We start from the raw sequence: 72,089 nt of genomic DNA, 5'->3' as shown, positions 1-72,089 counted from the left end.
ATTTAAAATTTTCTGCTATGATGGAGAGAATTTCTGGCATATAAGTCGTTATCCTAGTTAATTTCATGACTTATGGAGTTTTAAAAAAACAATTGTACTTATAAAATCTAAACTTATTGAAAAAATAAGTAGGTATAGATTTAAATAAAAGCGTTTTCAAAAAATAAAAGAGTATACTTTCACGTTAGGAATTCACGGTATTTTTCTTGCGTCTGTATGAAAATTAAGTTCTTCTACATTAGTACCTAATACCTACCAGTATTTGCGTAGTATTTTACAAACCTTTTTTTTGGCTCTCAACGTAAAAAGGTAGGTACGTTACGTTACGTAAAGAAGATGGTCCAAAATTGTATGGAGCCCAGGATCAGTCATTGTACCCTGGCGGAAATAAAAGATTTTTTTTTTTAACTATGTTTGATTATACAAATCTACGAATTTACTTCAATTCTTTCGAAATAATATTTATTTTCTCCCAAGAAATGCAACACTAATATGGGCAATAATGGCGGATCTATGACTTTCAATGCAGTAGTCGATTTGACGTTTGCTGTCAACTGTCATGTCATAGTTGTTTTAAGGGCGCCGTCTTGATACAACTCCAAAACTTGGGTTTTAATTTTATTAATTTCTTTTTATTTAGTTAGATTTATTCACTTTAATAAATTTTAATGAAACCCTTGTATTTTTTAAATTTTAATGATACGGGGATAGTGGACCTGAAATGGACCATCTTCTTTACGTCAGTAACTTACGTAGCTCTACTGAGCTTCCAAGTACATACAAAGTACAACTAATTTATGTTGTCAATAAAAAAGCTATCACAAATATTATTTATAACCGCGAAAATGATAGCGCAGTATACCTGCCTTATAATAGAAGTTGCTAAGACAGCATCTCTTTAATTTTCAGCCTTCGTAGCACTGTTCAGTTCCACCTTGCATTGGTGCATCTTTTGTCTTTGCTACTCGCAATTTTCTAATCCGGCTCCGTTGTTCGTTGCTACAATATTATCTTCTAATTGCAATGCTACTCTCGTCATGCAATGAAGGAATTGCTTAACAGGTAATTCAGTATTTATCACCAATGCTCGAGGAACATATTCGCAGAGCTCCCAATGTCATATAGGCCGTATATAATAATCTTACATATATTAGTAGTCAAATCGAGAGTAGCCTGTCTATCAAGTTGTCTATTAAGTTTTCTAGGTTAAGCCACCAAACAAAATAAATTGGACCTTGATGAAATACATTTATTTTTTGACGAGAAAATAAATATAAATAGAAGAACAACAGCAAAAACAATACAGATACAATGATGCTGACTCAATTTTATGCTTGTATTTATGAAAATTGGGGTATAAATAATCCTATTATTGTAGGAAATAGTAGTCTAAGACGGATATCGCTTCGCTCGCATCGAATGCTCAATCTAGTATCGGCTCGTGCCAACGCTAGGTGGCGCGACTGGTTTCCGTAAAGAGTAGGGAGTTAGAGAGAGGTAGCGATCAGTTGGCAGAAACGACTTGCGATATAAGGCGCTTGTCGTAGGGTTGGCTTCAGTATGCTCGTAGCGTTAGAGCCGTCCACATTTCTTGTTGCATAATTCTTTATGGGTTATTTGAGATAGGAGGTGAGAGTGACTGGAGGTGAACAGTGGGGAGTGTTAGTTAACTGTCAAGGGATCCTTTAACCCTACATACAACGATCATAAGTTCGAGACTCGACTTATTTTTGTAATCCACTTCTGAGAGCGGGGGCACACGATGCGTTGCGGCGCCGCATCGGAAAAATTTCAGCGTATCAGCGGGTACACAAACGGTGAGGCGCCGCAACATTGTAGTGACGCATAAACAACTGAGGGGTGCCGCACCGACGTCGCAACGCATTACCCCTTCCCGCCGCGTGCGGCGCCGGAGCGCATCGTGTGACATGCCACCAGATATTTCTGATAAATAATTATTCAAAATTATCTTGAAAATTAAAGCGAAAACTTTCAAAAATTAACTTAATTTAATAAAAATTAAAATTAATTTTACAAAGTTTTCTTTAATTTTCAAATAAGTATCTCAGTGGTGCCGCTGTGGTTTAATGAGACATTGTTGTAATATTTTAACCATACTTAATATATGATCGCCTCAAGACGCAGGTGATGTGACAGGCGTGCGGAGGCATAAGCTAAAATCCGATAGCACCTCATTCGAGCCTCGTTCTGCAGTTGCCGACGACACTCGCCGCCACTTGACCTGCTGCGGACGTGATGCCGCAAATTCTTGCATTTAATATTAATCCGGAAAATACGTTAAGTTCACGTTATTATTTCTTATTTTCACCAATAATTTTCCATGAATATGAAATGAAAATATACTTTTATTTCAGACCACAAAGAATAAAGAACCAAATGATACAAAAAAATATTTACGAAATGCACAATATGCATATCATTTAAAGCATGTTTAAAGCTTGTGTCATGGAAAATAATTTATTTACATTGATATGACTAAAAGGAGAAGTTAATATGATATTAATTGATCTACCTCAACCAAAATTAATATTATAAATATATCTGGGACATGTGAATGAATTTAATTTGATTTTTTAAAAAAGAGTGGAGAGATTGGCTAATTTTAACCCAATGAAAAAGCAAAATATAAATCTATAACATTCATATATTTATTTTGTTAAAAAAATATACTAATAAAATAAAGGAAAATGATTTTATTTTAGTTTGCGAGGCAATTTATTTCGGCGTACAAAAGTTAATTTATATTCATGGTGAAACATATCCACAAATTCATTTTTTCGACATTGATATATGAGAGGGCCTTGTACGCACAATTATAGAGGCGTGCCCCGATGATCCATTATACATTGTATACATTGTATACACGCGATAACTTCAATTAAAATTCTCTATTAAAGCAATTATAGAACGTCGATAAAATTTTCAATCCTTGAATATGAAGAGAATATACAAAACTTGCTGATTTGGCAATCGTAATTCTACCATACCAATTTCTTTCATATGAAAACAACTAACAAACTATGATTTTATTTTTTTGTGTTGGGGGTAGGGGTGTGGAAAATAGTTTACAAGCTATTCTCAAACCTCCTGAATATACACAAAAAAATCCATGAAAATCGGTCAAGCCCTTTCGGAGGAGTTTGGTTAGAAATACTGAGACACGAAAATTTGATACATCATGATGTTAGAGTCATATCCCGATAAGGTCGGGCGGGGGTAACATCGAGACAACATAATTATTATACATCTATTGCAAGTAGATACGAGTACCTATATAAAACATCATGAAATAGAAGCAGGCGATATTTAATGAACAACCATTTTAAAATCTTTAAACTTTGAATAGGATTCTATCGAATAATTGAATTTTTGTATAATGGTTTTTTTATTCTCTGCGAAAAGCCAACAACAACAAGCAGCAAAGCCATTCGGACTGAACAAAAAATGTAACCGAAATAAAAATTGTAATCCATATTATTATTTCATTAATATTTTAAATTACTTCATTTATCCATAATCTCGTTTTGCTAAATCCTAATGCGATAATGATCGTTCATACTGAAATTGAGTTTGTCCCAAGTTCGGTTTCCAATTCAAACAGTCGTATTTACATAAGATCCTCTTATAAAGACCCCTTTCTAGTTGGATGCCACTACGATATCCCCGAGCAAATATACACTAGTTTGCTTAGATATTGCTGCGATATTTGAATTATGTAAATACCGACAATAATGTCCAGCTTTACAAGATATTCCGTACAAAACACCTGCCGAAAATTGGCTACAATACCATGAGAATTACTAAAGGGACTAATTACATATATTATATTTTCTAACTGCGTTTGTACATTTTAAACAAATGTTACATCTGGACACACGTACGTGTTTTTGCGTCTATACATGAAGTTTTCGTGGCGAAAATGTTTGGTGTATTTTACTTCACATTCAACTTGGCTTGGCAACTTCGTCCGTAACACTCCCGACGGGCCGCGCGAGCCTGGGTGCGTGTAGCGATGAATGAAAACCCGACGGCTGATGCACCTCTATTCCCCGCACGCACGATTTCACAACCGCGCAATTTCACAATCTTTCCCCTAGTCGCCCGCATATCATGGGATGTCATCAACGAACTTACCAGACTATGTGCATGTTTCTGTCATACTACTTCGATGGAGTAGTACTCCATCTTCTAAAGAAGTGATTACATTAGGTTTTAAAATTCTTATTTATCAGAATATGGAAAAATAGGAGGCATGTTGACAACTTATCCAATATTACTAACTCGCAGACGCCTCGCGATCTTATCTGCATGTTTCCGTTCCCGTGAGAATTCTGGGACAAAATATAGCCTATGACACAGACAAATAAGTCATAAAAGAATTTTTATAATCGGTTTAGTAGATCCAGAGATTAGCCCCTACGACACCAATAACTTTACCTATTATTATTAGTAAAAATGAAATTAAATAAATAAAAACAATACGATCATTAATCATTAACTAACTACTTACAATTAAAGTCGTGTTAATTTTATCCAAATTTCTGTAATTTGTAAGATCAGTTGAATGCAACTAGTGGTGAATTTACTGGCAGGATGCACAGCGTATACGTAAATTGCCAATCACAAATTACCCAGCTTGTGTCTCACATTCACTGTGAATGAACTGTGGAGGTGTAACATTAAGGACTTAAATGTTTCAGAATAATTGAAGCAGAAATCAATACATATAAATAAAATTGAAGTGTATTTCAAAATAACTATGTTTTCTGAAGAGTGTTTTTTTTTTCTTTTTTTTTTTTCTTTACAAGTTAGCCCTTGGCTACAATCTCACCTGATGGTAAGTGATGATGCAATCTAAGATGGAAGCAGGCTAACGTGTTAGGAGGAGAACTCCTTGGTCCTGAAAATCCACACTCCTTTCGGTTTCTACACGACGTCGTACCGGAACGCTAAATCGCCTGGTGGTACGTCCTTGTCCACGCCGAAGCCTTCCACCAGTCAAATATATGCATATAGTTATTTATACTATACTAAAACACAATCGAGCTATTTTAAATTGTTTGTCTATCTGTCTGTTTGTCCGGGTTAACCTTTGGAACGGGTAAACCGATTTAAACTGTTTGATAGATTTTAATTGGAATAACACATAGGCTACTTTTTATCTAGGAAATACATGGTTCCCGAGGGATTTGGGAAAAAACTAAGTTCCGCGCAGTCGAAGTCGCGGGCATTCGCTAGTATTTATATAAATACTGAAATTTAAAGCAAGTTAAAGCAATTTAAAGCAAGTTTCTGAAGAACAAAATTACGTTTTTATATTTCCGTGAATTGAATACCTTCTTTAATAATTATAATGAAATTTTTTTTTAGGTTGCAATTGATATCTCATCATATAACAATTATTTTCAAAACAAATTATATTTTTTTCTTTGTTTAAGCCTACTATAAATTATTAAAAAAATACATATATTTTTATCAAGCTAGTATCTAAGTTTCTCTGTTACGAATATATACCCTCGGACATTAAAAGGAAGTGGAAGAGAAGAATGGACGTAGATTCCAATAAACTCCACAACGGCAAGTCGGCAACCTTTGCCGGATAAATCTAAAATCAGTACACTGCGGTAAATCTCTGAAATTGCAGCTCAATTCTATATTGTCAGCTGTCTGTATTGGAAAATTACTTTTCTTTGGCACCTTGTCGGTGTTGATTGAACTATTACTATTGGTTGGGGAGTCCATGATGCTAAAAGTGTACTTACTCGAGTGTCGTGGCTCGAGAACAGAAATCGGTTTATTTTTCCTACTTCATAACTATCCCATTCCCTTTTAGTTACGCGCAAATCGTGCGATTTTCGAAAGGCACAATTTTCAACTATCTAAAGCATCTGACGTGCCTCTTTTTTTTGTACTTTTTTGCTATCCTGTATAAATCTATCCACAATTATTGAATACTCAATCGCGTGAAAGGTTATTCTCTTTTAGGTTAGTTTTTTTTTCGAATAAATAAATAAATAAAATTCTCTTTGGCTCCTTATACAGACCACTAATTCATATCTAGGTATTATTATTTTCGGCATAAGTCAATTTTGCTCTACATAGAAAGAAATAGACAAAAAGAAATATTTTAATTTAATTTATATGATTTTATTTCATACTAGCAGACGCCCGCGACTTCGTCCTCGCGGAAAGCAATGTAAACTTTCAACCCCTATTTCACCACTTTTTTTTTTGTTTGAATTTTAAAAAATCTTGAATTACATTGTATTTCGTATTTTTTATGATTTATAAACAAACAGACAGACTTATTTTCGCATTTATAATATTAGTATAAATACAATAAGGGGCTATTCCTAAAAGATTGCTAAACTTACAATTTATTCTCACCAAAAGCTACATACATTTTTAGTTTTAATGGCTTTTAACATATTCTCTCAGACATGAAGACTCGACGCAAAGTGAACGCTCAAATTTAATGCCATTAATGCCATAGCTCGGTCACGCATGTGCGTGTCAATTTGGTACGACGTCGTTCATCCATTGCAATCGAATGATATACATTGTCTAAATTGTCTTATAGAATACCTACCTGCATAGGCGATGTCTATACCTGCATAAGTGTTTGAAATATCGCGCAACTTCTTCCGTGTGTTATATTTTCGCAAATCCCACGGGAACAATGTACAAGCATTTTTCCGGGATAAACTATAGTAATCTATGTTTCTCAATATTGGTTCAGCCATTCCAGAGATTAACCTAAAATAGACAGACATACAATTTTTTTTAAAAGCTAGTTTGTGTTTAATATCGTGTAACTTTAAGTGTCGCCCCACACAGACCACACGCGACAGCCACATACGCCGCTACAAGAAGCAAGATGGAGACACAAAAGTAGCTGAAGCGCGCGACATCCACTTGTGGCTGGTGGTCGACACTTGTAATCGGTGGCTGCTACTTTTTGAGCACATACATGCAGTATCATAATCGTACGGTGCAGGAAGCGAGCTGCGACGATTGCAGCGTGTGGCGGCCACTAGTGTCAATCTTGTGCGGCGAGTCCATATAAAATATATGAAAAACTACAGGATATATGCCGGTAACGGCGTTTTGTGGTTGTGGCCGGTGGCTCGTGTGTGGGAGTAATAACACTCGAGGAAACACAGTTATTTTTTAATTATAGACAGACACTTCAATTTTATTTTTATCAAAGTAATATTTATGTACGTAACCTAACGTAAGAAACTAGTTGTGGGACTCTTGGATTTCTTTTTTGAAATGGTAAAACAACTGGTATGTTCACTTCAAAACAATTAGGTATACCATTTTGTCATCACTAAAAGGATCGGAGACGCCTAAAAAAATCAAACTGACGTCGTTCGTCCACGTGAAATTTAGTTTTTTACAAATCTCTCGGGAACCACGGATTTTTCCGGGATGAAAAGTAGCCTATGTATTAATCTATTCTCTATTCAGAGTGAAATCTATTTCCACTCCAAATTTCAGCCAAATCGGTGCAGTAGTTGCGGCGTTAAAAAGTAACAAACGTCCAAACAAACATCCATACAAACTTTCGCGTTTATAATATTAGTAGGATGCAAGAAGAATTCCCTACCTTCTTACATAATGTTAAATGCAATTGTGGCTTAGCTTGCTCACGTTTTAGTCAGGAAGGCGCTGAGCAAAATGAATAGTCACGCTAAATCGTTGCTAGCACCTTGTGTAATCCGGCCAACAAGTGATACACGGACAGACTCAGGCTAAAATGTCTCATTTGCACACCTTAAATGAGACATTTACACATACAATGACTTTCATCTTAAATTGCACTAACATCCATACAGTTTCAGCCCAACCCATCTTAGTCTAGGATCCGAGGAACATTTTTACAATTGATTACTATCAAGTTTATTTTCCGTGATTTTGATGAGACGCTCAACTTCTATCTACAAAAAATCTTGATCCTTAACAGTCACATTGTCCTACAAATTGTGTGGTACTTTATCTTGTTCCTACGCTCAGAAGTTTTTATTACCTAGTAACCCTGTTAGCTACCAGAATCAAGAATTTACGAAAAAAAAAAAAAGTTGAGCATCTCATCAAAGTGAAGTACCTCACGAAAACTTAACTTGATAGTAATCAATTGTAAAAATTTTCCCCGGATCCTGGACCATCTCATTAAATTCTCCCTAAAATATTTATACGAACGTATGACATAGCGAGCACGTTAGATCGGTTCGGGCCGACTAAAATTCTATGGTATTTTGGCCTATCGCCGATCAGCTACCATCACCTGCCCAAACAGACATATCGTCTATAAATTTTTGGCTGGTAGGAGGCTACGGCCGTGGCTAGTTACCACCTTACCGACAAAGAGGTACCTCCAAGCGGTTTAGCGTTGCGGCACGATGTCGTGTAGAAACCTAAAGGTGTGTGGATTTTCATCCTACTCCTAAAAAGTTAGCCTGATTCCATCTTAAATTGCATCTTCATTTACCTTCAGGTGAGATTGTAGTCAAGAGCTAACTTGTAAAGAATAAAAAAAATATTACAATTCAAGGATTTATCTCAGAAGAGCAAAACACTGCAAGTATATCGCGCAAATGTCAGTTACCCATCCCAACTGTTACCCTACACATTTTAATCTGACTATAAAGAACGTTAAAGTCTGCAAAAGAAACCTTTTTAGAGATAAAATTAATGAGCACATCCCTAGCACAGGAGATTAGCACATGTTGTATATCTAAAAGAGCTGATTCGATGTTAAGTCTCCGCTTACTCGCCGATAGCGTAATCCCACTTCAACTGATTCACGAACGTACTCGGCTTTCTAGCTACGGAACGTGAAATTTTCGAGCTTACCTATAAATATAGCTTTTTCGCCGAGATGGTAACTGACGTGAACTAATAATATAAACACATTTTAAATGCAGCTTATTTATCGACAGTAACTTGGTTTCGTATTTGCGAAGAATGTAATGTAATATTCTACCAATATCACACTATCACACTAATATTATAAAGGCGAAAGTTTGTGTGTAAATTTGTAAGTGTGAAAGTGTGTAAGTGTGTAAGTATGTTTGTTCCTCTTTTACGCTGCGGCTACTGAAGCGATTAGATTGAAATTTGAAATGGAAATAGATTTTACTCTGGATTAACACAGACGCTACTTTTCATCCCGGAAGAATCCATGGTTCCCGCGGGATTTGTGAAAAACTGAATTCCACGCGGACGGAGTCGCAAGCGTCCGCTTGTTTTTATGTAAAGAGAAATCTACGCATACCTTTTAAAGAAAATAAGAAATTTTATGCAATTGCCGCGTTGATTCACTAGTTTGTCTATGCAATCGAATAAATTCGAATCATAATCCTTGGATTCTGTTGAAAACCAATCATGGTTTGAAGTTGGGACGAAAATCTAGTGAAGCAATGATACAGTAAGTAGGTACTTTATAAATTATTAGTTATAATAATGTCTAGCTTCAAAGTAAGCGTGTTATACTAAGATAGCTGATATTATAATATGTATATACATTTATATACTACTGTAGGAAATAGTAGTCTGAGACGGATATGACGTCGCTCGATCTCGTAGTAAGAGTAGGGAGTTAGTGAGGGGTAATGATCGGGCGCGAACAACTGGCGATACAAGGCGCTCGCCGTACGGCTTGGGTATTCTCAAGGCATTCGAGCCGTCCAATTTTCTTGTTGTGTAATTCTTTATGGGTTATTTGGGATAGGCGGGGAGAAGAGCTTGAACGGTGAATGGTGAGTGTTGGCATGTCGGAAGGGTACCCTTATACCTGCACTCGGAGTCACAAGCCTCTGAGATTGCTCAAGGTATTCTCAGTCATTCTAGGGTCCTTTTTTGGTTACAGTGTGATTTGTTATTGAAGTTGTCCTGGCAAATATTGTGAACCATTGTTCGATATTGGTTTCTTTTTTTTTGTAATCCACTTCTAAGTGTGCTAAAACTACATATAAATACTTATATAATGTATAAATATACACAGACAGTGGAAAACACCTTGCTTATCACACAAATGTTTTACAGTAGTGGGGATCAAAGCTCTCTTCTATTCTTCTTAATATTTTTTAGGGATTCTAAGCTCTAAAGCTATATTAATTATACCTTCTCTTATATGAGAGGAAGAAGGAGCCCATCTCCAGCAATCAGTAACAATAAGATGATGATAACGAATAAAGTTTATTCCTGAAGATTTATTTTTAAGAAGAAATTTTAAAATAGTAGTTTAAGGAAGTGCCTGCATCAAATTTTACCGCAACTCTCCGCTCACTGACAATTAGCTTTACCATTAGAAAGGCTCTCAGCTCAATAGCTCCACGGTTAGCGGCTGACTATTAGTGCCCACTAATAGTGTAGGATTTTAGATTTCTACTTAGCTGGAAGGCAATGGGAAGTATTAGATTATTAGAAATTACGAAAATCTATTGTTAGGTAAACATTATATTTGTTTATCTAACAATAGATTTTCGTAATTTACGCCAGTTAGTGCTTGTAGATATCTAATAATTATTTTACCAAGATATTCCGTAATAACAGCGCAGTATCTTCAAACAAAACCTAAACTGAAGGAAGTTAAATAAGGTATACAGTTAGCAAGTTCCAAAAACTTTAAAATGCATGTTCCTAACTTCTTAAATGGTTAAGTAAGCAAAGTCTGGAATATATTGTTCGAACCATCATTAACGATTTTTCAGAGACGGTCAAAAATCTTTTAAAAGTTACGACTATATTTACGAACGTGCATAGACGGAAATTGAAGGAATACTTTTTGGGAAAGCCTGTGTATCGTCGCAGCAGCGGTACTCTCACACAATAACTATGTTGTTTATTTTACTATACACACTAATGATTGTTCTTTTTTCTTTTCTCTTTTTGTTTGTTATTTTTTTTTTTTAATATTGTATAAGTAATAATTAATAAAATAAGTGCACAGTAAAACCAACTGTGATTTGTGTAGCATCATGGTTAGCCTTAATTTAAGTATGTATTTTATGGAATAATAAAATAAATAAATAAATAACTAAGAATTTTATCGTCCTGCCCTTGTAGCCAAGTGGCACGTCGTATCTCTTTCTACGATCGCAAATGCTTTGTAAACTAGAAAAATGTATGGGAATGACTTTTGCTATCGACAGGTCACGTGTGAAATGCCACTTGACTACATGGGCTGGTATGATGCTACAGAGAAAACTTCAGAGATTCAGAGATGTGAGTAGAATAAACTTGTACTTTTTTTGACTCGTTTGTATCGTTACTTACATCAGGTGGGAGCACAGTCAAGGGTTAATTTGTCGTTGAATAAAAAAAATATTAAGTTACGTACACTCTCATCTTTAGATGAAATATATGTACACTAAAATTTATTTTCGACGTGAACGCAAAATCCACTTATTATCAGTTTCTTTACGGAAGGACATTGCCAAAAGGGTGTAGATGAACCAAAATCAAGTTGGAATGACAAATTCAGTTATTCTGTAACTGAAGCTAACAACGCATACAACTTTAATGGCTAAAGGTAAACACGCCATACTAAATATTAGTTACTCGTACTATTCTCGAGCTTGCTACGTTTTACGACTTGACTGACGAAAAACGTAAATTTACTTATACATAAACAGTGTCAGTGTCAGGACAATGTCATTATTTGCCTATTTTCACTGACCACTGTACAGCCAGGCTACTCTGCTTACAGGAGAGATTTAGTTATTTATTTACAATCTATACTAATATTATAAAACTGAAGAGTTTGTTTATTTGAACGCGATAATCTCAGGTTCTACTACTACTCCTAATGTTGACTCATTAGTTGTCAATGATAATTGAATAAAACCGACTGCTTAATGAGCTTGGAGTTAACACCACCAACATCTAACTTCACCCAGTTAAGAGTTTATACGTAGAATTACATTGAAGAAATAACAACTAAATGTTTCAAAGCAAGAGCCAAGATTCGACCTCATTATACGATGGCACATAGACTAACCACTGGAGAAAGAGGCATTATTATGTAAGTAATAATGATGTTCTTATGGTTCCGAGACTTGGTCACCGACATAGCTCAACGTGTCGCGAAGCTGAAGTGGCTATGGGCAGGGTACATAGTTTGAAGAGCCGATGGCCGTTGAGGTCCCAAGGTGCTGGAATGGCGACCCCGCACTAGAAAGCGCAGTGTTGGTCGACCCCCCACCAGGTGGACTGACGACATCAAGCGAGTCGCAGGTATTCGCTGGATGCAGATGGCTCAGTATCGTGATCTTTAGAAGTCCCTACAAAAGGCCTATGTCCTGCAGTGGACGTCCATCGGCTGACATGATGATGATTAATAATCATGTTGCAATGCTACTTAGAACCGTGATAGCCCAGTGTATATAACCTCTGCCTCTGATTCCGGAGGATGTGGAGTCGAATCCGGTCCGGGGCATGCTCCTCCAACTTTTCAGTTGTGTGCATTTTGAAAAGTTAAATATCACGTGTCTCAAACGGTGAAGGAAAAACATCGTGTGGAAACCTGCACACCTAAGAATTTTCTTAATTCTCTGCGTGTGTGATTCTGAAAGGAGACTCGAGCTCAGCAGTGAGCCGAACATGTGTTGATAATGATAAATACTTCTCAATGTTACAAATGTGATGAATTTTATTTACCTACTGCTAAAACTTCACATTAATTTAACACAATCTGAATAACTAATGGTAATTTTATTCATAACTAACAGTTGCCCGCATCTCCGTCAGCTTTCAATCTCTGATTTCCCTAGGGATTAAACCTTACCGGCGGGGATTTTGTTTTTTTTGACGCAGGTATCCTTAATAATTTCAGAAAACGGTAGCCTTTTTGTAATATTGCGTATTACTTGTGAAGGTATTGTCAAAAACAGTCAGTAGTAATAATACAGGCTGTGAAATAAAAAATACTTTACTTATATTGTACAATATCTTTAAAATAATCAGATTACTGTTAATTGATCATGAAACACAGCTAAAACTCACGTGATATAAGGTCGGAGTATGCCCGACTAGTTTTGAATCCATACGGGGCCCTTAGTCATAAGCTGGTTCTTGCAACGTGGCACGATCTTCTCCCAGCGTGCAATGCGATGGGATCGAAACTAGTCGGGCATACTCCGACCTTATGTCACGTGAATTTTAGCCGTGTTTTATAATTAATTAATATTAATAATAATCACGATAGTTTAAATTCTAAATAAGTATCGAAATGTGTTAAATTATTTTATAAGTAAATAATATAGATTAGACCTGAAATGTGTTAATAAAATTTAACAGTCTATTGAAGGGCATTGCCACAAAGAGGGAGACGCTATGCAGGGTAATAGCAGTAGGTATTTAGTTGAATTATTTGTGATTTCTAAAACCAATAGTACCCGAGATATACAACCCAACGATAACCTCTTTAATTACACCCGTTGATTTTCAAAATGGACGTTTCACTTGGAAAATATTTTGTGCAACGCAGAATTCCTCGTAAACATGCGGTTTTCGCCTCACTAATAGTTTATTGGAAATTCAAAATCACTAAATCTTTACGGCGATTTAACTATTATTGTTTCAGTAAATCTCGTCAGACCATTTTATTATCACCAACCATCTATTTAATTTCGATTTTTATGGTTCAAAAAAGCTTTGTGGGACAAGCTTTATACACTAATTACGATAAGGCACACTTTTCACTAATATCATGTATTGATACAGATCCATAAGTTTTTCGTTGGACTAGGACTTAAAAATACATATTATTACGAAAAAAAAGTAGAGTAAACAGTAAACAAAACCGTTAGATAGATGTTTTAGTTTAGTTTACATGTTTTAGTTTAGTTTATTTAATATTTGCGTTGAATAATTCTTTGGTGTCTGTATATGTTAAACTTTTTAACCATTTTTTTCTAATTATGGTTTATGGTTATGTTAATGGTTATGGTGTTAATGGTTTGCCTATTCTTCCTGTCATAAGTTTCGCATAACTATTCTACGTGAAAATTGTGTTAACAAATTAAATTATACCAATAAATAAAAAATTTATGAGACATACAAATATCCTACTACAAATTGCAAATTTAAGTACATAATTTATTATTACTACTTTCTGGTGTTTACTTGAGTTTATCACACATGGTTATTATGTGACTTGGGCTAATTATCATTGCTGATTTTATATATTAATACATTTTATAAGCAAACATTTACCTTCGAGTAGTAGTGGTACGTATACAGGACTTGCGAAAAGGATAAGAAAAACTTGTGATTTTTTTTTTATTTAACTAGTATATATAATAATATTATGGTTGATAATATTTTTCTTGAACTGTCTATTTTAATCTGCTATTTTGGTCTTTAATATCAACCTATTAAAATTAACATGAAATAAATTTGATAAAAGACATACTGTATATCCACCAGTAAGCACCGGATGAAATTTGTTACATAGAATCTCAACTAGCATACGCCAAAAATAGTGAATTAGCCTGATGGAAGTAAGTTTTGAGAACGATTTGCAAAATGATTACGACTTTGAACTTCTTTCAAGTTATGCTCGTAATGTTGGTGGATAATTTAGTCCATTCTTCAAAAAAGCTGCTAGGCTCATGCTTACATAATAAGAGAAAATCCTCAAACAGATTGTTAACAATATCTCCTCCCCACATATTATGCTTATTGGTGTAGGTCTGTCTACTTTGTTGTGAATTAAAGAAATTTTGTTAAACTTTCATCAACATACATAATGATATTTACTTTAATTATTGTAATGCGAAAGTAAATGGTGGTTGCGGAGAATTATTGCAGAAATAGCTATTACTGAAGGACACCCGCTACTCCGTTCGCGTGAAATTCAAATTTTGTGTTGATTTCTTAATAAAACAAACCCTACAGATATTTAAAGCTTCAAACTTCGCTTAATCTCCCTGAAAAACCGCATGGAAATCCGTAGTGTCAGTCACATATTTTCAGACACCGTTTTCGTGTTCTGCTCATTTTTTAATGCCCCGAACTAAATTTTGCTTATTTATTGAAGAGAAGAGACATTTGTTTTGTACTTACGAGTATAGTATGAAGGTATAGAATACTATAACAATATGTCATAGCATCCGTACATTGCTTACAACATTCATACAAAAACAGTAATAGACATCTTTTGAGCAGTAATGCGTTCCCATTTTCTATACGCCTCCATAGATACCGTGAATTCGTACGCGAGTTGCCCCCAGCTTGCCATAGAAATCCGCGCAATAGAGTTCTTTTTGCGTCTTCCGTTTCAATTTTACGTTGCAATTTATATGCACTTTGTAGCAGCGGTTAGTCAAAAGCGCCTCGCCGGGGCATTTATTTGTGAAGAGTGCCACTGTTTAGCGTGTTTTTTTCTACTGAAGAAGCGTCTTGATGACGTCGTTCATAGTTAATGACCAGCCAGTATCCGCCGAGTGTTATAGAGAAAATTGCCCGCCGCTTTATGTACCCTCTCTTACGTTCTCCGGTCTAGCGTGAAAAGCATTTCCGACCGTATCTACGTTATTGTTTGCCACCGGAATGACTTTCTTTTGCGGTTGCATACTGAAACTGGCCATGATGGCATGTCAACTCTACGTAAAGTTACGTGTCTAATATAACGAGTCGGGAAGCACCATCGTTGTGATACTCCAGCGGTTAATAACGTGTTTTGTGTGTAAAATAGGAAGAGCTTGCAATCGCGCACTTTTTACTTTATTCACACACAGCAACAACAAGTGACTGATTATAATCTTTCTGAAAATAATTCAATAATCTTAACTAAATAATATTGTGATCTAATACGAATAAAGTCGCAAATCCTCATTGTACTTTGCTCAAAATTGCGAGCGGTTATTATTGATTCTTACCATGAGATTGGCAAACTGAAGTAGCGGAGAGCGGGCCATATCTGTCGTAGAACAGATGGCCGCTGGAGTGGAGACCGCGCAACAGCAAGCGCAGTGTAGGACGCCCTCCAGCTAGATGGTTCAGCGACATCAAGAAGGCAGTGGGAAATAGTTGGATGAGGATGCGGAGGATCGTGTGTGGTGGCGCGCTCTCGGAAAGGCTTATGTCCAGCAGTGGACGAATACAAGCTGTTGAATATTGATGATGATGATGCGATTTTTTCTGCTGACTTGATTATGTGCGGCATCTTGTCTCTACTGCGAATGATACCGTAATCTGCACTCTATTTTCATTTCCTTAGAGTATGTTGGTTTTGTGCTAGAACTTAGAATTAATATATTTTTTATATATTATATAATATTGATATTTAATTGTAAAAAACGTAATATAATACATTTTTTGCACAAAAATACGTCGTATTATTTACACATTTACCTAATTGCACAACGCTGTCACGAGAATACGTTTGTAACAATAACTACAAGGTTTAGACGAGACTAAAAACTAAAAATAAAAATACTATTGATATTGCGCCAAGTCGCTTGCACAAACATGGATCAGTTATCTAATTGTACACAATCTGGTGATACATGTGTCCCAAAGCTAATTATTTTTTCGTTATGTGTTTTAATAATGCTACGGGTTACTGTATAGATAGCAATATGAACTTTATTATTACGAGTGCTCTATGAAACGTTTGTATACCTAACTAAATACTATTAATTTTTAAATCAAAACATTCCGATTGTCTCAAATAGTTAGCTACAGTCACGTAAAAGGAGCGCTGATTTAATTCATTGGCTATGTGCGTTGTAAGAAATTAGATAGCACGTGTCTCACTAATTATTTTTTCGAAATGTGTTTTAATAATGCTACGGGATACTGCATTGATAGCAATATGAACTTTATTATTACGAGTGCTTTATGAAACATGTGTATACCTAAGTACCTAAATTCAATTAATTTGTAAATCAAATCATTGCAATCGTCTCAAATAGTTGGCTGCCGTCACGTAAAAGGATTATTATATTGGCTATGTGCATTATAAGAAATCAAATATCACGTGTCTCAAACGGTGAAGGGAAAATATCGTAAGGAAACCTGCATATTTGAGAATTTTCGTAATTATGTTTGTGTGTGAAGTTTGCCAATCTGACTAACTAACCCCTCTCTTTCTGAGACGAGCCCCGTGTACAACAGTGAGCCGCATATGGGTTGGTATTAATGATTAATCTTCAATTTATCAGTTTATATGTAATATTTACCATCGGGTCAACTTTTTGTTCCGTCATTTGATAATATAATGAAAACATAACATTAAATTATATTTTAAGTAATAATATAATGTATGACTTGGTAGAAAATTCATTTAATTGAATTTCATTTATTGAGTTGAGTTAGTAAATATTTATCATTGTAACACTTAGAAACCCAACCCGCACTAGAGAAACGTGATGGGTCTAAGCTCCATATTCCCCTCCTGTAATGAGGGAGGTGCGCTATTACAATAGGCTGATAATAATGGTGATAATCTCTACTGATCAAACTCAAACTAAACAAGTGCTCCTTTTCCGTGACACCTATAACAGTAGCATCAATCAGCTGCTTTACAATAACAATGTGCGACATACGTTTCAGATACAACGTCGTTGTTGTACTAAACTGAACCAATTATTTTCAAACTCAGCGATATCGAGTCACATTCCTGTTCAACAATCACACGACGCCCAATGATTAATCTGTTTTCTATTATATCAATTGAGGCAAGTGCGCATGCGAGGAGTTGCATTATTAGAACAACTATAACTGGGAACGGACAGTTTCATTAGCGGAAAACAACGCGACCGTTGTGCTTACAAAAACCATGTCCCGTGGAAACTAAACTTGTATCGAGAAGTTAACAACCCGAGTGAATATGTCTCGCCAGTCCTCTTTTTCTGGTACGTTGAACTAATTATTTTCTATGACGCATGTTTAATTTAGTGCCCTTATTTAATGATGTTTATAATACTACAAAATAAAAGCTCCATAATTAGATTTAAAATTTTCGATCGCACCTCAAAAATAATGAAAATTTTATGAAAAGTATCGTGAAAAAAAAATCATTATAATCAAAATATATCAAAATATAATATTTGTCATTAGTTGTAGAATCAGAGACCCAATTACATATAATATATTACTTAACAATCGGAAGTCGAAGGTAACGAATAAATAAAAAAATAATAGCAACTTTAAAATGAAGCAAAAAATGAAAAAAAATTATTTAGTTACTAACCAACTTTAATTGTGTGATTAAAAAGTGACAGGGCATATAGTTAAAATGCATCTCATGACATTCTTGTTAGCCCAAAAACGTAAATGATATAATGTATAGCATAGAATCCATTATATCATTTACGTTATTGTGTTTGTTTGTAGTTTAATTAATGTATTTAAGCCTATATCTATACAATTCGGAATCTAACCAATTCTAATAACTAGGTTACTGTTACAAAAAGATTTTTTTAATTCAATAATATGTAAGAATACGTTGATATGTTGCGTATGGGAGAAAATTTTTTTAGTCTTTTTATTTTTTTTGTCCGTAAGAACTACCCTAGTATTTCAAGAAGTATTCTAAAAAAAGAGTTAGCGAAATCGGTTAAGCCGTTCTCGAGATTTGCACTTAGGAAGATTCAAGATTTATTTTTATTTAAATAGATAACTGCAATCAGCTTACCCATATTTTTTTTAAATTACAGATAAAAAAGTGGAAAATCAAAATAATAGCAAAAATGTATTGAACTTTGATACGAGTATAAGCATCTCCAAAACGTGAGTAAGTATAACATTTTTAAATTCATGTAGGTACAGTATTATTTTTTCATTCTAATATTGATTTAGAATGATATTGTATTTCTCCTTACAGAGGCAAATATAGCAATGTTATAAGAAGATTTCGCTCGACATTACCAACCCTATCAGAACTGAAACAATATGTAGCAGTTATCCTCTGTGGTAATTATGAAATGAATACTATATTACATTACTACCATTTTTATAAATATAATTGAAGTGTATGTATGTGATTTCAAAACCGTTTTCTCAAGTACTTATAGTAGTTTACACGATACAAAAAAACATAAACCAACTTTTTTATCATTTTATACCGTAAAAATCTAGAGCTCTCGCAAGATTTGTGTGTGTAAATATGTTTGTTCCTCGTTTGTCGTTCTTTTTTCCGCTGCGGCTACTGAAGCGATATGGAAATAGATTTTACTTTGGATTAACACATAGGCTACTTTTTATCCCGGAAAATTCCATGGATCCCGCGGGATTTGTGAAAAACTGAATTCCACGCGGACGACGTCGCGGGTGTCCGCTAGTACCTATGTAAAAGTCTTTCTGAACTTGTATGTAAAATTATTATCAAAGTAGGTAGGTAATAATATCATCTTAATCGAAGGATGTATGATCTTTGTTAATGGACTAACAAAGAAGCATTCATCTTTATTGATATTTCAATGAATAACTAAATGAAATCACTACTGGATAAACGAGTTCTGTTTGTCATTTGCATTTTAAATTTTACGAGTGGGTTTATTAAGGGGACTGCAATAGATTAATTGCAAAAATATCTTAACTTTGAAAGAAATTGTAGGTTAATTTTGTCAACCAAATATTTTAAAATAAATACTTAGTATAAAATATGTGTTTATAAAAAATTACGTACAATTTTATATTTCAATAAATTCAATACATACTTAAAAATAAAGACATATGATGGAGTGATTTTTATCATGTTTTGAAATCTCGTATGTCTCCAAAACAAATCTTGCCGAAAAATCCTTTCGACGTGAAACTTATATAGGTTGCAAATTTTGCAACCAATTTATCTGTTTAGTTTATGAATAGGTTCATTAACTTACAAGATATTAAATTTAAACTTCTACAGAAATTCACGATCAACAAGAATTTTTCAAATCGGACAAGTAGTTCCTGAGATTAGCGCATACAAGCAAACAACAAACGAACAAACTCTTCAGCTTTATAATATTATTATAGATAGGTTCTTGACATTAAGCAGCCTTACATAGTCGTTAGGTATTTTTATCGATCCACGTGTTTTCTTGTTAAAATAAAATAGACTTAGACCAAATCCCGCGGGAATCATGTAGTTTTTCGGGATATAGAATAGTCTACATTTTGCTCCATTGCCTCCTTTGTCTTACAGCGAAAATGCCATTAAAATCGGTTCAGCTGTTCTAGAGATTAGCTCAGACAAACAAAAAGACAGACAGACGAAGCTTGATTATGTTTTATTATCGCCAAAAACACTTGAAAAAACACAATTATTATGAAATTTACACAGACAGACAATTAAAATTTTATATATATGTGTTATTATTATTAATAATAATAAAACAATGTAGTTCATTCACCAAGAATACGGACAGGCTCGTCAAAGCTATAACAGCCCTCTTTTAAAAAAATACACAGGGTTTTAAAAATACACTCAATACTTAATGCTCCAGTAGTCTTGGCACTTAATAAGTTAATGGATAGTGCTCTCGTAAATGGATACTTTGTCATATTGAACGCTAAATATATTACGTATCGTAAACATTTATACTTCTTTCAGGTTTGTTTCTTTGGGGCACATCGTGGTTCCTCCTCAAAGATCTAGTCCTGCCTGGAGGATGTTTGTTCAACTTTACTGTGATGATAGTAATGGGATACGCCTTCGGTCACACTTTGGAAAGATACACAACAATAAGCCCTGTTGTCGGGATGACTTTAATGGGAGCTCTATGTAGAACCCTCGTCCCGGTAAACTTCCTGGAAAATCCAACTGCAGACGCGATAGATTTTCATCTTAGGTGCGAGCTTTAAGAGCATCACTTAGCTAGTTGTTAGAAAACATTGATCCGACTTGTAAAGTTCAATTTATAAAGTTCAACACTCATGCTACTAAGAAGTACATTAACAAGCATTTGTTAGTCGATTGGCGCAGTGGATAGTGACCCACTCTATTGAATACAATGCTGTTGGGTTTGATTTTCTACAACAGAAAACTATGAACAGTGTGATCAGTACGAATGTTTCCATTGTATGGGTGTTTTATATACATTTTTTATTATTTTATTTATAATATAAATAATAATTAGTTGCTTATCGTATCGTTAGCGTATTACGCTTAATTTGGGCTAGATTACGATATATCTTAATACATATACATGTATTTATTTCTTTAGTGTACCTCATCATTTTCATACAGCTATTCAACAATAAATTGAATATACCTACTTAATCTCTACACTGTTGAAGAGCAAGGAAAATTCTCGTATAATGCTCTTTATGTATAACCGATACGTTTAATGCTTCCAATAATAACAACGTACAAAATACGATATAAGATATAAGGCACTGCTTTTTTTAGTAATACTGATACAGATACTGATATATTGATACAGAGGCTTAAAAAGTGTGCTATAGTGATCTGCCTTGTTATCCCCATGGCTAGCCTACAAAGCCTCGGATCACGAACTTTTCGGTTCAAGTTCTAGGTCTAAGTAGGTAATGAAATTTTAAGCTTTTTCAAAAAAAAAAAAAATTAAAAAAAAAACCCCGTTGTGGGTGCGTTCTAAAAGGCTGATAATTATGATAAGGTGAATAACCTTGTCACTAATAATGTGATAGAATAGCTATTTTGTTTATTAGTTAAAGAAGCTGAAAAATAATAATCAATATTTTTATTACTCGTACACCTTTTTTTATATGTATAATGGAGGTATAATGTATATCTTCATGTTATAAAAAGTAATAGATATATGTAGGGCAACCTTAGACAAAAATGTTGTGTCTCACCTGAATTCTAAAATAAAGAAACAATTTTCAGACGAATCTATCCAGTTATAATTCTGACAAAGGGCCCACTCACGTGGAATTGGGAATATATAAAAAGCAATTCCGTGAAAGTTTTCTCATTGGCGACCCTTCCCTGGATCGTCGAGTGTTTGTCGACGGCCTTCTTCACTCATGTGCTTCTCGGATTCCCTTGGTACTGGGGTTAGTACGAGTCATTAATAAGTAACATACACCCGGTAACAGCCTATTTGGAGATATAGTGGGAAATAAATCAAGATTATTAGGTAGATATACTATGTTAATAAGTAAGATTGTTTTTACCTGGCAAATGTTTCCATTGTGCTTGTATAGTATTTACGAAGGGAAAGATTCGTTGCTGTAGACATAGAAGAAAATAGACGAATCGATAGCATGCGTGGATTCTGTAAGGAAACGGGACAACAAAAAATTTTAATAGACAGTGTGATCTAAATGAATCAAATAAAATCAAAAATCATTTATTTCAAGTAGGCTCAGTTTACAAGCACTTTTGACACGTCAGTTGACTATTTGTAAAGATTCTACCACCGGTTCGGAAGGCAGGTTCTGCTGAGAAGATACCGGCAAGAAACTCAACAGTTGCTCTTTTAAAAAAGTCATACTTATAATTTACAATTGATAACAATTACTGTTTACATTTCTTATAGTTTTACTTCCTGTGTGAAGGTGGAAGCTGATCCAACGGCCTCCAAGCATCTTTATCATTAAGGAACTCATCAATGTTGTAGTACCCTCGACTAAGTAAATGTTTTTTAACACATTGCTTAAAGCTATGCATTGGCAGGTCCATCACAGTCTTGGGGATATTATTATAGAAGAGTACACCCAAACCTACAAAAGATTTTTTTACTCTTTGGAGACGATATGCAGAAATAACTAACTTATGCCCGTGTCTAGTAAGACGTGGGTTTAAATCTCCTGACTGTGTTTAATGACTGTGTTAACACGTTGGAAATTTGAAACCAGCTAAATATGTTAATGAAAAAATAGATCAGACACGGCAATATCGAATATCTTTAACTGACAATGGCACGCCAATCAGTTGTCTATTTATTTTTCTGTCTCAGACATCGCACTGCAAAGTGACTGAAAATTACGTATTTTCTGTTGAAATTCTATGAAAAGCAATTATATTCATTGATGTATAAGTTTTATACGTGCATACTATATTATTACCTTATTATTATATTTATTCCTCCTTAGCACCTGTTGAAATTAAATAGCAAATCAGAATATTTCTGTATTAGTTAAAACAATAAAGATGAGAAAAACTCAATATTTTCTGTAAAATCATTAAAACCCTATTTTTACAAGAAATATCTTCTAGCCAAGCGCGTTCCACCATAGGCTGCATCATCGATTACAGCCAAGCTCTCGCCTACATAATGTAAAAAAAGATATTAAGGTAATTAAATCCATTTTTAGGTCTTCATCTGGGCTCTATACTGGCTTCAGTTTCACCAGCTGTGGTCGTTCCTACTGCAAATGCGTTGAATGCTAAAGGATTAGGTTCAAAAAATCAAATAGCACTACTTGTTGGAAATGCTGGCGGATTAGACACAGCATTCACCGAAGGCATGTTTGGAGTCATCAACAGTGCAATATTCTACCCATCGGCTCCCATTTACAGGATAGTCAAGGTAAATAAATATGTATATTTTACAGTAGGTCTTGGTCTACGACTTGGTCGCTAACTTTGGGCCTTATTAGAAGGCTCAAAGTCACTCAGCGGGCGATGGAGCGAGCTATACTTGGAGTTTCTCTGCGTGATCTAATCAAAAATGAGGAGATCCGCAGACGAACCAAAGTCATTGACATAACTCAGCGAGTCGCGAAGCTGAAGTGGCAGTGGGCAGGTCACATAGTTCGACGAGCCGATTGGATGTTGGAGTCCCAAGGTGCTGGAATGGCGACCCCGCACCGGAAAGCGCAGTGTTGGTCGACCCCCCACTAGGTGGACAGAAGACATCAAGCGAGTTGGGAGCCCCTGGATGCTAGCGGCTCGAGACCGTTTTGTTTGGAAGTCCATGCAAGAGGCCTATGTCCAGCAATGGACGTCCATCGGCTGATAAATGATAACAGTAGGTATATAGGCTTAGGATTCACTACAAATATGCCTGATACCTGATGGAAAGCAATAATCAGGTCTAAAAAAGGACGCGTTGACTAGAAAGTGTCTAAGATATATACAACACCTATTATAAACACCTTCAAGACAAGAGTGAACTTGTCTTGCAGATGTTTAGATTGCAGGTTAGGAAACACAGACGCTAGAATATTCATTGTCACACTTAGTTTTAATACTCTTAAGTACCATCCAGCTTTTACGGGCGAGGTGGTAATTACTATGTTATCGGTAACCAGAAGAGCTTTAATACAATCTCGTGAAGTGTTAATTAAAATTTCCGTGGCCTGCAGGTCCGAGAGAATATTGGATGAAATCTGGCGATATTTTTTCTCACATATTTACAAACTTAAACTAAATAAAGCTTTTTAGTTCAATGATGTTTTTTATATATTTACGTTCATCAATACAATATCGGTATTGATGAAATAGTCCATTTCAAATCATTATTTTTACGAAAACCCGAAAACTATACCACAAGTTCAAATATAATGTTTCTTATAAATACTATGCTTAGATTGATGATTAATCAAGAAACTATAATTCAGCGAAGCAAATCTTTAAGCTAAGCTACTACGATACTTTTATTAAAAAAGCTGGATTTAAATTAAAAGACTTAAAATAATTTCCATTTGTGTCTCTGTTTATCTGTCATCATCAATTTAGATGAATTATGATACTTGAGAGCAATGGGATTTGTGAAAAACAGAATTTCATGTGAACAATAATCATTACCAAATAAAGCAGTATAGAATAAAGTTATTAGGCTAAGTTAACTTAAGTTCCATATTGTATTCTTTATCAATAAAAAAAATATAAGGATTAATAAGATTTTAATAGGTACATTATACATACTTGCTAACCTATCATGACGCCTCATTCTGGTAGGCGTTGGCAGAGATCACGTCCTTCCACTTGCTACGATCCTTGAATGTACCCTTTGCATCAATCCTTTCATACAAATTATTGTAATATCGAGTGTATACAACGATGTGTATTTTTTTTAATTCTTTACAAGTTAGCCCTTGGCTACAATCTCACCTGATGGTGAGTGATGATGCAGTCTAAGATGGAAGCGGGCTAACTTGTTAAGAGGAGGATGAAAATCCACACCCCTTTCGGTTTCTACAAGGCATCGTACCGGAACGCAAAATCGCTTGACGGTACGTCTTTGCCGGTAGGGTGGTAACTAGCAACGGCCAAAGCCTCCCACCAGCCAGACCTGGACTAATTAAGAAAATCTTAATCTGCCCAGCCGGGGATCGAACCCAGGACCTCCGTTTTGTAAATCCACCGCGCATACCACTGCGCCAAGGAGGCCGTCAAACGTATTATATGTGTGTGCATGTATGTGTCTACGTCACCCACTGACGAAGACACATACATGTAACCTGTGCATGTAATCTGCTGGCACAACATCTTGACATAATGTTGCCATTAACGTAATCAGTGTACCCATGGTATTAATCACTGCGAATGGATAACACAAACATTTGCTTAGACTTGGTAATGCACGTGATATTACAAATTTTATGAATGTGTAGGTTTGTGTTACACATTTAAATTTTAAATTTAAATGTGTAACGCATACTTTCCGCATTAATATGCTCACGCCGCGCGGTTTTACCCGCGTGGTTCCCGTTCCCGTTGGAATACGGGGATAATATATAACTTATAGCCTTTCTCGATAAATGGGCTATCTAACACTGAAAGAATTTTTCAAATCGGACCAGTAGTTTCTGAGATTAACGCGTTCAAACAAACAAACTCTTCAGCTTTATAATATTAGGATAGATTAAGATTAGTATAAACTAAAAACAAAAACACGCAGCAGGCACAGCTTGTTGCTATTTTAGAAGAACTGCATTTCCACATTAGATCACTCATGTTGCCGAGTTGAGCCGACGTAATATAATATAGTTTAAGCTTATAATATATTTTGTTCACAGGCTTTACTTGCAATTTTCGTCGGCATCGGCTTAGGAGTGGCGTGGGGAGTGTTGGCTGATATATTGCCGGACCACAATGATTTGTACGCTCCAACAATACGTACTCTCCATATTTTCTCTGGGGGCATTTTCATCATGTATGCCGGTGGTTACTTCGGATGGGGTGGCGTTTGTGAGTACCTACTTCTTATATTTATACTAGTGATCGTCTGCGACTTCGTTCGCGAGATAAGTGTAAACATTCATTCTCTTTTTAACCGCATTACAGTTTTCATCAGAAAAAGTCAATATCTTTATTGCAAAAAGCTACCTACTTTTTGCAATAAAGATATTGACTTGATGGTATGCAATCGAAGTTCTCGAAGTCATCCTACTAATATTATAAAGGCGAAAGTTTGTATGAATCTTTGGATGTTTGTTACTCTTTAACGCCGGTGAAATTTAGAATGGAAATAGATTTTACTATAGATTAACACATAGACTCATTCTGTGTCATCTTTATTCTGTGGTTTTATAGTTCTCTTTCTCAAAAAGCATCAACACCGTTCACACTAGAACTTTTGCACGGATAATAACGACGTACATTGTGACGTTCACGGCTCATAAGATATTCATGAAAAAACACGTTATCGTATTTTCTACAAATTTGCGTACAAAGTATCTATTCACAGACAAGAAACTGAAAATTTGAAGAAAATTTTTCATGTACATATCACTTGTAGTAATTATAATAAGCTTTTTTTCTATATTATTAAATGCGAGGCTATATCTATGATTTTATTTTATTTATATCATATTTATACTTATTTAAGTGCGTCAAATTTTGGAATCTGGATTAAATCATTAGATTTTGTTAACAATAATTAGATTGGAAACCGACCATTTTTCATATATGTACCAATTTCAGCGAAATCCATTCAGTAGTTTTAAGTAAAACAAGTAATATTATACGATAATACATACGATCTATAACAAACATTATATTGAATGATAGTTACATAATCGATCTAAATACATAAATGCATACATCACGAAATCTTGAAACCACTTGACGTACAAAGATGAAATTTGGCAGTTTACAGTTAGTAGAAGTGCGCAAAGAACGGATTTTGTGAGAGGGCCGGATTAAAGAGGTCCACGGGCGGACGAAGTTGCGGGCGTCCACTCTTTTACTATATGGGCAAGTCTAACATTATGCACGATTTCAACAAAAAAAAATATTTTAGGTGATTTTAATTTAATTAAAAATAAAACAAAATTCATGTTTTTTTTCTATAGTGCGCTGGGCCCATACCGGTCGATCTCATTTGGTATGCTTGCGTATCTTCGGCGATAATACAATATGTTACTATAGATTATAATCTGATGATGGAGACTAATTCTAAAATAAACAAATACGGCCATTGAATTTCAGCAATTTTTTTTTGGGCAAACATATCCATTTGTACAAAGTTTTAATAAGTAAAATGTATTTTAGTGTAATATTTAAAAATTAAAAAAATGCGTAAATAGTTAATGCAGATAATATGATTTTTGCAATACAAAAATAACATAACTTACAATCTTGTTACTTTCTGATAGCTATTGACATGTTGTAGGTAACGAACAAAACCTAATTTGCCTCCTTGGAGAAACCAAGCGTCCAAGTATCGAAAACGTGGTCTGTGTTTAAACGAGTCTTCTAGGGCGGAGCTTTTTGGCGAATATTTTTCCTGTATTAATATAATCTTTGATATTTCCTTTTCTTAGGCAGGGTACCTATAGGGATTACAGTAATAGCAAGGATGCTTTTAATATATTCGGTGATTTTATTTGTCATACGAGTACGTTTTATAGCATCTGTGTGTACTAAGGAAGAGCATACCTACGTACGTTGGTTGTGGTAATACTAACAAAGTCTTTACAAACGACTTCAATGTACCTTTATAATATTTGAATTAGGCTAACATTATTTAAATGCATAAGATTTTTTCACAAAAGAATTTAAGGAAAAGTAATTAATTTGTAAAATTATTCTTGTGACAACAATTGTTAGGAAGGATCATATCCTGCAATGCAATATTATTGAATGTCAGAAATAATCAATGTTTTTTTTTTATTCTTTACAAATTAGCCCTTGACTAAAGTCTCACCTGATGGTTAGTGATGATGCAATAAGATGGAAGCGGGCTAACCTGTTAGGAGGAGGATCAAAATCTAAAAATAGATATCTATTCGTTTGACAATTAGTACATCAAGTAACATTGTGACGTCACAAAATGGATGAAACCGTGTTTGACGTTTAAATTAAGTTTTCTATGAAATCCTTTACTTTTATTAATTATTATCGATAGATTTCAAACGTTATTCCATGTACAAGTACTACACGAAATATTGTTTGTATTTTTCTTTTTATATGTGTCAACTACCCCATTGTGATGAACAAAGTACCCTAATTTTTACTCCTCAGTGACTTCAGTATTATGTGCTTCAGGTGTCTAATGTACAACTTAGGTACTACGTGTTTAGAGTTCCAATCTTCCACACTAACTGTATTTTAGAAATGTGTTTTAGTTAAACAGAAATTATCCACGTTAACCTCTTAAATTTTTAGAAGATGTTTTATGAAGCATACACACTTATATTTGCGTGACTTTGCTCGCGGAAAATTAAGTTTTTATCGTTTAAAAATACCTTCATCATGTATTAAAATTTAAATCTTTATTTTTGTATTTTTATAAACTAAGATACGGGACTTTCTTTCTTTTTTTCTTACTTTATTAATAGTTTAGTAAACAGTGCAAAAATTTTCTTTACAACAACTTTATTCTTAAAATGACTGATTGGCAAGGAGTCTCTGTATCTTTTGCAAGTGGCTAATTCGTTACCGGAGGATTACTATGCTCCCAACGTAAAAGCTACAATCAGACTCTCAGAGTGGGTAATTTGCAGCAATTTTGGGAAATGAATGTAGATACAAAAGATCCAGAGGCAAATGTTGGTAATGCCATTACTATTACTGACAATAATAGCTAACCTAAGACAATAATACCTAACCTTTAGATACTAATTGCCTAAAATTTTCTGTAAGCTATTTAAATTACGAGTAAGTACATAGCTGTTTAAAAATTCGCTTCTCGGACATAAGCCAAGGAACTTACCACAGAAGAGAGTCTACCAAATATTAAATAGGAGTGTTACTCTTCGGAAGCTCACTAAAAACAATAAATCATTCTATGCAAAAGGTCCACAAATTTTTGCCCGTTTCTCAGTCGTCAAATTAATTTTAACATCCTTAAAATTTATTCCTTAGTATCTACTTAGATCCTATTTCTGTAAGTATGTCAAAATAAAAAGTAACCTAAGTTACTCCTAAGCCTTAGCCAGTGAAGGTCCCGTAAAATCAGTCTAGCCGTTGCAGAGATTAACCGGAACATACATGCAGACAGACATGAAACAAAAATGTTTTTTTTTTATATAAGTACCGCATATAATTTTATAATATGCATTTAGTGCAAAGCTGATTAGGTATTTGAATTACAAACAAACATTTCAAGTTTATTTATACTTCTGCGTATTACGATTAAACATAACTCTCTCATATAAGCTTTATAACATGAGTACAGCTGATAATAAAAGTGTATAAATAGTAGGTATGTGCTAATTAATTTACTTTCATGTAATGTATTATCATAATGTTGCCTCGGAGCTGGAAAGAGTAAATATAAACAACGAGATATCAGCTTTGTTAATTCAAAATTTTATAAAACGTTTACTTTACCAAGTGATATTATAATGAGTAAAAGAGAATTAAACATAAAATAGCTGTATTATATTAAAACATACACGAACGTGGAAAATTATTATAGCTTTCATTTACAGCGCGTTTTACCTATAATAATGTTTAATTGTACAACAAGCGTACCGATTATGAGGTTGAAATTATGCCATACCAAAGAATATACTCGTATACAAATAAATCTTTAGGTTTGAACTTCTTTTCTTTCTTAAGGTTCTTTTGTCAAATCTTTATAAACAAGTGCTTCGCATAGTTATTAACGTATTTAATGTCAACCACAATATTTAAGCTTTTTATGAGGAACTACACATTTAAGTAGCTTATTTATACAAAATCATACAATTTAAAATGTAGATAATATTATTAGTGTTATAGATTGTTCAACATAGGTGTTAAATGGAAGGGTGTGGTCAGTATAAGTACCTAGAAGCATGTGCAAAAATGACAAGCGTATCAAAATTTCATTAAATAAAAACAGGCAAAGATGCAATTTCATTGTTGTAAATTGTGTTATAAAAAGTCGTATGACATACGTTCGCTTTGATAATTACAGCCTCTGCTTCCTTACCTTGCAATATCGCCTCGGCTGTAATTTTCAACTTACCACACTTATACCATGATGTACTGTTAGTTGTAGGTTGAATTTCCCCCACTATCAGAACATTCTCATTTATATTTCATAAGTCAAGGCTGAAACTTTTGTGCCTGATTACCTTATTACTGAATCGTGAAATACCTTAACTTTAAAACAAGTTGTAGATTAACTTTATTTTACAATTGGCTTAGATAGCCAAGAATTATTTAATAAATTCTTAATTAACTTCAAAGATGTCTTTTAAAAATTACTATTTATTTTTTTAATAAAATTAAAAAAATAAATAGTATAGATATTAAAGATAAAATCGCAAAAAAACGGTAACCCCAATTATTGTACTCTATAAATCAATGAAAATTATTATTAATCAAGATGCTTTATCCTTATGAGACAATACAATAAAATGAATAAATAAGGCCACTGTAAAATTTCTACGTTAATTAGTACATACGCGAGCTCCTGACTATTCGCTGACCTCCACAGCCGCATAGCTGATAATTATCTGAATGGGGACAAGTGCACGCTTCTTCACATGAATTGTGATACGCCTTTATCAACATTCGCTTCAATTAGAACCAATTAAGAATAACTACATACATTAATTAAATCTATATACGTACCTATGCTTGATATTTTGTACTGGAAAAGATTATTAGGAATCACTGAAACTTAAGTTTCGCTGGAACGATAGTTGATCGTGACAACGTCATAAGAAAATACTGATGGTATGGTTGCATTTTTCAAAAGAAAATGTTCGTTTGTGTAAAATACTGTTTAATAATCTTCATAGACCAGAATCTTTATTTCTTGTAAAAAAGTTGGCAACCCTAGAGCGAGGGAACGACTTTAGCTAATAATCCAAAAAACTGGACATATACTACATAATAATTATCGATATCGTCAAAGAAAATTAAGAGTGATGTACATATTATTACGAAATTACTGAAGGTGAAGACGTGGTTAACAATATTAATGAAACATTAATTTAATTGTCATATTATACTTCAAGAAATTCCTCCTTGTTTTAATTAAACTATATAACCGCCTAGTTCTAAATATTCGCGGTTGTTGGGGGAACTTTTCATCTGAGGAAAACAATATGATCTATAATGGAGCTATATCTATTATTTCATCCTTTGTTTACTGAATTTTCCTTGTTCATCAACTGATAGAGTTTATAGAAGAGTTCATTGTTTTAACTTTTTCATTATAATTTATTTTTGTCAGTTTGAATTAAAATATTTACTGATTTATTTTATTTTATTTATTGTATTTGTAAATTCGTGATACATAAAAATGGCATCAGCCTTCTTTCTTTATATAGATTTTAACTATGAAAAGGTCCTTGTTTTGGAAGACGCTCTAAATACTGTTATAAAAGTAATAATAATTATTATTTCATTTACATAGAAACTAGGTTAATACATAATTATTATAGTATATTAGATATAAGCCTCGTATATTGGAGCCCCGTGTCGTATCGATATTTCTTATTTCCTACACTCTTTCCAAAAATTCTACTACTACCTTGGTCGAATCTAGCTACCAAGATTTGACCAATAAGTACATAATAATACGACAAGGTAAATGAAAGCATTATAGTGAATGAATTTTTTAACTTTCCGCTAGTTTAAAAGGCTATCGGACAGCATTTTTTAATCAAGTAAAAACACCTTAGAATTCTATTCATATTTTTTGGAAACTTGTTTCTCTATTAGTCACAGGAATATAATATTTTATATTTAATTATTCATTCACCAATATTCACCTCCAACTTTATGTAGGTATGTGATATTCACGAGTCGGGAAAATGTATATGAACTTAGCATGGCGTGGGGAATTTTCCTTCCAAGCCATCGTTCAGACTTAGATGCATCCGATAACAAATATGCCACCTAAAAATTTTCCGACAACGTTGCCACTTGAATTAAAATTTTTTTTTATTCATTTTGAAAAAATGGACTCATAAGTTTTATATATATTTACTAATATGATAAAAAACTAAAGTTTGTGGTATTGTCTCCTAGCTATAGGGGGCAGTCTCCTAGACCTACTGAGCCGATTTTAAGAAATATTTTACCACTAGAAAGCCATTTGTTAATATCATAGGTTATATTTTAACCCTGTATTCTCACGTCACGGAGGTTACGCGGGTGAAACCGCGGAGCGTCAGATAATTTAAATAGAAAAATTGGTACTTAGGTTGTAATTTATTTTTTACAAAACCTCCTCTTAATAGAATTTGAGATATTCGTAGAATTTGCTATAAAATCTGGCCTCATAACAAAAGCTTGCTTTTTATAGTATACCTAAAGTTTATCTTGTATTATATACTATAGTATTTTTACAGCAGGTGTAGCCGTAATGGTATGCGCGTGCGCTGCTGGGACGCGGTGGGCGCGGCGCGACTGGCCCACCAACAACAACCCTGTCGCCGAGGTTTTTAAACTGCTGTGGAGGATCTTCGAACCCATGCTCTTTACGCTTAGTGGGTACTTCTTGGAGGTAATGTAATACACCATACTAGGTTACAAAAAAATTGTAATTCTTTTTAGGGTAATTGTACACGTTTTTATAATAATCTGCCATATGAAACCACTGGCATGTCTATCAATAAGTTCAAAGTTGTAATTAAACGCAAGCATATAGAAAAGTCGTATTATAGTGTTAATGATTATGTAAACGACAACATTGCTTGGAAATGAACCTATTGTTAAATGGTGATAAACTAAAAATAGAAAAACATGGCTGACTTTGTTGTAAGCTCTTCTCGGACCAAGGCGCGTATGGAACCCTCGTAACTTTAATTTTAAGTTTTCGACTAATTATTATCACCATTATCTTAAGTATAATATTACCTGACGTTTCGAAAGAGCATGTAATTTAAGCCTATTTGTAATAAATGAATATTATTTGATTGAATACTGAAAAGTTCGAGTTGCATGCCCCGGATCGAATTCAAACCTACGCCCATCGAAGGCAGAGATCACATCCACTGGGCAATTACGGTTCTTTCTAGTTATGTTCATATAAAGAAATTAAATATACTTGTCACAAACAGTGAAGGAGTAACATCGTGAGAAAACGTGCATACCTGAGATTTTTTTTTAATTTTAAGTCTGCCAGCGTGGTGGACCAGCCATTCTGAGAGGAGACTCGTGCTCAATAGTAAGCCGAATATGAGTTTTTGATTATGATAAAAAAATCTTGACAAAGCCTGCTCTGCTTTTATATAATTATGGATCGACATTTGGTTCGACCTATGAAATATTGAGGTTTTTATCTTCCGGGAAATTTTTAGTAGCACCCAGAGTAAGAAGTAATCTATATAATTTGTCTGTTTCTATGTAGTATATATGATACTTTAAAATCAATGGAAACAAATAACTAACTGTAGTACCTAACCTATTAAAATACTGTAGCTTGTTATTTGAAGTGAATATAGGTACAAAATAGAGTTATGGTCTATCAATAGATTCGACCATTACGTGCAAATCGCAAGCCTCCGCAGGCCTATGCATACGGAAGCGGACTAAAATTGATTTATAGCTGTGCCTCGAGTATATGCTGCCAGAAGATAAGGCGTTGACTTATGTCAGACTCTGTCTCACTGCAGTGCCTCCGTGGCGCAATGGTATGCACGGTGTTTTTACAAGACGGTGGTCCTGGGTTCGATCACCTACTGAGCCGATTGAGGTTTTCTTAATCGGTCCAGGTCTGGGCTGGTGGGAGGCATCGGCCGTGGTTAGTTACGACCCTATCGGCAAAGACGTACTGGCAAGCCATGTAACGACGTCGTGTAGAAACCGAAAGGAGTGTGGATTTTCAACCACCTCTTAACAAGTCAGTCTGTTTCTATCTTAGATTGCATCATCACTTACCATCAGGTGATATTGAAGTCAATGACTACTAAAAAAAACTATGCTGGCAAAATTAACAACCCATATTCGGCACTGTTGAGCATGAGTCTCCTCCCAGAATGAGAGGGTTAGACTAATAATCCACCACGCTGGCCCAATGGAGGTTGGCAGATTTCACTTAAGTAAAGATATAAGAAAATATCTCAGGTATGCAGGATTCCTCAAAATATTTTTCCTTCACCGTTTGAGCCACGTGATACTTGATTTCTAAAAATAACCATAACTACAAATAAATTACATGCTAGCGTAGTGTGTATGAAACAAGCGATGCGACATCGCAATGAAAAGTGACTCTTTCTTCGAATTTCTAGAATTTGATCCCATTTTAGCCCATTTGATCAGCGTTAGTCAGAGACAGATCTCCTGTCTTTATATTTGAAGAAAATTCTAAAGTAAACCTATCTATACTATTGATTGAACGCGCTAATCTCAGGAACTACTGGACCGATTTGAAAAATTCTTTCAGTGTAAGATAGCCCATTTATTGAGAAAGGCTAAAGGCTATATATTATCCCCCTATTCCTACGGGAACGGGAACCACGTGGGTGAAACCGCGCGGCGCCAGCTAGTTCATAATAAAAATCTCAAGTAAGATAAGATAAAACGCAAATACTTAGTAAAATCTTTTAAGCATACTAATGACAAAATTATACTTAAAACAAAATATTTTAATCTATCGTTGCTGTAGCTAACGTTAGCTTACGAATTAGAAGTACTTAGCCTACAGCCTTCTAAATACCAATACATTCTTCGCTTATGCCCGTAATTCTATAATTCAGGTAAAATCACATCAGAATTTGCGGTTATCTTGATCTAAACTCTTGCCTTGAGGGTAAACGTAAAATTCAGTGGCTCGGAAATTCCGGAATCCAATTCCAAATATCAAATGTACCTTACTTTGAAATTGGTAATTCCGACTATTTGTTGTTATTGGATACAGGTATTAATTTATAAAATTTACACAAACAAAGAACAATTACAGTTTTATGTTACAAAAACAATTCAGTAATATTTGGCGAAAGACCAAAAAAAAAATTAATAGGGGCAAATATTTGTAGGTAGTTAAGTATAACATTAATATATAACATAGAAACTACTTTATTCTAATGATTTTAACATACGTGAAATGTTACCGTATTGTTTTTTTTTTTTAATTATAAGTCGCTCTTGAAAAACAGAGCAACAAATTGAAAAGTGAAAATTATACAGGACGATGAAAACTGAAAATATGCTTTTATAATACAGTGAGCCGTTAGCTCAGTGGATATGACCTCTGCGTTAAATTCGGAGGGATTCAAATCCGGTCCGGGGCATGCACCTAAAATTTTTCAGTTATGTGCATTTTAAGAAATTAAATATCACGTGTCTCAAACGGTGAAGGAAACATCGTGAGGAAACCTGCATACCTGAGAATTTTCTTAATTCTCTGTGTGTGAAGTGCGCCAATCCGCAGTTAGCCAGCATGGTCGACTATTGGCCTAACCCCTCTAATTTTGAGAGGAGACTCGTGCTCAACAGTGAGCCGAATATGGGTTGTTAATGATGAATAATGAAATTCACAGTAACTATGAGTACCTTATATATTTTTATTTGTGTTATATACTTAAAGAAAATACACTTAATGTAGACCTACATATATCGTGTGTTATAAAGAAACATTCTTTTTGACAGGTATCTGGTTTAACTGCGAGAGATTTTGGGCTGTTTCTAGCTTGCATATTTTCTGCGCTTCTGATTCGAATGCTAACAGCATTTTTGGTGGCTCTGGCTAATGGCCTAACTATAAAAGAGAGTATCTTCATCGCTATCACTTGGATTCCAAAGGCCATTGTGGAGGTAAGTTTCTTGAAGTTAAGTACACATTAAGTACCTTCAGTAGATAAGTAAGTTGTAGTAAGTACCTACCTATTAAATACCTTAAGTATCTACCTTAAGTAAGTTTCTTGAAGTTAAGTATCTACCTAATAATTACTGTTATTGTAAGGAATCTTTGAATTTCATTACATGTAATCCATATTACCCAATTCATTTTCTAAACCAATTTTACTTGATATTAAAACTCAAGTACGATAGTTCTAGATATCTAAAATTCTTATCTAAAATATCTTTCTAGGAACTAACTTGTCTAGCCAATGTCTATTCATCTTAGAGAGTATATGTAAATAATTGTTATCTTGTATGGATTTAGACTTTAAACCTGGATTAAGCCAGTTTGCGAGTTATCTTTGCAATCTTATCATAAATAAATAGTTCCTTTAATGCATTTGTCTGCATTATCGTTCATACGTGAGTTTGCTTGAATAAATATATTTTAACAAATATCTTCTAATTATTGTCATTAAAAGATTTTAAGAGCTAAATTCAACATTTCATAGGATGCATCCTATCTCAAAAAGTCCAACGTACCTAGAATTGCCAATTATTAAATTGCACCCATTCTAAAGTTACTTGAAGTTTGTTTCGATCGTATTGAAAAGAAAAAATCTTCAGATCGAATACAAAACCTGAATCGGAATATAAAAATAGAAGTTCTTCTTTCTTCTTAAAAATTCTCAAACCAGGGTACACCAGAGAATGATGCCGTCAGACTCGATCATTATCATTAATATGTGATTGTGATCAAAACTCAATCAAAAGTTAGAGCCGAAATTCATTAGTTCCAATTAGGTTTAGTTTACAAGCACTTTTGAAACGTCAGATAATGTTTTTAAATACCTAATAGTGATAATTTATTTATTATTTATTTATTTTAATTCTTTATTGCACACAAATAAGATACAAAAAAATAAGAAAAAAAAATTTAAAAGTAAGATGCGCAAAGGCGGCTAAAAGCGATCTCCTCCAGACAACCTTAAATGAAATATTTAAAGAAAGGAAAGCGGATAGTGCATATAACATACCTATAGTAATTTAACTATTAAAAATAATATACTAAATTAAACTACATATACAATTACATACTAAATATACATAAATAAAAAATAAAAAAATATATATAATAATTAGAGGAAAACTTAAAATTAAAGTTTTAAGGGTTACAAACACACAAATATCATGTAATATAACGCAATCATCAGAAATACTGTTGTGCAGTGTAATAAGTCGGGTTCCAAATGCGCCTTGTCCGGTTTTAAAAATATTATAAATATTAACAAGCATTGGCGCAGCGTGGTAGGTTCGTTATCATCTGGAGAACGTCCTGCGTTTACACCCGCGTAGTTCCCGTTCCTGTGAGATACTGGAAATAATAGCCTGTGATACTCACAAAGAACGTGGGTTTCTAGTGGTATAAGAATTATCAAGTCAATTATCAAGTATCGGTTCAGTAGATCCAGAGATTACCCAATATAATACCACAAACCTTATCTCGTTATAATATTAATATTAGTATAGAACAAGGCCTAACCTTATGGGTCATTAAAATAGGCTGAAAATTATGATGTATAATTATTAATATATATTCATTCGGTTAACTTGATTCGTTGTAATTTGTAATTGCGAAATATGCAATTGAATATCTCATAGGTAGTAATTATTATGTTTTAAATATATAGCTCTACTGGGTGTAATCCCGAGACTGATGTATGCTTAACATAATTAACTCGTAAATTATTTCATTAAGTATTAATTAATTAATTACTTAATCCCCCACCCTGAAGTAGGTTGTTTCTATAAATCTCTGCATTTTACTGTCGACATAAAATGTAACTTAACGTAATTAAGAATCCATAAAACTGTTTTAAGCGTGCCAAATTAGACCGCTAGGAATAGCTATGTATGTAGGCATATTTTGAAAGATTTCAGCTCGGTTTTTTTATTTCGTTTGGACAGTTTCAAACTGCATCGTTGGTTTAGTAGTTATCTTATATGGCATCAGATCTCGAGGTACAGAGTTCAAGTTTTGTGATCTGGCCAAGAGTTATTGAAATTTTCTTTCTTTTTAAAATTTTCTGTTAAAATATATTCGTGCCTCAAAGAGCACATTAACCCGTCGGTTCCCGTCATTATCATTGACATCTGTATAGTGGTCGTTAAAAAAATATAATTATAACTATATACCCGCCAACCTGCTTTAGAGCAGCGGCGTGAGTCAAAGCGCTTCTCCTATAAAGAGCCCTATAATGGACCTTTAAAATAAACAAGTAATGAAGAATTTATAATGAAACACGGCTAAAACTCACGTGATGCAACATCGGAATAAGCTCGTATAGTTTTCGTAATAAATTAATGTGTATAACACTCACGATAGTTTAAATTCTAAAATAATGATGAACTTATAACATATTTGTGTAACTAGGTTATGTTTAGTGCTATCCTACTCTATACTATATAAACGCGATAGTTTGTATAGATGTTTATTTGGATGTTTGTTACTCCTTAACGCCGCTACTAAACCGATTTGGCTGATATTTGGAATGGATATAAATTTTACTCTCAATTAACACCTAGACTACTTTTCATCGCGGAAAAATCTATTGTTCCCGAGGGATTTGTGAAAAACTAAATTTCACGCGGGCGAAGTCGCGGGCGTCCGTTAGTATGACCTAAATATATTTTTTGTTATAATTACTATTTTTTTTATCTATACCTCATAATATATTTTGATTTTATCTATATATCATAAAGAGGTGAAAGTGAGTTGTAGGAGCTAATCTTTGGATCTACTAAACTGATTTTGAAAATTATTTTACCAATAGAAAGTCACGTTATTTGCAAGTGGCATAGGCTATATCCCCGTATTTACACAGAACGGGTACTACGCGGGCGAAGCCGCAGGGCGTCTGTTAATATTTAATTACAATGATAGTTTTACATATTTTCAAAGACAAACATCAGTATTGGGTTTGGCTTCAATTAAGCATTCAATTATATTATTAAATATTATACAAAGTTTTCCTTATCCGACCAGACATCACGCATAACAAGCTTGAAAATTAACTCAAATTATTGTTACGGTAACTGTATAAAGCACGCGATGGTGATTAATCACGATAAATTTGTTATACCCATTTAAAGTCATCAGGCCACACGTCACCGCTACTTATAAAATATTTAAGGAACATTAGTGCTAGTGGCGGCTACTTCTTTCGTGGAAAATTAATTGTTTATGTGATTACTAACGGACGACCGCGACTTCGTCCGCCCCGCGGACATCATGGATTTTCCGGGATGAAACGTAGACTATGTGTTAATCTATTTTAGTTTTAAATTTCAGCCAAATCGGTTTAGTAGTCGCTGCGTTGAAGAGTGTCAAACATCCATACAAACTTTCGCGTTTATAATATTAGTAGGATGTTTGTGAAGCTATAAAAACAGTCAATATTTTAATTTATTTCGATGGAGACTTTCCCAATACAAACATCATCGAGACGGATGACATAGACTACTTACTACAAAATTTACTATGCACTTTTGAAAATTGTCAGGTCAGTTTTGTACGTTTATAGTGACTAGTATTTAAGTACATAATTTACAATATTAATATTTTTTATTTTTCGAAAAATTCATAAAATAGTCCAGGATCTGGGGAGAATTTTTACAATTGATTATTTATTTTTAAGTTAATTTTCCGTGAGTAAGTTATGCTTGGGTAGACGCTCTGCGACTTGTATGTTTTTGCTCAACTTGTAATTCTTGATTCTGGTATCTAACAGGATTACTAGATAGGTAATGAAAAATTCTGAACGTAGAAACGAGATAACATACCACGCAATTTGTAGGCTTTTGTTGTATTGAAGTAAGAGTTAGGAGAAGGTTCATAAGACAGAAAAAAATTGAAAAATAGGGTAGTAGGTAGGGTAGAGTAGGGGTAGGGTAGGGGTAGAGTAGGGGTAGGTTAGGGTAGGTTAGGGGTAGGAGTAGGGGTATTTTGAAAGTTTACATCGAGTTTCACGCGGACGAAGTCACGGGCATCCGCTAGTTTAAAATAAATCTAAAAACTTAGGCGTCGTAGCATTCCTCTAATCGATTTCAATTGGTAAAGTGCTTAGAAGGCTTGCAGTATTGCCACGTTGAATGGCAATACTGATTCACTGACCTAAATATAAGCCAGCCGTCTGGTCACGGGAGGCGTCGATTAATCGCTTTGCGAATTCTCTAAAAAAAAAGCAGGTACTTGGACTTGTTTCGACCCTAAATAACTAAAATACATAATCTTCAACGAGATTACTGTATTTGCGCTGCTTGAGGGTCTCAGCTGAAACAGCAGCAGTTTCCGCACAACCTAATGTGCTAGGAAAGCGTGAAGGGTGTCGACGCAAGTTGCGTCCCACATCAAAGGCCTATCTTCCATGGCATCAATGACATACCGTCCGGTCTCTTGCCATCGGCGCCAAGCCGGCGATTAGAGCACGACAGATGATGCCATTGAGGCTAGCGTGCCGTGGATAATGGCCAGCTGTGCTGAAAATAGCTGTTTAGTGACAATTTTTGATGAACACCTCTCCTCCCAACTCGTATCAAGATGATCAAGATGATGCTACTACTCACGGAAAATGAACTTTATAGTAATTAATTGTTAAATTTGTTATTATATACTCCCCGGATCCTGAACTAAAAACGCATTCGCGGCTCAGATAACAAATGATAGTTGTAAGAAGAAAACTAAACACTAGAGAAGTTGAAATAAGTGCTGTAACATCTGTTCCTCTAATAACACTGCAGATGTTTTAAACTTTTAAAGTGGAACTAAAAGTTTTTAACTTAAAATATCTCACCTTGAGATTTATTAATACGTACCAGAAGCTACACTCTTAATAAAATAGTAAACGCCCCGCGGTTTTACCTGCGTAGATCCCGTTCACTTAAAAATACAGGGTTAGAATATATCACATTACACTCACAAATAACACGGTAACTAACAAAAACTATTTATTTAAACCGGTCCAGTTGATCCCGATATCACTCTCTACAGCTTTACAAGCTTTACATCTTTATTATATTAGTATAGATTAGGTCAATAACCAGTCTTATTAATACTTGGATGCGTAGAGTGGCTTATGTAAGATGAAAATATAGTACTCCGATCCACCATGATAGCCCCCCTAGCCAAGTAGCACGTCGTTTTTCTTTCTACGATCGCTAACGTTTCGAAAACTAGAGAGATGTATGGGAATGACAGACCTTGATCACGTTACCTGTCGATAGCATCTTGCTAGTTTTCGAAGCGTTAGCGATCGTAGAAAGAGAATCGACGTGCCATTTGGCTAGGGGGCAGGATTAGCCGGATTATTATGGGGTAGTAATTGTAACGTACCTATACTCTCCGAGGCAATAGAGTTTCTTTTATTCTAAAATTGACATATTATACTTCCTAAGATACACTTATGCAGGGTGCTCAGGAGTATTTCCCATAACGAGTCCACTTTTAGAAGCCGAACTGCGAAACTAATATTTTTTTAACTAACATTTGCTCTCATAACTTTTAAAAACATAAACAAGTCGGGAGCCTTTTTATACTATGCTATACTATACTCTTTTATCTACAAAAATTCTTTATGTGAAAATTTAAGAAAACTTAACATAAAAATCTGTTTTAATTTAACCTATATGAATTCTTTATATAAAAAAAATTGTTGTGGTTGTAGTATTTGGTAAAAAAACATTGACAATATAGGTACTTCTTACACATAAAATTCTTATCTCTGTAGTACCGCGCATCCTTGGATCTTAAATAGGTTAAATACGAGAATGAAGTCGCACTTAAGAATGTAATACCTCGACAAACACAAATAGAGTGGGCGAAAGAAAACATGACGCAGTATAATATTTTTTGTACAACAGAAACATTCAACGATATGCCTTTTAAAAAACTGTGATAATTATTTCTTCACGTTTCTTCAGATTATAATTCCGTTCATTAGCCGGTATCTTTTGTCTTTTAAATGTTTTGAAGTAAAACTCGCACTTGACTTGTGGAGTTACCACCCTACCGGCAAAGACGTACCTCTAAGCTAAAGCTTTAAGATGTTCATCCTCCTCCTAATAAATTAGCCCACTTTCATCTTAGATTGCATCGTCACTTAAGTACTATCAGGTGTAGTGTGTAGTCAAGGGCTAACTTGTAAACAATAAAAAAAGATTAAACTGCAATGCGTTACGAAAAGAGTAATCGGACGAGGCAAACGTTGAAAGAGTTAGTTAAAGAAGTTTTACTTCAGTGTGTATGTGTGGTTACGTAGTACATTCGTTTTTATTTATTTATTGACTATGCAAACAATGGCAGCAGAAAAACATACATTAAAGACAAACAGATTGTTCACTTGTTGTTAAGTGGTAATCACGTTAGATAGGAGTAAATGGATACCCTACGTTAGTCTTGGGACTCAAATGCTAAGTCTCACTAGCCAGCAATTTTATCACATATCACATAGACAAAAGGTTTAAAAATTGCTGCAACAACTGCTATTTCTTATGTTTGTAACTTAATCACAGCAATACTGACGCCTGAAACGATCCTGGGGAAATATAGTACCTAAACAGAATAGTTGCATGGAGACAGACAATTTATATATTTTATACCAGAAATAAAGATTTTAAAAACCTAAAGTTACAAATTGTAATAAAATATTGATATACGAGTACCTAATACGGATATTCATTGTTGTAAAATGTTGTTAAGTCAAGTACATAGAAAAGGTTTTGCTTGACTACAATCATGACTGATGGAAAGCAGTGAGTGAATATTTATTGGTCGGGTTGCAACTAAGCACGGTATACCACCAAGTCAGACCTGAGCTGACCCGGGCTGGTAATCGAATTAAGGACCTTTCTGTTGAGAACCACAACACTGCCAAGTGCTCTAGAGAGGCCGTCCAACTCAACAACTAGCAAAACAAATGTAATCTTCTAGTACTAACTAATCGTATTGTTTTGCAGGCTGTACTGGTACGAGTAGCCACAGACTCATTATGGGCAGAGGGTTCCACAGCGCAGGATAAGTGGATAGCCAAGCAGCACTCGAACATCATAGTCATAGCCATAATACTTACAACTTTGTTAGGTTCATTAGGAACTACTACTTTGGGACCCATTTTACTTTCACGCGACACAAGGATATCTCCTGCAGGTCAGTTTTAACCGACTTTCGAAAAAGAGTAGGTTGTAAAATCGACTGTATGTTGTTTTTTTTTATTTATCTATCATTATTTGTATACTAGCGAACAACCGGATTTACTCCTTTCAAATTGTTATCTACTATTTATCTTCCATAGCTACACTTTATTTATTCTCATTGCTGGCTAGACTATTTTACTTTTTTCGTACTTTTTGTCATTATTGAAATACTCGTGGACACTCCGCGGGTTTACCCGAATAGTTACCGTTCTCGAAAGATAACGGTGATAAGGCATAGCCTGTGTTGGGTGCATGTTGATAATGTTGCTTTCCATTACTGAAAGAATGTATGTAATGGGTTAATTCGCTTGAAAACAGTGAGAGGTTTTAGTGGATATTCCTAACCTGCGTGTTCCTGATACCCGAACATGACTGCGTAGTTTTCCCTGTGCAGCCTTTGATCGGGATGTGTATACATTTCCAAAATAGACACAAAATAAAAATTAGACAAAATAAGTTTATTCATATTATTTTTTTCTTTTCTAAAACTATTAACTCTCCAGGCATCCGACATGTCCCGTAAAGTTCTTTCAGGTCAAAAACTTCCAAATCAACAAACTAACATTTGTTTTGAAGATGTCTCTCCAACAAAATGCTTTTTTTCAAAATTAAGAACAAATGATCGCATTTAAAAAATTAGATCCAATTGATAATATTCTGATGATTAGTTTTTAGACGATGAAAACTGGATGACGTCAATGTCTAAGCAACTAAAACTAAAAAGTTAAAAATAACATTATTTTTATTGACACTAGTATTAAAGGCTTTACTAAGATTACCGCGCGGCTACTTTTAAGCTGATAAACTCAACGCCAACTTACGTTACTACGCGAAATCACGATAATAATCAATGGATTATCGTTATCTAATTATAGCACAAGATATTTTTAGTCACGACGTCAGAGTGTTCAGGCGAACTGTTTCCATTTTTTTGATGAGAAGTATATTATAAATAAATGCACTTACTCGTATGTTCACGATAAGGTAACAAACCTACGTTGAAAAAAAAACAGATTGCACTCACGCTTTTATAAAAAAAAAGTAAAATTAAATTTGACTTGTTGTTTTGATTTGTTGAAATCGAACAACAGTATGGAAAATTGCCACTGCTTTACTTTATTTTCTGCACAATACTACTCTAATGCATCTAGTAGTCTGCTTCTCTAGTGCGTAAGAATTTCCAATACGGACTTCCAATTTTCTAAAATTAATTCGTGTAAAATATTATCAGTTTAATTTCTATAATAGGATTTTGCTATTATTAGAACCTATAAATACCTTGTTAGCTTATTTACATAATCTTCACACTATCTATTTGTTTGATACAACCCAGTATCTAAGGATGATAAGAATTAGTACAAATAGATTAACTATGACGTACCTATATAAGGATTGAAATTTTGTCTTGTTACAGAACTCAGCCAGCCAAGATCACCATCTTCGCCGCAATCAACCGACTTCGTCAGAGCAAACAGTACTCTTGATTCTTTGCAATATATAGACGCGCAATAAAATGTTTTAAATGTATTAGTTGTTTTCATTGAACATAGTTTAAAAAAAAAAAACTAAAGAGAAGTAGTAAGTAAACTGTATACACCGTATAGGAGGAAAGGCAAATTAATAACAGGCAAGTTTCTATAGGCTATAAACTAACTATCTCAAACTATACCCTCTAATTAGCGTTGAAAGGAGATGGTCCAAAACTCCAAATTTGTATGTAATCCAGGCCCGGTCTTCGTACAAAGAAATAAATGAACATAAAATATTGAACTATTTTTAACCGACTTCAAAAAAAGGAGAAAGTTCTCAATCGAGATCGAGATCGAATCAATCGAGTCTATGGTTTGTTTTTAGTATGTATGTATGTCACTCGATTACTCGAAGACCGATTGGAATATTTTTTTTTGTTTGCAAGGGTATACTCTCGAGGTGATCCCATTTTTTCATGTCAGGTTCTGATGGTGGGATCCTGGAGAAATCGAGGGAAACTTTCAAAAATCGTAAGGGCGACTATAACGTTTTCTTTTTTATATTTTTATTAAGCATTTTAAATCACTACAATTTAATGAAGGTCTGATGGTGAAGACAAAGGACAGGTAATGGAACATCTCAACGGTTTACAACAGATACCTACCCTGGTTGGGCTTGATCAATTTGTATTGATGAGGACTTTCCACCTAGCTGGGTTGTCTACTACAGGACATCTAATATAGATAATATAGGTATTAAAAGCGGATTGATTTCGTTTTTCGATTTGACAAAATGGCGGTAGGTAAGGGCGCCATCTTGTGTCAATACCTCGAAAACTTGGTATAAAATTTTGCTCTTGTTCTTATTATTTAGTTCGATTTATTCATTAATTTTATCATACTTAGGTTTACTATAAAGGCAAAAGTTTGTGTTACTGAACTAATTTTGCTGAAGTTTGGAATGAAAATAGATTTTATCCTGGGATAACACAGGCTTATTATTCCGGAAAAACATAATTTCACGCAAACGGAGTCGCGGGCGTCCTCGGTACGCTTCTTCTTCTTCTTTCTTCTGGGCCGTTTTCACACTTGGCCATGTGATTGGCCGTTGTACGTGGGTCCCTCGGTGTAGGTTCCCGCTGGATTCACTCCATTTTTTTTTTTTTTTTTTTTTAATTCTTTACAAGTTAGCCCTTGACTACAATCTCACCTGATGGTAGGTGATGATGCAGTCTAAGATGGAAGTGGGCTAACTTGTTAGGAGGAGGATGAAAATCCACACCCCTTTCGGTTTCGGAACGCTAAATCGCTTGGCGGTACGTCTTTGCCGGTAGGGTGGTAACTAGCCACGGCCGAAGCCTTCCACCAGCCAAGCTCGCCCCAGAAGCTTAGCAGGCCGCTCAGGTCGCCTGCTTAAGCTTCTGGAGCGAGCTGTACCTCTGTACGCTTACAAAATGCCTGTATATTTTAAATTTTAATGGTGGATATTTAATATTATGTAGACCCAGCCTTAAGTAGACCATTATCTATCGTTGAACTACAGAGAGACCACTTGATATTATGATGTTGTTATTTATTTTATTTTAGTTTAGTCGTGAGGTATTTTTATAGTCTATTCATGGATTTTGCATTGAGAGACAAGTAAATTATCATACATTGTTGGCAAGCCTTTCAACCAAACGCGAGAAATTATACTAATCTATGCACTAGTTACACCTCTATGAGTTATTAACAGTCTGTTTAAATGTCTGTGGAATTTAAATACCTTATTTGTCCAGTGTTTAGTGTAAAGCCAAGGTTCTCGTCCCAGGTTGTCGTTCAAGAAGTTTCATTATATTTTTTTTTTTTACATTTTTTCGGACTCGTAATACTCGGATGTAAATTATAAATATGCCGTGTGTATAGGCTCCAAGTTAGTTAGGATAATATCTGTCGTAATTGTCTTCAAGTACCTACAAGAAAATTACATTTTAAAGGAACCCCGATCAATGATATGCATGTGACATAGGCATTCAGGTTTACTTAAATGCCAATGTCACATGCATAACACCTTGAGAAAGCATATGCCATTTTCCTTGGAGAGGTAAAATATTCCGAATACCTTCCTTAAAATCATCGCTGCGTAGAATATAATATAAAAGAGTTTAAAAAACTAACACGTTTTTGAACGCACGCTTTTTTCGTATTCCTGACAGCAAACCCTTTCATTTGATATTTTGATCCATATCATGAGTGTGGATTTTAAACAGCCAGTCCGCCATTTTGGGGAGGCCGCTATATTGGATATGGAATGACGATTCTTACCTGGTCATGTATGTGTCATCAGAACTTAGAGAGTGTGCAAAATTTCATCCTAATCGAAGACCGTGAACTGGGTCAAATTAAGATTCCAAGATTTACTTACACATATAGTTAGTTACAAGTGAAGCTAATATAAGCGTGTTAAAAATAACTAGTTCCTAAAGATTCGGCATTGTTATTTAGTCAACAAAATCCTTGAAAATGAAAACCTTTATAGCTAAGCCAGGCTCAGCGAAGCGACAACGGTCCTCTGTATAGAGTCCGGTCGACTCTTGAGAATCAATTGAATTTATTATAGATCATAGATTATTTGCTTATTTATTTTCATTCAAAAATTAGTTATTAGTTAGTAGCGTTTGAATTTCGGTACGGTTGCGATTTTTCATTTTTATTAATATGGAATACGCTCGCGCTTGACAAACAACGATCTATACCAACAATTTATAATACCCTAACTAGAGTTTTACATAATTGTAAAGATGAGACTGAGAACAATTTTTACTGCAACTGGAAAGCATTTGCGGCCCTTCAATTATTTTTATTATTTACACTACCAAAATATTGTTTACAAAGTATAAATATGTAAAGGTTTATTTATACAAACAGTTTATTTTAAAGTGGAAGTATATTTGTGATAAATATAATGTCGACTACGTACCTACTGGAAATTCTTTGGGATGTTCGAAGATTTCGAAAATTATCTGAACAGCGCACATAGTTTAATTTTTTATTAGACTTTATTATATATTAAGCTACGTGTATTGAAACAGTGACATTAAGTTTATCAATTAATAATTTAAAAAACAGATCGATAAAGGATCGCGCCGAGGAAAGATCTATCTTACAACGTCTCGCTAAAGTATCCGCAATGGGCTTGTCGCCCGCAAAACGGAGCACCCGCTTTCTACTTTATTTACAGCTCTTTGGGAAAACTACAAAATATTGGTTACGCATTTCGGAGAGATCCAGGATTTTTATAGAAAATTTTCTTGTCTTTTGAAATATTTTTGTAATAGCAAAAATCTCAATTAGATTTCTTAAAACATTATAATTTGCATTTTTTTTGTGTCGATTCAAATGACATGTTTATATTTTTCCATGACTGATATAATATAGTTAATATCAAATTGAATCAAACGCACTTGTTGGCCAGAGTATATAAATGCTGCCCATCTCTAATGCACACTGCTAAAGCTGACACCACTGCTAAAGCTGACAACACTGCTACAGCTGACATCACTGCTACAGCTGAAAACACTGCTACAGCTGACAACACTGCTACAGCTGACAACACTGCTACAGCTGACAACACTGCTACAGCTGACAACACTGCTACAGCTGACAACACTGCTACAGCTGACAACACTGCTACAGCTGACAACACTGCTACAGCTGACAACACTGCTTCAGCTGACAACACTGCTACAGCTGACAACATTGCTACAACTGACAACACTCCTACAGCTGACAACACTGCTACAGCTGACAACACTGCTACAGCTGACAAAACTCCTACAACTGACAACACTGCTACAGCTGACTGAGAGACAATTATTGCTATAGCTATCTAATAACCTACAGTATATAATATTTTTAATAATATTTATATTAATAAATAATAAGTGTAAAATTTTATAATAATATTTTTAATAATAAGTGCTAATTTTTGTCATAGTTAAGTGCCCCCCGTCTACCACCTGAACAGTTATATTGGGTACGTGAAAAAATTCACAATAGTTGAATAGGAATTACAAGAAAAACTAGGCACACAGCTAGGTAGCAATAGGTAGCAAAAACAGAAAATTTAAAATAAGAAAGCTAAAATTTGGCATGAGTGATATTAATCAACTCTATTTAATGGTAAAAAAATTAAAAAAATCAGGGTTTTATGGTCCGTTCTCTTCATATAAAGTGAGGATGATTTTTTTATCGTCTATCCAATAGTGAGGGATAACATTATCGGTATTTTTATGCATTATATAAGGGTTTACAGTGCTAATTTAACCCTAACCCTACACAGCGCGTGTCCCGACACGCACTTGGCCGGTTTTATTTCACACTGAATCATCTTTCTAATTCGTTAACTTCAAATATGCTGACTACATAATATACCTAACTCAATGAACCCTGGATGTATCCTCTAACCAAGCGTCACTACAAGGTTGTCCGTTACGTACAATGTCAGGATAAAAACTGTCAACAGGAAATTAGACTCACAGGGCGCGTTCATTGGGCAACGCAACATTCCAGAAAGGCACGCCAAAAGCCTGCTTTATGCATACCCGCATATGTCCATAGTCTACATTCTTACAGGCATTTAAAACAAAACAATGAATTTTTAGTAGGTAGTATCATAAAATACCTAGTACTATTTATGATTTTACTAACTTCTTTTACTAGTTCAGTTACTAGTCTGAAAAATATTTTGGATATGTTATAATCTGAAGCATTGGTTCCCAAAGTGGTCCAAGTGGACCCCCAACGGTCCACAGGAAACTCAACAGGGGTCTACGTTGTCGTAACAAAAAAAATCCGGCTTGTACCATTATTAGAGAAGCCAGAGAAAGCATATGGAAATTAAGTCCTCCACGCTGCCATAAAGCGGATTGGCGGGCTAGAAAAGAAAAAAGAAACTAGAATTCATAATAAAAATCCGTTGGGGGTCCACGGGAAACTCAACAGGAGTCTACGTTGTCGTAACAAAAAAAATCCGGCTTGTACCGTTATTAGGTAAGGCATATGGAGCTTAAGTCCACCACGCTGCCATAATGCGGGTTGGCGGGCTATATAAGAACAAAGAAAGTAGAATTCGTATTAAAAACCGGTTTGAACCGTTATTAGAGAGGATATTTGTAGCTTAAGCCCACCACGTTGCAATTCGGGTTGGCGGGATACAAAAGAACAAGAAAAGCAGTATTGATAGTGTTAAAATCTGGCTTCCACTGTTATTGGAAAGGGCAAGTAGGCGGGTTAGAAAATGAACAAAGAAAGTAGAATTAATAGTAATAAAATCGAATATCAGTGATTCAGATTTGAAGTCATCTTTATATGGTTATGGTGCAATAAACTATAAAGTCATAATGATAAGTATCACTGAGCCATGATATGCGAAACCTAAAAATTCGTAAAGTCAGCTAAAAACCTTATGCTAACGACAATTATTTATTGATTCGGCTCGTGGTGCGGCTGCTTCAGTGTGACATACTGTACCATGCGCGCGGGCCGCCGGTGGCCACTTCTATAATCCTTCTCATTTCCTGTGGTCAAATTTTAGTGCTTACAATTTCACACTTATAAATTATCAAAATAATTCAGTGGATTTTAGCAGCCTATTTAAGAAAATGCTACCCTGTGAGTATAAAATGTTAAAAACAACTAAATATTTTTTTTTATTTTTTATAAGAATAAAATATTTTTGTAATTTTACATATTTTAAGTAGGTAGGTAGGTTTTATGGCAAAAAGTTCCTCTTCTTTTGCGAGCTTAGCTTCTTTGTATAAACGCTAATTTCTTTATCTGAATAAGTTACTCGTATTAATTATCATGTGAAAGTATTATGTTTTTTTATTTTCCTTACTAAATTCATTTTTACCTACAAAAAAAATATTTAAAATGATTTGTATTATTTTTCTAGAAAGAAAAAACATATAAATATAATTTTGTAAATATGAATTTTGGAAAATTCAAATCAAATTCAATTTACTTAATTGTAAAATAAAAAAAAATTAATATATTTTCTTTGATACATAATTGTTTATATTGAAAATACGGAATAATTTTTCACGTAATTGCCGTTTCGGTCGATATAAACCTTCTGACGTTGTCTATCGTTGTTTTGGCTGGCTTCGACCGTGGCTAGTTACCACCCTACTAACAAAGACGTACCGCCAAGCGATTTAGCGTTCCGGTATGATGTCGTGTAGAAACCGAAAGGGGTGTGGATTTTCATCCTCTTCCTGAAAAGTTAGCCCGCTTCCATCTTAGATTGCATCATCACTTACCATCAAGTGAGATTGTAGTCAAGGGATAACTTGTAAAGAATTAAAAAAAATAACTATTGCTGCATAATATCTAAATCACAAAATGCAGCGTTAACTTACGTAGTTTTTTGTAGACATTAAAAAAGAGCAGATAACAATAATAAAATGCAAGTATGCTCCAAATGAACATTTTATGTGACGTTATTTAGAATTTAGAAATTATAATTTTTTTTTTTTTATTATAAATACCATTCAATTAAAATAAAAAATCTAGGAATAATTATAGTTTTTGTACATTTGTACATAAAAGGGGGAAATAACTTAGGATTGTTTGTGCGGAAGTATGTCAAAAATCTTAACTTAATTCCATTGAAACATTTACAGGCTTGAAGAGCATTAAATATTTCCTTTTTAAAAGACTTTCAAAAGAAGGAGCTTTGATTTTTGACAATTATTTTTGAGTTAGTCTCAATTATTTTGGAGTTTTTCAGAACTTCTATTGAAAGATAACATTTATTTGAAAATATACCGGTAAGGAAAAACCACAGAAAATATCCAGGGAAATAAGAATTGGATTTGACGGCCGTTAGTTAACGCATTCACACATTAAAAGGCAATATAGATATTGGAGGTTTTGTAATTAGCTATCCTCAAACTACCTAGAATACTATTGTGCATTTGAGTGTGTTAGCGGAAAAATGGTGAAAAAAGGATATAAATAAAATGAAATATACCTCTGATTTTTTAATCTTAATATGTAAGTCATCAATTCATATAAATCCAATTGAAATATGTCTGTGACTTTATTATGACAGTGTTTTCTCAAAACACGCTAACAAAAACCCGAACAAGTTGTTAAATTTTTGCCTATGGAACTATATACAAGGCTAAATTATTTTTAATGAGGCATAATGGAAGGTAGAGGATCTTATGGACCAACATATAGGCTACTTTTTATCCCGAAAAATACATAGTTCTTACCGGATTTCTGAAAAGCAGAATTTCACGCGTACGAAGTCACGCGCGTTCGCTAGTAAGATATAAAAATACTCTCTAAATGAGTCGCGTTGACACGCGTCGTCTAGCAATCGTTCAAATAAATTGTCGCCTATTGATTATCATTATTATGCTGTTGCTTTGATTAAAACAATTGCTGTAATTGACGTGTTTTTAATTTTGTCTACGGTATCAATTTACATGCAGGCTATTTTTACATGTTTGACGATCAACTTACATTTTTTTTTTTTATTTTTTACACTTGACCTGTACACATTTTTTATTGTTCGCGCGAGTCCCAATAAAACAAAAGCATTCCCAAGTAATATGTTCACACGTCAGCGTTTTTAAAACACGACGCTTTTTTGACCAGTGTTGCATTTTTAATTTTGGGCGCTGGAAATAGACCTTCTTTAAACTTCATACCACACTTGAACGCTTTTTTAAAATTCGTTAAAAAAATTCTCGTACGAATGGAGCTAAGGCATTGCGCGCGTGATCATGTACCTTTCAAACGTCGATGCTGATTGAGGTTTTTCCTACAAATTATACTTTCAAGACAATGGGACAAAGCCTTGTATAGATTCCCTTATTAATATTCAAGTTATACAAAAAAAGGCTTGCTTACTATCACCTAATTAGTGATTCTAATGAATTTTAACAATGTTATTAATGTCCTTAAGTTGGTTTACTTATTAGACTAAAGTTAAAAAAAAGTACCTTAAAGGTAAAGTTAGGTACATAATTTTTGCTTTGTATTTTCAACCATATTTAATTTCCGTATACTTGGTATTATAAAGCAATGAAATATATTTTAATTAAATGATATCTTATCCCATAACAATATTATTATCTTACACAATATCTCAATTATTTAGTGCTTACAATAAGCACGGTCGTCTGGAATCTGTAAATTAAAATCTGAATAATTAAATTAAATTAAAACTAAGGATAAACAGAATATTAAATTTAATTTCTGCTTGCTTTACTTAAATTTACAAAAAAATTTTCAATTTTCACAATTTTCCATATAATCTATAATTGTTTGTAATTTTTTACATAGTTATAAAAAATTGAATCTATAGCATCAGCTTCAGGAGATCCTACATCATCGAATAGTCAAAATGTCACCTTATAGTTTACATGACTTTATTACCATCGAAGTAGTTACACTAAGCCCTCATTCGTACGTTTTATCGTTCGCCCTCAGACAGCGTTTTTAAAACACGAAGCTTTTTTATCGAGCAGTGTTGCATTTTCAATTCTGCGCTTTGGAAATAGACCATATTCCACTTCATACTACACGCTGGGTTTTAACGCATCGCTTTTTTAACTCTCGTGCGAATGAGGTCTAGTCTAAATTTAAATTCTACAAAAATGAGCGAAAGTCAGTCGTCAAGAAATCTCGAAAACCACTTGACGTAGAAACATGAAATTCGGCAGGGAGGTACATACTCCTAGATACTAATTTTGCGTTAGGGCCTTATTAAAGAGGTCTAAGGGCGGATAAAGTCGCGGGTGTCCGTTATTTAAAATAAATCGGTTCTATATAGTTGGTAAAATATTTTTGTCAAGTAGTTAGCTAATGAGTTTATGATTATGCAAAATAAATCTTCGAAGAACTATCGCGACCAAGTTAGTTTGCATTACCGCCCGACCTATTCGAAGCTACGATGCCATGGTACTCTTATAAAGACAGACATTGTGAAACCTGCTTTGTGAAAATATCGGTGGTAAAAATATTGTATTTATTTTTTGTCTAAATGAATTCTTACCATACGTTTAACATCTGTGGTATATACGCAAAAGAGCCGTGATAGCCCAGTGAATATGACCTCTGCCTCCGATTTCGGATAGTGTGTGTTTGAATCCGGTCCGAGGCATCATGTATCTCCAACTTTTCAATTGTGTGCATTTTTAACCGACTTCAAAAAGGAGGAGGTTCTCAATTCGGTCGGTATTTTTTTTAAGAAATTAAATATCACGTGTCTCAAACGGTGAACGAAAAACATCGTAAGGAAACCTGCATACCAGAGAATTTTTTTAATTATCTGCGTGTGTGAAGTCTGTCAATCCGCAATGGGCCAGCCTGGTGGCCAGCCCTTCTCATTCTGAGGAGACTCGAGCTCAGCAGTGAGCAAAATATGGGTTAATAACTGAAATAAGAAATTAAATTATACCTACCAATTTTTTGCTCTGCATAGGCGTGTTTATCTCTATCATCTTAAAAGATTCAACAAATACAAACTTTTGCGGTGGCAACAATTGTCTTAATCTCATGTGAGTGAGTAAATATTTACTTCCTACTGCGAGTTGCTGTTCAATTTTATCATTATTTGGTACAAAGTAAACCAGTCCCAGGTAAAAAAATTATTGAATTTGCAGCGTGGTGAGTCTAAGCTCCATCAAGAGCCATTAAAATAGGAATACAGTAATGATGATTCTATAGCTTGGCAACATCGTTCGTAACATTCCCGATAGTCCGCGCGGGCCGGGGAAGTGTAGCGATGAATGAAAAACCCTGAAGCAGCTCACTTCCCCGCACGCACGATTTCATACCTGCGCAGTGTTTCCCCCCGTCGTCCGCATATCATGGGAGTGTCATTGCCAGACTATATCAGTTAATGAATACAGTAGAGCTGAATGAATATTAATCGTTATTAAGAAAATTATTAATTAATATAGCTATCTAATCAATCAAAATACCGGTGGATACTATGTGCGTATGAATAACATCAATCTGGTATTAGTTAATTATAACGCTAGTGCGAATTACATCACAATGGACTGAAAGATGTTCTACAATGCGCTCTTCAGTCACTGTAAACTTTACTGTGCTGTAAACTTGAAGCAACGAAACTTGGCGGTAGAAATAAAAATAGTAATTCGACTTTCGTATCCATCAATATAAATCGTTAGATGGGAACCTCCTTATTAAAGAACGCATAACTTCATGTCATGTCATTACATTTATTTATAAGACGTGCACGCACATCTTATCTTAGTACGTAACAAGCGCATGCTGTGAGAGGATGTGGACTTAAAAAAATATTTACTGTTTTTTCTTATTTTAATCCCTTAACTATACCTTCGTGTTTATTTGGGAAGTGTAAAAACACAAGCCACAACATGAATAAAGAGAAATGTGTTACGAGTGACGACGTACTCAATGTGCGAAACCAATGACAATTCCGTGACGCTTTGAGGCCCGTCTAATGATCTACGATCGACGTACGTAACTAGATCAGCAGCTCATCAAATAAAAAAAAATCATGACAGCTTAAATATTCAACGGTCTCGCTGACTCAAGTAAACATTCAGTACACTTTCAGTACATTTTTAAAAGATTTGAAATTATAAAGAATATAGGCTATGTGTGACTTACTTATCTGCAAACAATAATATTTTTTTAATTATGTTTATTATCAATCCAAAATATATATTTCGACGTACTTACTGTAGAATACTTTACGTTTTTGTGGACACTTGCTTATTTTTATAAAACAACTCGCAGACGCCACGCGGTTTCACTCGCGTAGTTTCCGTTTGCGTTAAATAAGGGGTTAAAATATAGCCTATAGCACCCGGGGATAGTGTAGCTTCCCTACAGTGAAAGGAATTATTAAAATCGGTTCAGTAGTTCCGGAGCCTATTAAATGCAAACAAATAAATATTTCCTCTTTATAATATTACTTTACACAAGTTAAAATTAAACATTATTATGAAAATTAAAACAAAAAAACACTCAAATATAAACTAAATATACATATTTGAGAGACCTATTGAGAGAAATAATGCACAATCAAAGACATTCAATATCTATATCTATACTAATGTTATAAAGAGGTAAAGTTTGAGGAATTGTAGGAGTATCTACTAAACTGATTTTATAAATTGTTTTACTACTAGAAAGCCACGTAGTTTGTGAGTGTCATAAGCTTACCACGTATTCTTATAGAAAAAGAAACTACGCGAGTGAAACCGCGGGTATCGGCTAGTATAAAACAATAAGGATAACAAGCCGTTCTGTGCTACGTCATGACCATGAATGGTGCCCTCTGAATTGCGGGCAATTAATGCGCATGTAGATATACGCTCGATTTTATGTACAATGCCTTTCTATTAAATCCTCTCTGATTTATTTTAGATAACCAGACCGTCATAGTTATCGACAAAGGGGCGTACGTTTTACGCCGGGAGGAAGCGAAAACGTGAGTAAGTACATCACTAATCAAACAACTGAAATTAGATTCTTGTCTCATATCTTTATAAGAACGATAATTAGTTAAGTTTGCCTTTTAATAATAAATCAAACTGTAATGAACGAAGACGACAGTTTAATATCCGAATTCGTGTGCGCAGGCGGCAAGGGCGATAAAATGAGAAATAGTTTGTGAGATTTTTTGCGATCTTTGCGGTCGTCATTTAAATTTATTAGTAAAGAAATGAATTTTTAAATGAAAATTTCAGATCGAAACAAAACACACCCACAATCAGCCTCGATAGACTTACTAAAGAAGATGAAGCAGTCAAGAAGACATCTTGGTACAGTTCGAGTACTCCGACTATTGCGCATTACTTTACGTTAGTTTTATTAGGTGAGTGAAAAAATTCAAACTGATAGAAATTTAAACGTGTTTTTTTTTCGTCATTATAACTAGAAGCCTAATATCATAATATAGAGTTTAGGCAGTGGCGTGATCTTCATAGATGAAAAATCGCTGGGCTAATTCTTCCACTTTGTATTATTTGTACTACTATGTATTCTGTGATGAAGTGCCTACCCTAGTTGAAAACCTTGTGCACTCCACTGAGTTTAGGCTTACAATAATAACGTACTACGAGTGTAGTTACATTAGATTTATTAGGTGAGTGAAAAAATTCAATTTTTCAAATATGTTTTTTGTCGTCATTATAACTAGAAGCCTAATATCATAATATAGAGTTTATGCAGTGGCGTGATCTTCATAGATGCAAAAATCGCTGGGCTAATTATTCCATTCTGTATTATTTGTACTACTATATATTCTGTGGTGTAGTGCGTACCCTAGTTGAAAACCTTGTGCACTCCGCTGAGTTTAGGCTTACAATGATACGCACTACGAGTGTAGTTCTCTGGCATGATCTATCTCAAGTGGAACTTGAGTCGTGACTTGACTCATAACGCTCGAATGAGTTCATGAACAAGAATGACTAAAATAGAATTTGAGAGAGTATCATCATAGTGACAAGAACCTGTAGAATTGCATTTTTTTTTTTTTTGAAATATCACAACACCCATCTTTTTAAGAATTACATCTACTCGTACAATCGGTTATTTGAGAAAAGTACCGCCTTTTTACCGCCAATTATAATTAGAAATATTTTTCTTAAAAATATTTCTAATTATAATTTTAAATGAAATGAAAAATTAATTATTATTGTTTTAAAATTCACTTTTAGTAAAATCAAAAACATGACAAGTTAGCAACATAAATATAAAGTTTAAATTTTCCATTACGCGCAACAATTTTTATTACTAGGTCAAGTATCGAATAATAATAACACGGATTAGATAATATTGCTGATGATGCAAAATAATCATAGGTATTGCAGCTATGTGAAATGAAACTGTCTTTTGTGTAAAAAGAAAAGAAATTAGTAATATAATATAATGATGTTAAAACAAATACAAATTGCCATAATTTAAAGATAAATTTACTACCATAGAGCTATTCAAAACAACTTGCTGCGGGTATGTATTTACTTTAAAATTTTCAATTAAGTAGAGCAATAACCGGTAAATTGCAAACTTAAAAAATATAGGATAATAGTTATTATTTGTTTATTTACACATTTAAAAACAATAGAGTCTTAAACAACCGAATATACTCGTAGTTAATAACAAAAAAATTTAACGTTTTCGATTGTTTTGTTAAATATATAAGAATTAATATGGCGAGTGAACAGGAAAAAAATCTATATGAGAGGACTGGGTCCTTTGGACCTTTGGACTATCGTCATAACTCAAATTCAAATTTTATTTATTTTAAGTAAGCTTAGTTTAGAAGCACTTTATAACCGAAGGTTATGCTGGTATCGCGATAATTAAGGACGTAAACTTGAAATTAAATTTACGAGGGAGGGTTAAATTATTAAAATGTTAAGACCTTTTCTATCTGGTTTTTAGTACGGGCTTATGTATGGATTCATATTTAAAATACATATTTAAATAAATAAAATAATTAAAGAAATAAAAAACCCGACTGCATAAAATATAAAAACTTAAAAGTAAAAAGAAGCTCAGTCCATAAGTGTAGAAAGCAATAAGAAAACAGTTGGGACCAATATTGGATAGAATTATTTTAGTGTAAATTATTTAATAGGTCCCTTGTAGTCGGGTAAAAATAAGTTACAATGTTATTGTCAATAATGTGATATGTATCATAATTAACCCTATAAGCCTTTAAAATTACGTCTACGTCTGTGAGGCGTACACGCAATCGAATATCGTTTGTCTCTTTCTAACAGTTGACGCTAGCGCATCGTGCTCTAGTGTTATCTTAGTGGCCAACAGCAGCTAGCAGACGGTGCCCGTGGCATTAGAGAAAGTCCTGCCATTTCTGATTTATCAAAGTGTAGCACGCCTGCGAGACGTATATTTAGGCTTTGTGTATGTCCGAAAGAGATTAGGCTTCTAATATGATAGAAATAAGTATCTTGATTCATGATTATTATTATGTCATGTATAATTAAAAAGAAAACACCTAATTACAGGATCTCTGACATGGGGAATCTTATGGTGCGCATGGGGCAGCAACTGGGCGTGGGACGGGAAGTGGTTCCGCCTGGCTATTGTGCCCATCATAGCCTGGGCCAGCGGGCTCATACTGCAAGAGTTGACGACACTGCCGCCGCTCCTCGCTGCTTTGATCACCGGCATGCTTGCGCGCCACCTTGGCTTCATAGACATGCGTCTATATCCGCATATTGATGCCTTCTTAAGGTATTTAAAAGTGAAAATAATACTCATATACTAATAATAGTCGCAGCCCGGAGTTGGGACTATGGTGGTGGACCCACGTGCTATCGGTCCCGGTCCTATAGCTAACATTTGTCAAGAAATGCATCAGCTCATATCGAGGGTTCAGTTCCACCACAAAATTAAGTAATATTTTGCAGTATAAATTTGTGATGAGATAGTTAAAATTACATTATAAATTTACTTATGGAAACGTAGTAAATGTCTATTTCAATAAAAAAATTAAGTACTACTACTATTTATAGTAGCTTTTCTTAATTTTAAGAGAAGAGACGAAAATGGTAGTTTTTATGGTTAGTATTTTACTAGCAGACGCCCCGCGATTTCATCCGCCTAGTTCTCGTTTCCTTGTAAATACAGGAATGAAATATAAACTATGTTAGTTAATAATGTAGCTTTCCATTAGTGAAATTATTTTTAAAATCGGTTTTGTGGTTAAGTAGTGAAAGCGTAACAAACAAAAGGCATAAAAAATGTTACATTCGCATTTATAAATGAATTAGTCACAAAACGAATTCCTTTTTTCCTCAGAGATTTTCGTAAATATCATATAACTCTTTTCTTATCAAGAATAACATTTTAAAGGCGGAATTATATTTATCTGACGTGTTGTGTCGTGACGCATCAGAACAGAATCGGTATCATACATGTTGTATGGCAACGTTTACATTTATGTGTAGTGACCATGTCGTGATGGCTTCTGATGTGTCGCATTTAAAATGTATGTCACGAGTCACGACACGACACGTCAGACAAATATAATTCCGCCTTTAACCGTCGTCGTAGGTTTTATGTTAATTTTTCATTTTAGTTTTGATTATGAAAATGAACTATGTTATGTACGTATGTTTATAAAAACATCTCTACAAATTATTTTTTATCATTTTAGAATGTATTTTTGCAAGTAGGCATTTTTAATATCTTTTTGTTATCTTCGGCTGAAATATTTTCACAACTTAAATGGGCACAATGACTGTTTATAATAGAAAAGCGTAAAAAACTTTATTTCCTTAAATGTAGTTGAACCTTGGAGATTGTACTCGTATTTCGTTAAACTTGCCTATATTTTATTGAAAACCGCTTTAACCTTCGACGTTCTAAGTTATAGAAAAACCCTATTAAAGTTTTTATGAACTTTTGTATTAAACTAGTTATAATATCCTAATAATATGTCAAACAGCTGTGGTCTATCATATTAAAAATATTAATATTATAAATTAGCGGACCTGATAGAATGACCCTGGTCCATACAATGCTCCATAAACCAGTGTTTACTAAAAGGAAAAAATAATTGATAGAATTAATTTATAATTTATTATGTTAAATTAAATTTACAATAAATTTATGATAACGCATGGCGCAAGTGAATAAAAAACTACTGTCATCTATTTAAAAAAATTCAAAGTGACTATATATATACAAAATGAGATACTTTAGTGTTTTTCGAGATTACTACTAAGGCTTGTTTATCCCATTTTTTTATACCTCAGCTGTAAAAAAGTAAACAAAATAAGCAAAGAGTTATCTAAATATATCAAGTTTTTTTAGAGTTTTAGCCTTACGTAGTTACTAAAAGTTTTATAAGTTTTATAAGTATAGGTTTTAGACAAAATTAAAAATAAAAAAGTCGTTCTTGCAGGAAAATATATCCAGTAATAATCCTTGGCAAAGGATCTTTATCCTGGGACGTGAGCTACATGAGACAAAACTGGCGTCAAGTGCTTGCACTAGGATCGCTTCCATGGACCACTGAAGTAGTGCTTGTTGCAGTCTGTACACATTTCCTTCTTGGATTTCCTTGGCTTTGGGGTATGTACTTAAATATACTTTGTGTATATTGTTATTTACACAAAGATTGTATAAAAGAGATAATATATCACTAGCATGTCAAAACTGAGGCGAACATCAGCGCTTAATTGTCTTAATTTCAGAGTCGCATAGTAAACAACGAAATTTATATAAACAATTAATATATAAAGATACATATACAAATGTCAAGCTGTGGATTTAAGAACTTTAATCACTGTATATACATAAATATATAATGAAATTAATCCAAAAATTGTGCATGTGTGCGTGTGTGCGCTCCTTGGAATAGATTGATTTGGATCACTTTTTGCTGTAATTACAGGCACATAACATGTTTATAATATAAAATATCGTTTGTTAGACATGTTACGCTCAAAGATGGCTCTAATGAAAACGCGCAAGACGCGTTGTGGCAATCACAGGAAGACCTACCCGACCTACCAACGCGTTGTGTCAATGAATAAAATTAGCACTGACATTAAAATTCACTCTCACATGATGACGGTTACCTCATAGTTTTATCTCACAATCGAAGTAGTGTAATAGGTAATTATTATCATGATTATCTATCATTAAGTGGTCAAGTATGTCTAAGATATTACATATTTACTAATATATAAGTATACTCAGAGGTGCAATCATACCACTTTACTATACTAGCGTCATATTAAAGATAAGTCATATTAAAAATAAATAGTCAAAGTGATAGCTAACACCAAGGCCTACTAAAATAAGGCAATATATGTAAGCCGACGTTTTACGGTTTTTAAGTTATATTGATTTTTGTTCAAAATACAAAATTCCCTACCTTCAGTACAATTTAGTCATACGAGTACCATGTGCTGAAAAATTACATACAGCAAAGCATTTTTTATAACATAATATTTATACATACAGAACTTGAGCATTTTACTGTGCTTCTATTTTATATAAGAAAAAAATATTATATAATATCACAGATCATTTTGTAGTCTATCTCCTTCCTGTTTCCCTAATTCTAAGGCCGCTGTTTAAACTCTACTTTTTAATCATAATAAAAATTCAAGCGACCAAATCCAAGACTTATTTGGATGTTGTGAAATTCAAAAAGGCCGGTCCAGTAAACACTATTTTCTTAACCTGGTTAAGTAATCCTTAATTTTTAATTATTAATTATAAGTATATTAATAGATAAGCCTTCATCATAATTATAGTTACCACTATGTCACGGGCATTCATTCATTATCAGCAACCCATATTCGGCTCACTGTTGAGCAAGAGTCTCCTCTCAGAATGAGAGAGAGAGGTTAAGCTAAATAGTCCACCACGCTAGCCCAATGAGGATTGATTTGAGAATGAATTCACTTGAATGAGAGTTCCTACATTAACTAAACTAAAACGTAGAGAATTAAGAAAATTCACAGCTTACGACACGTAATATTTAATTTCTTAAAATGCCTCCTCCTCCTTGCGAGGTATTCCTCATTACTGAGGTTCGTGATCCCTACCACAAGCCAAAATCTTCTTTTCTTCTAAAATTAAATTCTTCAAAGCTAAATTCTTCATAAAATGCTCATAACTCATAATTCGTCAGGATTCGAACTTACGCCCTCCGAAGCAAAAGCAGAAGCTATATCCACTAGGCTATCACGGTTCTTTGTCTATCTCAGCGTCGTTCAAGTTTTTCTGTTCCAATATAGAATATGGATGTTTTTATTTCACGTAATATTTGTTCAGCTCCAAGTGTCGCCGGCCAATATAAAATACGTTACACAAGAGCACATTGCTAAAGTGCCTCTCAACATTTGCTCTACGCCATAAGGGATATTTAACGAGAATAAAGCACCTACTACAAACACATGAAAACAGTACGTCGCCCGTAAACAGCGCTCATTCCGTGTTGAGCTCTCACATTTCTCACATCAAATTTGCGAGAGATGTGATGATGATCAAATATTACTCTGGCTTCAAGCTGGTTTATTTCCATTACAAATACGAGGTATTTAGAGAGGCTTTCATCTTTACACATGGACTAATTATAAGCGGACGAATTCATTTTTACATAATGACAGACATTTGCTCTCTACGCCTTATAGCCCAGTATCCGTGGAGCATGTTTAGAATTGATAAATTGATTACTATCAAGTTAATTTTCAGTAAGTAGCTTCATCTTGATGAGACGCTAAAATTTTAAATTTACGAAAATTCTTGGTTCTGGTAGCTAACTGTGTTATCAGGTAATAAAAATTTCTGAGCGTCGGAACGAGATAATGTACCACGCAATTTGTAGGACATTGTGGATGTTAAGTTGTATAACTATTAATTATGCAACAGTTAAATAGCTGGTATTGGATAATTAGTTTCAAAAGGGGCATTAACCTGTCTCATCTTTACTTAACTGACTCTCAGTATAATTTGCTTTTTATACGGGTAGTAGATTATAGATTCACTAGAAACATAATATGAGTGATCTTTTATTCATTAGTAAGCACAACGCATCAAAAGTGATAAAGTAAACCTACTATATAATTCCTTATTTAATTGTAAATATTTAAGTGTAAATAATTCCTTATTTAAATTGAACTACCTTAACACTTTCTGTTGATTTTAATATACCATTTCATTTACAATATACAATACCAATTAATAAAAATGAAATTTGTAATTTCAACACAAAGTACTTCAGTACACAGACCCAGATACAACAAGCTTCGAAATGTTTACTCGCTATAAATTGGTTCACAGAAGAATGAATTCAGAAAAGTTTTTGTCGCAGTTTCGTGTCCAACCCCAAATGCGTTATACACTGCGGATTTTATTTCACTAGATAATAAAATTTGTCACGATACACAACGCAACGGGGCGCGATATATGCCGAGGCAGAGCCAATTCAATAAATTCTGCCATAGAACTAGTATTTCAAAAGATCTGAATACATTTTCAATACATAACGGTGACGGGCATCATAGGTGGTGCACTATTGATATGCAATTTACTATTCAGTGCAAGCCAAGCAGGATTTTGAAATAAAGCGTACGCGAATTCTTAATTTTAATCCATTTTTAATCCTATTTTTGAAATCGGACCAGTAGTTCCAAGTCAACAGTCGTTAGCTTTATTAAAACTTTTTGCATATCTGAGAAAATATGTTGTTATTAACCCTTATACGGCTCTCTGATGAGCTCGAGTACTCTCAGAATGAGTGGGATTAGGCCAATAGTCCACCACGCTAGCCCAAAACGGATTGAGCAGACTTCACATACCCAGACAATGAAGAAAATTTTCTGGTATACAGGTTTCCTCACGATGTTTTTTTTTTCACCGTTTGAGACACGTGATATTTAATTTTGTAAAATACACTCAATTGAAAAGTTGTAGGTGCATGCCCCGGACCGGATTCGAACCCACACCCCCCGGAATCGGAGAAAACATTATAAGAAAATTTTCCATAAGTGTAGTTGCTCGTATAACTAAATCATAAAAACTGGTCTAAACGTACTTTTCATTTCGAATAAAAATGAAGATTTCATATCGGCCCGGTTGACGAATGGAGAACGATCTTTTTCACACTATTTTGTTCTACAATACATATTCTGCGACTTATAAACAGGTGTTTTTCAGGTTTTCTACTCGGTTCAGTTTACTCATCTGTATCGTGCCCGGTGGTCATGCCCTCGGTGGTGAAGCATGGTAAGAATGCCACTGGGACGGTGAACTGGCCACAGCTGATTTGCACGGCGGGTGGGATCGACACCGGCCTCAGCGTCGGCGTGTTTGGCGTTATATTCACATTCATGTTTTACGAAACTCACGAAAGCTATCGATATATCAAAGTAAGTACTTCAAAACGAAGCCACATTAAACAAATTTTCATTATCGCTTTGTTTGTGTATATAGCCAGTCCTCAAGTAATAGTTTTGTTTTTTTATAATTTGTCCTATTAGGGCGAAAGTGATCAAATAAATAATCCATTATTGTCCTTCCTAAGTCAAGTCATGTCATGCATTAGTAAGGCGAAGGCTTACTACTACCACTTCCTTTTCACTTCTGCACCTTTACAGAACTGTATTGAATAAAATTCATTTTACTTTAAGCAATAAAACTCTAAAATGCGGCAAATCATTGAAAATAATACGAGAGCTAGATGTAATTCCTTCGATTTTTCCGCCAAAGTCACACATTAAGTCCTAAATGCTCCACGAATAATCGGCCAAATTTTGGAGATTTTATTTACCTTGATAGGTGACGCAGAACCTCGATACCTTGAAAGGTTATATTAAAACATTTGAAAGATAATAACGTTTCTGTCTGCTACCAGCCCCTACATCTTTACAAATAGCAATCTTTAACCGTATAATTTTTAAAGGCATTTTTAAAGGCATCAAAGAATGTTTTTGTATACACCTACGAGGAGAAACACTAATGTTCTGAAAGTAAATGAATTTATTTATTATTCTACAAAATTCGTACTGAAATACAATACCCCAGCATAATGCAACATAAACCACAATTGGTTTCAATGTACACTTGTACTTACGTACCAAAAAGTTAAGAATGTCTAACTTTGCATTTAAATTTTGATACATTGAGAACGTCCTTTTTCTTATCTATACTAATATTGTAAAGCTGAAGAGTTTGTTTGTTTGATTGAACGCGCTAATCTCAGGAACTACTGGTCCAATTTGAAAATTTTTCAGTGTTAGATAGCCCATTTATCGAGGAAGGCTATAGGCTATATATTATCCCCGTATTCCTACGGGAACGGGAACCACGCGGATGAAACCGCGCGGCGTCAGCTAGTAGTTATCTAAAGTACTCCTACCTACTATACTTAAAACTATTTTTTTTAATACCAATAATAAACACTTGCTACATTGCTAATTACATTTACATCTTTAAATTTGAACTATTACAGGCGGCTTTGGGGATATTCGTTGGAGTGGCACTTGGCATAGCGTGGGGCACCTTAGCAAAGTTCGTGCCGAATTCAAAGGACTTTTTTGTGACAGAACTGAGAGTTTTATTCGTTCTCGCCGGAGGACTTTTCGCAAACTTTTTCACGTCCGCCATTGGATGGGGAGGCACTGGTAAGTTACTGTTTTATTTATAAAGTAATGGAATAAATAGATTACGTTATAAAAAAATCTTTTAACTATGTAGAGACTAGAGAGTGGCAGGGTAAATAGGTATTTTTCTTTAAATTGTAGTGTTTATTAAACGCAAGCTTTTAGGAAAGTCTTATTATAGTGTTAATGACTACATAAATGATAAAAAAGCTTGGTGTTAAACTGCATTAGACGACTATGTGCTTAGTTTTAAATAAGTTTGTAAAGTGGTGGTAAACAAAAAAAATAAACCTTGGCTGAGTTTGTTGTGGGCTCTTCTCGGACCAAGGCGCATTTGGAACCCTCGTAACTTTAAATTTACGTTTTCGACCATTATTAACACCATTTGATTAATTTAAATTATGACAAAATTGACTTTCCAAAAGTGCTTTGTAAACTAAGCCTAATTGAAATAAATGTTTTTTTTTAATAAAGACTGCATTGGAATACTTCAAAATTATTAAACCTTACTCACCTTACCTTACACAGGTAATTAAATAATTAATTTACTGTTAGTTATCACAAGGATTTGGTAGGTAGGTACATGACTCATAACATGATAATCAAAGTTCAATACAAAAAGAACTTAGGTAACTAAACTACTTTTACTACCATAACTAGTGTAAAAACTATAATAAGTATTAAAAAAATTGTTTTTAATATTTCTCTGTTAGGGAAAAATTGTACTGACCTAAAAGAGCTTTAATAAGTATTAACTTATTCATTAGGTGTAAGAATTTAACATAAAATAAAAAAGCCCATCTCGATTTTTTTCAACTAACTTTCTTTTAATAAAATTTTATTAAATTAACTAGCAGACGCTTCGCGATTTTATCTAAGTAGTTGCCGTTCCCATGGAAATGCCCGGATAAAATATACCATAGAGCACAAATAATGGCCTTTTAATGGTAAAAGAATTTTCAAAATCAAAGTCCGCCGTCCTCTACAACCTTACAATCTCAGAAACTTTAGCTCTTAATTATATTATTAATAGTTATGAAACTTCAGGGCTATATTTACAATTATAATTGAGCTCAATAGCCTCATATAATAGGATTCAGTCACTACCTACTATCGTTATTGAATAAAGTTTCAAACATTCCTAGAAGTAAAACAAAGGCAAAGTTAATAAAGATGTTTGCCTTCGTAAGTATATGTGTTCTTCCAGTAAGATGTTACCCATTAGAGCTATACTTATGGATTTTAGGGTTAAAACAGGGTTTAAAAATCTAGTCTACTTATCAATTAAGTTACATATTATATTTTAACTTCACAAATGAAATTAGTCATTTAATATGTAAATTTTTATATGTCTTTGCCATTAGATACGGTCTAAACTTATTTACTTATCAGTACTTACAAGAAAGAGTTGAAAAAATAAATATAAAATCTTGCATTGACTACGTAATGAGATTCAAACCATGACATATATCTTCTAAATATTGTCTAATAGAAAAATGTAAATCTTTTGAATCTGGTCTAAAAGATAAGAGATCTTGTATTTGAGCTTCAGTGTCACTCCCGTATATAACTTTAATACAAAAAATCTACTTGATAATCTGGTACCACTCGTACTCGAATTTAATAGTCATTAATGAATTTATTCACTGTGAACTCTGGAAGTAATAACATCTCCCCGGTACTATCAAAGGTCCTTTATTTAATCAGGTGTGGTGGCGGTACTTGCGTGCAATGCGACGGCGGCGCTTCACTGGAGCAAGAAAGGGTGGAAACTGAATCAGAACCCCGCGGCTACAACCTACCGAGTGGCGTGGTCGACTTGCGAGCCAGTGCTCTTCGCCTATACCGGCACTTTCTTTGTGGTAGGTATCAATCTATTTTTTTATCTACTAGCGGACGCCCGCGACTGTATCCGCGTGAAACTTAGTTTTTCACAAATCCCTCGGGAACAATGGATTTTTCCTAGATGAAAAAAGCCTATGTGTTAATCCAGAGTAAAATCTATTACCTTTCTAAATTTAAGCCAAATCGGTTCGGTAGTTGCGGCGTTAAAGAGTAACAAACATCCAAACAAACATCCATACACACATAATAATAATAATAATAACAATCGTTTATTTCTTAGTAATATTCAGTTTTAACAAATAGGGGCTGAAACCTCCTTGTAGGTATATAATAACCCGTGTTAGGAGGCCTCGCTCTTCTATAACAGAGGTATTAAAATTACTAAATTAACAAATAGTTTTTTCTTAATAATTATAATTACTCACAGTTATCACAAATGTGTGTGCGTGAGTGTGATGTGTGTGTGCGCGTGTGAATATGTGAATGAATGTGTGTATGGATGTGTGTGTGTATGTGTGTGTGCGTAAGTGTGCGTGTCGATGTGTGCATGCAAGTGAGTGTAAAGCTGTATTAAATTTATGTCTACGTCAATTTGAGTTTATGTAATAATAGTGATTCTGTTTCTTCATAACTTTTTGTTTTTAGCCAGTTTGTAAGTGTAATTTTTATTTCGTGAAACTTGTTTGGGTAAATATTAAGCGTTTCGTTAATTTTATTATACAGGTTTGCTGATTTTACCCGATACTGATTCTGAGAAAACGAGGTTTTTACACCTGATACATTAATAACATTAATGTATCAGCTGTAAAAACCTCGTTTTCGAACACATCTATACAAACATTCGTGTTTATAATAAACGGGATATTAACCATTTTATCTTCTTAAAAATGATCACGTACAATAATAAGCGTCCGCTAGTAATGTATATTATGACCTCCATTTATAGATTATGGTCCTTGAACCCAGAAACAAAATATTTATTCATGTTAACATGCAATTTGTAGAACATTGTGGCTGATATGTCGTATAACTATTAATTAATCAACAGTTAAAAAAAATATTTTTGATAATCTCCTTCCAACTTGTATAAATAACGAGGTTATTAAAAGTTTTTACTAACCACCTGTTTTTTTACTGTTGCTTAATTAATAGTTATACAATTTAACAGCCAAAATGTCCTACAAATTGCGTGGTACATTATCTCGTTCGACACTCAGAAATTTTTCTTACCTCAGTTAGCCACCAGAATCAAGAATTTTCGTAAATAAAACAGTTGATCGTTTCATATGATATGAAGCTACTCACGAAAAATTAACATGATACTAACTGGTTATAAAAAATGTTATAAAAAATGTTCTACGGATCCCGGACTATATTTTTTGTAATGGAGTTTTTAAGCCGTAGCAGAGAATCTACGTTTTTACATAGTTTATAGGGGAGCGAGTGCAATGGTGCTTTCATCAAAGAAAAATTCTGTCGTGACAAATAGAGAAAAAAAATTTTGAAGCTCGAATCGAAACCATGTTACATCGATACGTATTTTGCTGAGCTCTAAATTTAGATTTAAAGCTTAAATCGCTTCTACAAACTTTGCTGTAACTAATCTGCTACAATTAATTTTCAGGTGCACAGTTCGATATCTGAGACGATGCTAATTGGATTGGGCATCCTGTTACTTTGTCTTACTGTAAGACTAACAATCACTTGGCTGACGTGTTGGCAACTCACTTTGAAGGAGAAGATGTTCGTGTGTTGTACTTGGGTACCAAAGTCGGTTGTCGAGGTAAATTTTGAACTTTAATTATTCTAATTTCATTACATTTTAATTAAATCTAAGTAAGTAAATTATTTTAATAAAATATAGTTGTCATGACAAACTGTTTTATGAATCAACCTTCTCATGTATTGTAAATGTACATTCGAGACTAATCAGACTGTTATTGCACAGCATAAGTGCTTAATGTTCTGTGGTGTTTTTAGTTGCAAAGCCTTGAAATAGCTCGACCGATTTTAATGTTTTTTTTTAATAATAGACGGTATGAGTATAAGGCCCCTCCTCTTTCACCTCCCATTTTTATATCGCAATTTCAGTATTTTTTTCTGAAAGTTGGAAATAAGTTATCAGATCTTCATTTACTGGGTCATCTAGACTAGTAACTAATAATTTTGCGTTTATTAGGTACATATTCACTTAGCATATAAAATGTTTTTAAAAGACGTTAAGCCACCATCAACAATACAGGTTGGTTTTTTGTTAAGTTCAACATGTTCATTTTACTTTACAGGCTGTATTATGCCCCCTGGCAATAGACACCATTCTAATGACGGGTACGCGGAGGGAAGAACTCATTTATGCGGAGGAGCTCATGAGGTTAATAGTGCAAGCGATTCTCGTAACCACGCCCATCGGCTTCCTGCTTACCAACAACTTGGGACCAATGCTGTTAAGCCAATCTCATGAAGACTGTGAAAACAGTAAGTAGTCAATACATATAAATAAAATTGAAGTGTTTGACTGTGATTTTTAAAAAGCTGTGTTTCTTTTAGGTGCTATTTACAGCTATTTACAGGATACTAAAACATAATCAAGCTTTTTTTAAATTTTTGTCTTTCTGTCTGTTTCTTGTCCGAGCGAATCTTTGAATCAGCTGAACGGATTTGAATAGGACTGACACTGGAAGATAGAAGAGGTAGAAGATAAGAGAGGAAGAGAGCAACATATATGCTACTTTGTCTCAAGTGTCCATAAAAATCTTTAATATCTAAAGACTCTGTAATGAATTTTAACTAAGAAAAAATACGTTAAAGAATGTAAATCAATGTACAAGTTTTCGCAGTAATTGACTGAGTGTTTTCTCTCTATTTACAGAAAGTGAACCAGAGAAAAGGAAGTCAAATGGATCTCTTAACGAAGATAGCAGGTTATGATATTGAAGAATTTTAGTCAAGGAAACAAACGTAACTTTGATAATAGACAAAACTTAGAGTAACTATCTATGAATATTAGGAATGTGCAAATTGTTCATTTTGATCTTACTCAGTCCGTCGTATATTACTGTAAAATGTAAAAATTGTGAGAGTTTTAAAGGTTATGCTAACCTTTTCCCAGAGTTGAATGACTCTGCAACACAGTGAATATGTCAGAATACCAGTTACAGTTCAGTGAATATAAATTTTTCAGCACACAACAATAACTTACAGCTACAACTTGGTTGAAGATTGTGAGATAAAGTAATAGGTAACATAGAAAGAAGTACGAGGTAAAATAAAAAAATAGTATTTCTCGCATTTTTAAAGAAAGATATGAATGTATCTACTATTATAAAGAACAATCGAAAGAGCAAGCAAAATCTTATCTAAGTAATAAAATTGGTTCATGTCGTAGAGATTACCAAATAGCTAGATAACATACCTTTTATTCTTAAGATTTGAGTTACTTACTTGAAATTAATACTAGAACTAGAATAATTACACAGACACAATAAATACATAATCGATTTTATATAACAAATTCAAATTAAAAAATATTAATTCGCAGTTTGCAGCTTTATTTTTGTAAGGTTTTTATGTTTTATATTTAAATTAATTTATTATTTTTCTATAAATATATATAATACTAAAAACTACTAATTTACCATTTGCAGTTTTATATTTTGTAAAGTTTTTTAGTTTTATATTTAATTTAACTTTTTTATTTTAGTAATAAAAATTTGTCATGATTTTATACCTACCGTATTTTTTAACGGGATCAACATATGATTTATAGATATATAACGTTATATAATTATAGCTTTTTTATAAATACAATAAATTTTACCTTTACAATTATTTACACTAACTAAATACAAATATTATTTAACTAAATTACTCGTAGTTAACCTAAACTTATTATTAAATTTAAAAAAAACGAAATATAAAATTATATCTACAGACTTAGGCGCCGTAGAATTCATCCGAATCGATGTTCATTGGTAAAGTGCCCAGAAGGCTGGCAGTATTGCCACGTTGTATGGCAATACTGATTCTTTGACCAAAATATAGACCAGCCTTCTGGTCACGGGAGGCGTCGATTAATCGCTTTGCGATTTCTTTATACAGAAAGCTATTGTTAGGTCGTTTTTGTAATTCTCAGGCTGTCAACATACGAAAAATTGTGATACTACATATTTTATGTGTTTATTTTTGTGTGTGAGTGTGCGTGTTCAGTATTTGTGTGCTTGAAATATGACTGGTATGGTAGGTATGCTATAAATTGGTCCTAAAGCTAATCTATAAAATCGCCCTGGGAATCAAATTTTGTAG

General features: G+C 34.0%; 3 protein-coding genes across 5 annotated transcripts; all 3 read left to right on the top strand.

The window, feature by feature from the left end:
* Nucleotides 1-16,507: 16,507 nt before the first annotated feature.
* LOC112058534 (sodium/hydrogen exchanger 9B2-like) lies at nucleotides 16,508-44,848 on the top strand. Of its 3 annotated transcripts, none has more exons than XM_052891284.1 (12): nucleotides 16,508-16,646; nucleotides 17,590-17,891; nucleotides 18,696-18,768; nucleotides 18,863-18,951; nucleotides 20,576-20,813; nucleotides 21,833-22,002; nucleotides 23,266-23,480; nucleotides 25,915-26,086; nucleotides 32,641-32,792; nucleotides 35,879-36,043; nucleotides 43,085-43,274; nucleotides 44,736-44,848. In XM_052891284.1, exons 2-12 carry the CDS (start codon nucleotides 17,867-17,869, stop codon nucleotides 44,831-44,833), a joined length of 1,587 nt encoding a protein of 528 aa, XP_052747244.1. In that variant the 5' UTR covers nucleotides 16,508-16,646; nucleotides 17,590-17,866; the 3' UTR covers nucleotides 44,834-44,848. The 3 variants fall into 3 exon arrangements, with proteins under 3 accessions (XP_052747244.1, XP_023955191.2, XP_052747245.1); XM_024099423.2 differs by having other exon boundaries at nucleotides 32,638-32,792; XM_052891285.1 differs by having other exon boundaries at nucleotides 18,696-18,772; nucleotides 32,638-32,792.
* A 3,421-nt stretch (nucleotides 44,849-48,269) lies between these two features.
* On the top strand, nucleotides 48,270-48,635 carry LOC128199874 (sericin-2-like). The gene has a single exon (XM_052891178.1). The coding sequence runs from the start codon at nucleotides 48,270-48,272 to the stop codon at nucleotides 48,633-48,635; it is 366 nt and encodes a 121-aa protein (XP_052747138.1).
* Nucleotides 48,636-50,104: 1,469 nt separating this feature from the next.
* Nucleotides 50,105-71,340, top strand: LOC112058535 (sodium/hydrogen exchanger 9B1-like). Its single transcript, XM_024099424.2, has 11 exons — nucleotides 50,105-50,442; nucleotides 56,215-56,278; nucleotides 56,538-56,665; nucleotides 58,824-59,052; nucleotides 60,728-60,897; nucleotides 64,498-64,709; nucleotides 65,792-65,963; nucleotides 67,650-67,804; nucleotides 69,412-69,570; nucleotides 70,073-70,262; nucleotides 70,657-71,340. The coding sequence occupies exons 1-11, from the start codon at nucleotides 50,433-50,435 to the stop codon at nucleotides 70,713-70,715; spliced, it is 1,548 nt and encodes a 515-aa protein (XP_023955192.2). The 5' UTR covers nucleotides 50,105-50,432; the 3' UTR covers nucleotides 70,716-71,340.
* The last annotated feature ends 749 nt before the right edge of the window (nucleotides 71,341-72,089 follow it).

This window comes from Bicyclus anynana, chromosome 3, assembly GCF_947172395.1.
Source record: "Bicyclus anynana chromosome 3, ilBicAnyn1.1, whole genome shotgun sequence".
NCBI lineage: Eukaryota > Metazoa > Arthropoda > Insecta > Lepidoptera > Nymphalidae > Bicyclus > Bicyclus anynana.
Note: the sequence above shows the minus strand (reverse complement) of the source record. Positions and strands in the feature narration are given on the sequence as shown.

Excerpts from the sequence above, each read along its gene's own strand:
- LOC112058535 (XM_024099424.2), top strand. Across the intron at positions 60,898-64,497 it reads TGGATTTCCTTGGCTTTGGG|GTTTTCTACTCGGTTCAGTT; the intron begins GTATGTACTTAA and ends GGTGTTTTTCAG. Across the intron at positions 69,571-70,072 it reads TACCAAAGTCGGTTGTCGAG|GCTGTATTATGCCCCCTGGC; the intron begins GTAAATTTTGAA and ends TTTACTTTACAG.
- LOC128199874 (XM_052891178.1), top strand. The coding sequence starts at position 48,270 with ATGCACACTGCTAAAGCTGACACCACTGCTAAAGCTGACAACACTGCT.
- LOC112058534 (XM_024099423.2), top strand. The coding sequence starts at position 17,867 with ATGTCTCGCCAGTCCTCTTTTTCTG. Across the intron at positions 17,892-18,695 it reads TCGCCAGTCCTCTTTTTCTG|ATAAAAAAGTGGAAAATCAA; the intron begins GTACGTTGAACT and ends TTTAAATTACAG. Across the intron at positions 18,769-18,862 it reads AGTATAAGCATCTCCAAAAC|AGGCAAATATAGCAATGTTA; the intron begins GTGAGTAAGTAT and ends TTCTCCTTACAG.